This window comes from Apium graveolens, chromosome 8 (genome assembly GCF_009905375.1).
Source record: "Apium graveolens cultivar Ventura chromosome 8, ASM990537v1, whole genome shotgun sequence".
NCBI lineage: Eukaryota > Viridiplantae > Streptophyta > Magnoliopsida > Apiales > Apiaceae > Apium > Apium graveolens.
Genome location: NC_133654.1, coordinates 221,339,356 through 221,411,444, shown reverse-complemented (window position 1 = coordinate 221,411,444; position 72,089 = coordinate 221,339,356).

Sequence of the window (72,089 nt, the reverse complement as noted above, 5' to 3'; positions counted from 1 at the left end):
ATAGGTGTTAGGAGAGGATACTGATCCAATAGCCATATGTCAGTGGTCAGTGTCTACCTCCCCAGGCTTAAATCCCCTGGATGCATCTGCGGATAATGGATCTGACATAGGTGCAAATCGTCAACTTGTTTACAATGATTCAGATATTACCTGATGAGTCACAAGGAAATATCTTCATAGACATTAGAAGGGAACTTTGATCTTTATGCTAAATTCTTTGGATCATTGTTTACCTTCCCAGAAGTTCAAATCTGGAACCCTAAAAGGGAAACTAGCAACTTGTAGATTATGACTCAGATTCATCTGACGAGTCAAATGAGGATGGGGATTTGCGAACTCCCATTGCACCACATGTGACAACCTTAAGGATGGCTAAGGTGATTTTCCTTGCAGGTACAACTGGATTTTGGAGCTATGAGAGGAGTGATACACTTGTGAGAATGAGTGTAAACACGAGTGGAGAGAAGAGTGAAACACATGTAAGGTACACGAAAAAGAATCACACACTCACAGTGAGGAAGAAAGAGAAAAATCATATCCTATTCCTTATCCCTAAATGCTGGTTCTTGATACTTCGGGTCTCGAATCCGTTTATGTTGGAATCTAACTCTTAGGGACCTAACATTTACAGATTGGATTAGAATATTTTGGGACCTAACAAGTTGGGAGCTAATAATTGGTAACAATTGGTGATCTCACGGTTGGGAGGTATAAGGAGTTAAGAATATAGGTTGACAGGATGATCAACGGTGAAGTCATTTCTGCAGCTTTTAAAGAGACATGGTTGATCAGACTTTGACTTGTTATTTTCTTTTCCAACCAAGTGAAATATGAGAACTTCTTTAAAAAATAACACACATTCCTTCTCTTAGGGAGAGATAAAAGCTTAAGTAATAGTTTGGAGGATTCCTCAACTAAGGGGGAGAAATAGCAGGCATGAGGAAAAAGGTAAAGCATATAACCACAACACCATTATTGTTTGTAACTACGGATCCTATTGTACGGGAGAGGTGGTAAACACGAAGGTGATTTCCTAGTGATCAGAAGAAGTATTTTGGGTTCATCATTATTCTTCATAATGGGAGAAGTTGTTTTCCAAAAGGGGAGTACCATTGGCTTTTATCTGCGGATCCTATTGAACGGGAGAGGTGGTAAATGAAGGTGATCTCCTTTAAATAGTTGATTCTCACAGGGGGAGAAGCAAGAGAGATATGTGCTTCTCAACAGGAAATGTGGTTGTACAAAGGAAGCTGTTAATGATTACTTCAAGACTGAGAAGTATTATCTGGCAGAGATTTGAAGAACCAAGGAAATGAAGATGAAACTACTTGAAGATCAGTTTAGTGCTAGAGGAACAAGCATCTTTCATTTCAGTTACTCAAGAAATATGGAAATACAGTATTTTATCCAGAAAACCAGTAGCATTATTTACAAGTCCTGGTACTTTACTTTTTCCAAGTTGTTAGTTGAGTTATCCTCTCTATTTAATTTATTTATTAGGTTTAACAATCAAATAGGGGGAGATTGTTGGTGAGACTGCGTAGCTGTATAAACAGTTACGTGATAACTCAACATGAGAACAACACTAGAACAGGACAGGTTAATAATATTACGACTACACAAGAAATCAGAAGAAATGAAGACAAGGAAAATACAAAGAATCATGATTAGAAGAAAACTTAAAGTCTATTTACAGGTCACTGAAAGATATTCATTAATATGTTCATACCTCAGTGAAGAATAAAGGTTAAAGACTTTCAGGGTTTCAGAAATGATGAAGATTCAGTGCATAAGTGCTACCAGAAGATTTCAGTGTATTGACATTGATTGAAGATAAACAGTGTTCGAAGCATAGAAATCTGAAGAATTGAAGACATGGTATAGACAGAGGTTAAAGAAGACAAATGCAGTGTTGAAGTTATACTCACTGACATGAGTTCATTTATATGTTCAAGCGTCAGTGAAGAACAATGAATGAAGTATTCAAGATTGTAGTAGCAATGAAGACGTTGTCCAAAATATCAGAAAGGATTCCAGTGAAAGTACATATGTCTATTGACAGTCAGTGTTTGAACCGATAAAGTTGTTGTAAGCTTAACAATGTAAGCAAGGCTATAATACAAAGACCTTAATCGAGGTTAGTCGTCTGTGAACCAGACCAGTTGCACTAGGCGTCAACAGCTCGTGAAAGGAATCTGAGTATTATTTTTAGAAGAATTGTTAAGTTGAGGAACGTACTTGGATTGAACGTTTATCTGTTAAAGTACGAGAAGAGGTGTGCATTGTATACAGCTAAACAGCTAGAGGGATTGGCCAACTTCAAAGTTTAATTGTTAACTTAAATATATTTATTTAATGGACTTTAATATAATTTATTTAATCAACTAAAAATGATTTATTCTATAAACTTTAAATAAGTTTATTTTATAAATCTAAATTAGTTTATTTATATAAGTTATATTTAAGTTTATTTATAAATTAATTTAGTTATAATTTAAACTTAAATAAAAAGAAAAAGAAAACAAAAGAAAAACAAAAACAAAATAAAAGAAAAACAAAAACAAAAAGAATAAAACAAAACAATAAAGAAAAAGAAACCATGTAATGGTCGCAAGTAACCAAAACAGGAAACATGGAGCTTTATTTGTTTTTGGTTAAGTACAAGTAATTGTACTAGTAAAGGCAGTCGCAAATAAGTATCCAGGAGGTGCCATTTTTTGTTAAGTACTTATACAAGTACTTCAGGTCGCATGCAACTTTCTCTATAAATCGCAAGTAGTACTTGAAGTAATAGTTATAGTCACTTCACACTTGTATACCTATACACATCCAAGGTCATAATCACACTGAGAAATATAAATGAACTAAAAGAAAGAACTAATTTTGATATAGTTAAAAAGGGCCACGTTTTTGTCATAAACCAATGCCTAAATTCAATAAAATTGAATCTCACATAGCCACACATGTTTATTTATTGTTAGAGCGGCCTCTCTAGAATTCTAGTTACATGAAACTTTATGGAACTGAAAAGTGAACAATCAAAAAGAACTCGAGAACAACACAAGTATTTGTGACAAATAGATTAATGTAAAATATTGTATATATATGACAGAGGACCTCGATCACATTGTCTTCTCCTACTTCATAAGAACACATGTAGCCAGCAACTCAAGAAATTCATATCCGTACCTTAACTTGTAGGTTTGATGGACCTATGGCTAAGTAAATTTGCTTTCTATTTCATGCAAAGGCAAGCATATCCATAGTTTGTTAATATAGGGCACCCTAATCTAGAACGACTTTTCTATGTACTATTCTGCATAACTTAAGCCAAATCACAAATCATTCCAAACAGGCAATATATTAGCAAAAAATATTTTAAACTTAACATATCAATCACATGTAAATGTTAACTAATTAAACATTCTCCCACAATATTATGGCTACACAAAGAATAGATGCTAATATTGGCACATACAACGATACGAGACTAAAGCTAATAAACATGATTTGAAAAAACACCACATTTGCAATTAACAAAATTAGATTTTATATTTGTTACTTGGCATTTAATAGTAGGTAATTGCTTAGAAAGAAGTTGGCCTGGAAGAAGCAGCAGCTGCATTATAACACCGTCCTTGAACAATCTTTGCAAAAATAATAGAACACGTTGTTAACGGTTCCATGACAACCTTCACCACCACAATCATTGGCTGACACCTTCATCTAAGAAGTACGTGACCTCTCCTCAGAAAATAAAATTGACATACATTTATTTGAAAAGTGTGTAACAATCCCCTCATAATATATGGTTCAAACCCAATAAAAACGACAAACTCATAGCGCATAAATTCTTGTCAAAAAGTGGCAAAAATATAGCAGCTCAAATTAAAACATGGTAAACTCTACTTCAGCGCTAAACTATCTTGTCACAATTGTTTGATAAAAGACAATATGAATATATTGATATAAGCTGATCTGTTTGGGAAGTGGTGATAACCATAATTAAGTCATAACCCATAGATCCGTTTATTTTGAACAGTAAATGTGATTTTGACCTCAAAAGATTAAGTAGATTTTTAAATATTAAACAAAAATGAAAGAGCTGCAGCATAACAAAAAAGTGGATGTTAAAGTTTTGCAGCCTTGATTTGTTTTTTATTTTTTTTACTAAACCTAGCATTCAGTTTGTATATGGGCTTTTGATTTCCCAAATATAGATATTATGCGAGGTTTGAATCGATTATAAATTATAGTAAAACTCTCTTATGTATAATGAGTACTTTATCACATCTTGAGTACTGTTGTTACCACGAAAGAAGAATAGAGTACTATTATTTTCATGACCGTGCAGTTCACATTGCATCTTTTGAGCATCCATATAAAGATATTTGTTGTAGCCACCGACCAAGAACACACCAGCACCTAATAGACTTAATAGATAAAATTACTCATACGGTTAAAAGGTACACATATGTTAGTTACAAAACCTTAATTTTGCCTTTATAGAAATAAGGGAATGCATGTCTTGGAAGTAAGTTACAATCACTGAGATGTTCCAAGATAAAAAGGAATTTTAAGGAACTACAAATTTAAGCACAACTAAGCATTCTTACTAATTTGTATTGAAAAGAGCAGTAAACACAAAAAATAAGCAGAAGATACATATACACCGAGAATTTCTGTTAGATATATTTGATAATGTCATGTGTAATATGATTTGTGTTTAGTTTTCAGATCTTACCTAACAGGACAAATCAGTACTTAACTGGAAATTAGCACTTATACTGAAGACAGAACTTAAGATATCAGAACTTAAGTTATCAGAACTTAAGTATTTAGAAAATATATATCAGGAGATAATATCAGGACTTAAGATGACTTACAGATAAGGCAGGCGGCTGATTGAAAGGAAAGAAGATCGAGACTAAGACAGAAATAAATATGCATGAAGAAGGAATTCTATGAAGAATAGAATACTTGAAAGAAAAGATAATTGGTTGATATATTTTAGGAAGCAGAATTATATTCCATATTAATTAGAAGATTATCTTGTAACTGTGTAATATATAAACACAAGCATAGAGTTTACAATATAAGTGTTACGATTATCGAATTTATTATTCTTTGTAACTCTAGCAGCTCTCGTGATAATTTGTTCATCATTGAGAGAGGACAGTTCTATATTGTAACAGAGTTTATTATTTTGAACAAAATCTATTTTCTGTTACTTGAGTTCTTATATTCGATTTGATTGTGCTAAACACTGTATTCAACCCCCTTCTATAGTGTGTGTGACCTAACAAGTGGTATCAGAGTTATCGGTTAACACACAAACAGTTTAAGATCCAAAAACAATCATGTCTGAAGAAGAAACTCCAACCAAGCCCACCAAAATTGAAGAACCTCCAAAAACCATAACCCATAGTTGATATGAGACTATAAGAGTTCCTATGTTGAAACCTTCTGAGTATTCCATATGAAAAGTGAAGATGGCTATGTTTCTGGAAGCTACAGATCCAGAATATCTCGACAGGATTTATGAAGGACCACATATGCCAACCAAACTCTCTGTGGAAGTTGCAGGTCAGCCAACAAAGTGTAAGGCATATGTCATAGCCTATTTGTATATTCGAGGATTTAACTCAACCCAAATAAGAATGTAATAAGTAAATAGTGGATCTACCGTCAAAGAGATCTCGCAAAGTAACATCTGTCAGAGGATTCAGAAACAAGGTTCATCTACAGTCTTGGGACTTAATTCACTGGAAGAAGTTCAAGAAATTGATCAAGCCTCAGTGATGCAAATCAAGATTGTGGATTTAATCAAGTGACAGAGATCTCGTCAGGGTATCAAAGAATTACAAGGACTTAATCTGAAGAAAATCAAAGTGTCAACGTCAAGACATGAAGAAACGTCACGGAAGTTAGTCACTCATGTAAGTCATATGTCATAGCCTATTTGTATATTCGAGGATTCAACTCAACTCAAATAAGAATGTAATAAGTAAATAGTGGATCGACCGTCAGAGAGATCTCGCAAAGTAATATCTGTCAAAGGATTCAGAAACAAGGTTCATCTACAGACTTGAGGAGTTAATTCACTGGAAGAAGTTCAAGAAGTTGATCATGCCTCAGTGATATAAATCAAGATCGTGGATTTAATCAAGTGACAGAGATCTCGTCAGGGTATCAATTAATTACAAGGATTTAATCTAAAGAAAATCAAAGTGTCAGAGTCAAGACATGAAGAAACGTCATGGAAGTTAGTCACTCATGAACCAGACAGTACATCGAGTGTCAACGTTGAAGTGGTGGAATTGATTCATAATTTTCAGTGATTTTCAGAAGATTTGCAGAAGAATGGTTGCTGCTCAAGACTAGAATTAATTCTCTATTAATTAATTAAGTCATCTAATTTAATTAAGAAAATAAATTATATCTGCAAAGAATAATTTATTTATTAATTGAATTAATTGATTAATTAATTCTGAATTAATTCTAGGAATTTTAGGAATTTTCAGAAGCTTAATTGGATTAAATTCAAGCATTAAATCAGCAAGACAATTGAAAATGAACTAGCATGACAATCAGGATTGTCATACCGATTGTCATGCTAGGCCATTTTCCATTGTCATACCGAAAGTTACTCTAGGAGGATAATTGTCTTGCTAGTTCATTCTAATTGTCATGCTAGTTCATTCTGATTGTCATGCTAGTTCATTCAGATTGTCTTGCTAGTTCATTCAATTGTCCTACCGAAAGTCTTGCCAGCTATAGGATTGTCTTGCCAGTTCAATTCTATTCTGTTGATTAAAAAGAAGCAGACAAGCAGCAGTTTCATTTATCCATCCAATATACAAGAACAAAAGAAAGCAGCCGCCTCTGAAAAATATCATCCTTCATCTGCAGAAATTCAAGATCAATTTCTAGTTTGTTAATGTTAAATCCAAACCACTAGAATTATTTATCTTGTTCTTGTGTAACAATCTAGCGGATCAAAATCCCTAGAACTTAATCTCAAATTGCGTTTAGCATTTGAATCTTTTTATTACAAAAATAGAAAAAGTTCATGTCGAATTTATTCTAGATTTGTGATAATTAATTTGAGATTAATTCCTTGTAATCGATACAGTTGTTGTAACACCTTTCAAGTTTAATAATATTTTTATTTAACTTGAATTTTGTTTCACATTTTTTATTCCGCATTTAATTCGATTATTCGGTACTGTTTGTATTCAACCCCCCCTTCTACAAACACATTGGGACCCAACAATTGGTATCAGAGCCTTCTGATTAACGAACAAATCAAGATCCTAGACTTTTGTGATTTTTCAACTCCTTGAATTTTTATTTATTCAAAAATTCATAATGACTTCACATAAAGTTGGAACCGTTAAAATTCCACAATTTGATAAAGAGAATTATATCATGTGGAAGAAGAAGATGCTATTATTCTTACAAGTTGCAAATCCCAAATATTCAAACTTGTTAAAGAAGGGTATAAAAACTCCGATGGTTATTGAACCGGAGGTAATAATAGATGGTGTGGTGACTACTGAAGCTAGAACTTATCCAAAAGAGCCTGAAGATTTTACTCCTGCTGAGAAGGAAGAAGCCTCCTTGGATGCCAGCCTTCAATTAATATTAATTGATTCCCTTGATCCCTTGATGAACAGACATGTGATGAACTGTAAAAATTCCAAACACATGTGGGAAACTATTGAGGTGATTAATGAAGGCACAGAGGAAGTTAGGGAGAACAAGTTGGAAATCCTAACCTCTGAATATGAACATTTCAAATCAAATCCAGGAGAAGGAATTACTGAAGTGTTTGAGAGGTACAATGCGTTGATCAACAACCTGAACATCAATGGAAAGTATTATTCAATCAGGGAGGTCAACAAAAAGTTCCTTTTAACACTGCCAGCTCATCTTGAACATAGAATCACTGCCATTAGAGAAGCTAGAGATCTGAGTGAGATTTCTTTGGACAGGCTCTATGGAGTGTTAAAAACTTATGAGTTGGAGCAGATTCAACAGAAGGAAGTCTACGGGAAGGATAGAATGGTCAGCACATCTAATGCACTTGTAGCTGAAGGTCAACAACAACAACAATCTCAACAGTTAGAAAGAATGGTACAGTTTTCCAAGGGTGAGGAAAATGAGTTAGTAGCAGAATATGATCCTCCTACTACAAATCAATCAAGTGATGATTTTTATTCCTTGGAAGAGCTGGAGCAATTGGAAGATGAATCAATGGCCCAAATTGTCAAGAGATTCTCCCATGTCAGATTCAGGAAGAATCCCAAGCTTAAGTACAAGTCCAACTACAAAAAATTCCAGAAAGGTGGATCTTCATCCTCTAACACCAGCAGTGGTGGGTACAAAACAGGGATGGTTGATCGAAGCACCATTAGATGCTATAACTGCAATGAGTTGGGACACTTTGCCACAGAATGTAGGAAGCCAAAGCAAGTAAGAAAGAACTCTGAAAGGGCTTATCTGGCAAAGGGAAGAAGCTGGGATGATACTGACAGTGAAGATGAAGATGAAGGAAATCTTGCTCTTATGGCTATTGATGGAAAAGCTTCATCGTCAAGAATAGAGGTAAAACTTTCTGATGCTGAAATGGTTTATCATCTAAGAGGTAACTTAGATTGTGCACGTCGTGATAATGAACTGTTAAGTTTACAGATCACAGACCTTGAGAAAGAGGTCAATGAATTAAGACTTGTGCACATTAATCAAGACAAATTAAAAGAACAGGTATCTTTTCTAGAGAATAGAGTTGACTGTTATAGAAAACTCGAAACTATTCTCAAAGACAAGATCACCGGTCTTGAGACTAAGGTTAGAGCCTACTTCAATTCTTGTTCGAAGGCTAAAGAGTTCTACAGTAAGCAAGCTGTTAATCAAACATCTGGAATAGGTTATGATTACAATGCTGCTATTGGAGAATTAGGCATAAACTCCCCTCCTCATGTATGTGCTAAAGGGAGGGAAGTACCACATGTGCTTAAGGGTGTTGATGAACCCCTCTATAAAGCATCAATTGCTGAACCATTTGATGCGACCTCTTCTGTTATTCAAGAAGAATACGTGCTGAGGATTATGCTAATGAGAAGATTGTTTCCAAGTCAAGTGAGTCGAAAGTTCCAGTCAAAGTTGTGAAAGCAACTGAGACTAACTCAGACACACATGAGTTGGATAACAATAATGCCATGTCTACCATGCATAAATTGCCTGCTGTTAATCACTCTCATAAAGCATGTGGTGTTGCTAATTGTATGTCTTGTGCTTTTAATATGATGTATGCTTATTTTAATGGTAAGCATGTGTCTAATGATAAGACTACTCCTCGTCAGCATGTGAATAACAAGAAGCATGATAGGTCTAAGACTGCTAGTCCTTCTAAGGCTAGAAAGGAGACATTTGTGCCTAAGCTTAAACAGAAATTTGTTAAGGCTATTTACAAGGTCAAATGTTCAGTCATTGAGGATGTTGAGATCGTTAAAATTAAAAATGTTGTTTTGCCTGACAAAGGACAGTTCTACAAGTATGCCGGGCCCAACCAAGTTTGGGTTCCGAAGAAGGTCTAATCCATTTGTAGTGCAGGGCATTAAACAAGTATAACCGGTAGTGTGGATTCTTGACAGTGGATCATCAAGACATATGACCGGAGATAGAGCCCTGCTATCAAATGTGGTTGAGAAAGATGGCCCCATGGTTACCTTTGGAGATAACAGCAAAGGTTTATCTGAGGGATATGGCTGTTTGCAAGCTGGGAATGTTATCATTGTAATTTTGTATATTGTGCTAGGTTATTATCAGGAAGCAGTATCTAACATATAGCACCAGTGACGAGACTTGAGAATATTACGACATATCAGACACCTGCTGCACATTACACTTGGAATTGTACTCTAGTAAGATGTGTACAAGTGTACTCCTGGTTGGTAAGTCAAAAGAGGAAGTCAATGCACCACAGTTCATGGACTTTGCAGCTGCAGATCTATTGGACTATGCAATTTCTTCTTCACAATCTCACTTCAGGTTGGTATGAACTAGTATACTGCTCAAGCAATCGTCAAGAACATGGTATGGCACTCTAACAGAAGTTATAATTTTATATGAATAAGTAGAGTCGTCATATTAATAACTATTTTATCACTAAGCACAATCATATTGTTTTATATGTGCAGTGGTATATTGATTATGCAACATAACAATTAGTATCTAAAGTACTTGACAAGTATCGGTCAATGATATCTTGTTAACATTATGTTGCAGATATTTGTAAGCTTTTGACATGAATGAGAATTACTTAGACTTTACCCTAAGTGATCAATATTTTATCAAAAACTCATTCATATTGAAAAACAAAATCAAACTTCTTTCTACATTAGTGATTTCTTATTTCATGTAAAATCTTTTGAAATCACTATTGTAAATCATTTTCTCTCTATTACCATATGTTCTGTGTTATAGGTTCAGTCTCCAATGACTTTCTTTCATTGACAGTCATGAGGTTGAAAACCCACAACGTCTATCCCAGACTGTAAAGACAAACACAAAAACAGAACCAACCAACACTCTCTTACCACTAAATGTAGTATGAATGAGCGTGAGGGAGATAGTGCCTAGTGCACCACATAAGGAAGGTTCTGTAGTCAACCCAGTAGCTCTGTCTCATACATAGATGAGTAGTATTTAAACCGAGACAACTGCTAGCCCCCATACATCTTCTCAAAAAGATGTAATGGCTGAAAAGGCACAAAAACAGTTACTAGATTCATTCTCTCAACAGGGTGCGTCTATTGAATTTTGTCTGTCAGCCAAGGTATCCGATGTAGTGTCACCACTTCAAACATAAACAATTCTTGATGCACAAGAAGAGGTTACACACACAAAGGATGAGTTGACGGAAACAAGAGTTTCGACCATTTTAAGGTCAGATTCGATTGTTTAAGGTTCGTTAGTGGACCAATTGCCTTTATAGGTGTTAGGAGAGGATACTGATCCAAAAGCCATATGTCAGTGGTCAGTATCTACCTCCCCAGGCTTAAATCCCCTGGATGCATCTGCGGATAGTGGATCTGACATAGGTGCAGATCGGCAACTTGTTGACAATGATTCAGATATTACCTGATAAGTCACAAGGAAATGTCTTCACAGACATTAGAAGGGAACCTTGATCTTTATGCTAAATTCTTTGGATCATTGTTTACCTTCCCAGAATTCAAATCTGGAACCCTAAAAGGGAAACTAGCAACTTCTAGATTATGACTCAGATTCATCTGACGAGTTTAACAAGGATGGGGATTTGTGAACTCCCATTGCACCACCTGTGACCTCCTTAAGGATGGCTAAGGTGATTTTCCTTGCAGGTACAGCTGGATTATGGAGCTATGAGAGAAGAGTGATACACTTGTGAGAATGAGTGTAAACACGAGTGGAGAGAAGAGTGAAACACATGTGAGGTACACTAAAACATAATCACACACTCACAGTGAGGAAGAAACAGAAACTACTTGTTATTTCTTTTCCAACCAAGTGAAATATGAGAACTCCTTCAGACGACGGCATACATTCCTTCTTTAAGGGGGAGATAAAAGCTTAAGAAATAGTTTGGAGGATTCCTCAACTAAGGGGGAGAAATAGCAGGGAGGAAGAAAAAGATCATATGTACACTACACCACACCATTGTTGTTTGTAACTACGGATCCTATTGTACGGGAGAGGTGGTAAACACAAGGTGATTTCCTAGTAAGGGAAGAAGCTGTTAGGGGAGTACCATTGGTTTTTATCTGCGGATCCTATTGTACGGGAGAGGTGGTAAAACGAAGGTGATCTTATTTAATCAGTTGATTCTCATAGGGGGAGAAGCAAGAGATATGGGCTTCTCAACAGGAAATGTGGTTGTACAAATGAAGATGGAACTACTTGAAGATATGTTCAGTCTAGAGGAACATCTACTTGGAATCTGGAAAATGTTAAATGTCATCCAGAACTTTTCTGCTATTTACTTTGCATGTATGTTTATATCTTTTTCTTATTTGTTAGTTGAGTTATCCTCTAGGTATTTGTGTGTTATTGTCTAACAAACAAATAGGGGGAGATTGTAAGTCATATGTCATAGCCTATTTGTATATTCGAGGATTCAACTCAACTCAAATAAGAATGTAATAAGTAAATAGTGGATCGACCGTCAGAGAGATCTCGCAAAGTAATATCTGTCAAAGGATTCAGAAACAAGGTTCATCTACAGACTTGAGGAGTTAATTCACTGGAAGAAGTTCAAGAAGTTGATCATGCCTCAGTGATATAAATCAAGATCGTGGATTTAATCAAGTGACAGAGATCTCGTCAGGGTATCAATTAATTACAAGGATTTAATCTGAAGAAAATCAAAGTGTCAGAGTCAAGACATGAAGAAACGTCACGGAAGTTAGTCACTCATGAACCAGACAGTACATCGAGTGTCAACGTTGAAGTGGTGGAATTGATTCATAATTTTCAGTGATTTTCAGAAGATTTGCAGAAGAATGGTTGCTGCTCAAGACTAGAATTAATTCTCTATTAATTAATTAAGTCATCTAATTTAATTAAGAAAATAAATTATATCTGCAAAGAATAATTTATTTATTAATTGAATTAATTGATTAATTAATTCTGAATTAATTCTAGGAATTTTAGGAATTTTCAGAAGCTTAATTGGATTAAATTCAAGCATTAAATCAGCAAGACAATTGAAAATGAACTAGCATGACAATCAGGATTGTCATACCGATTGTCATGCTAGGCCATTTTCCATTGTCATACCGAAAGTTACTCTAGGAGGATAATTGTCTTGCTAGTTCATTCTGATTGTCATGCTAGTTCATTCTGATTGTCATGCTAGTTCATTCAGATTGTCTTGCTAGTTCATTCAATTGTCCTATCGAAAGTCTTGCCAGCTATAGGATTGTCTTGCCAGTTCAATTCTATTCTGTTGATTAAAAAGAAGCAGACAAGCAGCAGTTTCATTTATCCATCCAATATACAAGAACAAAAGAAAGCAGCCGCCTCTGAAAAATATCATCCTTCATCTGCAGAAATTCAAGATCAATTTCTAGTTTGTTAATGTTAAATCCAAACCACTAGAATTATTTATCTTGTTCTTGTGTAACAATCTAGCGGATCAAAATCCCTAGAACTTAATCTCAAATTGCGTTTAGCATTTGAATCTTTTTATTACAAAAATAGAAAAAGTTCATGTCGAATTTATTCTAGATTTGTGATAATTAATTTGAGATTAATTCCTTGTAATCGATACAGTTGTTGTAACACCTTTCAAGTTTAATAATATTTTTATTTAACTTGAATTTTGTTTCACATTTTTTATTCCGCATTTAATTCGATTATTCGGTACTGTTTGTATTCAACCCCCCCTTCTACAAACACATTGGGACCCAACAACTCATGAACCAGACAGTACATCGAGTGTCAACATTGAAGTGGTGGAATTGATTCATAATTCTCAGTGATTTTCAGAAGATTTTCAGAAGAATGGTTGCTGCTCAGGATTAGTATTAATTCTCTATTAATTAATTAGGTCATATAATTTAATTAAGAAAATAAATTATATCTGCAAAGATTAATTTATTTATTAATTGAATTAATTGATTAATTAATTCAAAATTAATATTAAGAATTTTCAGAAGTTTAATTGGATTAAAAACATTCTTAAATCAGCAAGACAATTGAAAATGAACTAGCATGACAATCTGGATTGTCATACCGATTGTCATGCCAAGTCATTTCAATAGTCATACCGAAAGTTCTACTGGGAAGGAGATTGTCTTGCTAGTTCAACTGATTGTCATACCGAAAGTCATTATAGTTCAATCAGATTGTCTTGCTAGTACAATCAATAGTCCTACCGATTGTCATACCAGTTGTTGGGATTGTCTTGCCAATTAAATTCAAGTGGGTTGTTTTAATATAAAACAATAGAAGCGGAAAAATAAAAAATCATCCAACATACAGAAACCAATACAAGAACAAAAACAGAGCAGCCGCAGAAGAAATATTTTATCCTTCATCTACAAACTTCAAGATCATAATTTCTAGTTTGTAAAGTTAAATCCAAACCACTAGAAATCTTTATCTTGTCCTTGTGTAACTATCTAGCGGATCAAAATCCCTAGAACTTAATCTCAAATTGCGTTTAGCATTTGAATCTTTTTATTGCAAAAATAGAAAAAGTTCATGTCGAATTTATTCTAGATTTGTGATAATTAATTTGAGATTAATTCCTTGTAATCGATACAGTTGTTGTAACACCCTTCATGTTTAATAATATTTTTATTTAACTTGAATTTTGTTTCAATTTTTTATTCCGCACTAAATTCGATTATTCGGTACTGTTTGTATTCAACCCCCCCTTCTACAAACACATTGGGACCTAACAATTGGTATCAGAGCCTTCTGATTAACGAACAAATCAAGATCCTAGACTTTTGTGATTTTTCAACTCATTGAATTTTTATTTATTCAAAAATTCATAATGACTTCACAAAAAGTTGGAACCGTTAAAATTCCACTATTTGATAAAGAAAATTATATCATGTGGAAGAAGAAGATGCTCTTGTTTTTACAAGTTGCAAATCCCAAATATCTGAACTTGTTAAAGAAGGGTCCAAAAACTCCGATGGTTATTGAACCAGAGGTGATAGAAGATGATGTTGTGATTACCAAAGCTAGAACCTATCCAAAAGAGCCTGGGGATTTTTCTCCTGCTGAAAAAGAAGAAGCCTCCTTGGATGTCAGCCTTCAATTAATATTAATTGATTCCCTTGATCCCTTGATGAACAGACATGTGATGAACTGTAAAAATTCCAAACACATGTGGGAAACTATTGAGGTGATTAATGAAGGCACGGAGGAAGTTAGGGAGAACAAGTTAGAGATCCTAACCTCTGAGTATGAACATTTTAAATCCAATCCAGGAGAAGGAATTACTGAAGTGTTTGAGAGGTACAATGCATTGATCAACAACCTGAACATAAATGGAAAATATTATTCAATCAGGGAGGTCAACAAAAAGTTCCTTTTAACACTGCCAACTCATCTTGAACATAGAATCACTGCCATTAGAGAAGCTAGAGATCTGAGTGAGATTTCTTTGGATAGAATCTATGGTGTGTTAAAAACCTATGAGTTGGAGCAGATTCAGCAAAAGGAAGTCCACGGGAAAGATAGAATGGTCAGCACATCTACTGCTCTTGTAGCTGAAGGTGAACAACAACAACAATCTCAACAGTCAGAAAAAATGGTACAGTATTCCAAGGCTGAGGAAAATGTATTAGTAGCAGAATATGATCCTCCTACTACAAATCAATCCAGTGATGATTTTTATTCCTTGGAAGAGCTGGAGCAATTGGAAGATGAGTCAATGGCCCAAATTGTCAAGAGATTCTCCAATGTCAGATTCAAGAGAAATCCCAAGTTCAAGTACAAGTCCAACTACAACGAATTCCAGAAAGGTGGATCTTCATCCTCTAACACCAGCAGTGGTGGATACAAAACATGGATGGTTGATCGGAGCATCATTAGATGCTATAACTGCAATGAGTTGGGACACTTTGCCATAGAATGTAGGAAGCCAAAGCAAGTAAGGAAGAACTCTTATGATTCAAATCAGAAGAGTAACTCTGTTAGGTCACACACACTGTAGAGGGGGTGAATACAGTGTAAAGTACACTCAAATCGAACTTTAATATCTCAAGTAACAAAAAACAAATTTTATTGAAACAATAAACTCTGTTACAGTATGGAACTGTTACCTCTCAGTGATGAACAAATATCACGAGAGCTGCTAGGGTTACAATAAATAATCTTCTCGAATATGATAACACTTATAGTGTAAACCCTATGTATGTGTTTATATACTACACAGTTACAAGATAATCACTAATTGATATGGAATATAATTCTGCTTCCTAAAATATATCAATCAGATATCTTTTCTTCCAAGTATTCTATTCTTCATAGAATTCCTTTTTCATGCATATCTCTTCTTATGTTTATCTCGATCTTCTTTCCTTTAATCAGCTACTATCCTTATCTGAACGTCCTTCAGCACTTAAGTTCTGATATCCATCTTCTGATGATTATCTCCTGATAATATAAGTACTGATATCCTTAAGTCCTGACTTCCAGTAAGTACTGATTTATTCTGTTTAAGTAAGATCTGAAAACTAAACATAAATCATATTAACCATGACATTATCAAATATATCTAACAAACTCTGAAAGGGCTTATCTGGAAAAGGGAAGAAGCTGGGATGATACTGATAATGAAGATGAAGAAGAAGGGAATCTTGCTCTTATGGCTATTGATGGAAAAGCTTCATCGTCAAGAAAAGAGGTAAAATATACTGATGCTAAATTAGTTTATCATCTAGGAGGTAACTTAGATTGTGCTCGTCGTGATAATGAACTGTTAAGTCAACAGATCAAAGACCTTGAGAAATAGGTCAATGAATTAAGACTTGTGCATATTAATCAAGACAAGTTAAAAGAACAAGTATCTTTTCTAGAGAATAGAGTTAACTGTTATAGACAACTCGAAACTATTCTCAAAGACAAGATCACCGGTCTTGAGACTAAGGTAGAGCCTACTTCAATTCTTGTTCGAAGGCTAAAGAGTTCTACAGTAAGCAAGCTGTTAATCAAACATCTGGAATAGGTTATGATTATAATGTTGTTATTGGAGAATTAGGCATAAACTCCCCTCCTCATGTCTGTGCTAAAGGTAGGGAAGTACTACATGTGCTTAAGGGTGTTGATGAACCCCTCTATAAAGCATCAATTGTTGAACCATTTGATGCGACCTCTTCTGTTATTCAAGAAAAAATACGTGCTGAAGATCATGCTAATGAGAAGGTTGTTTCCGAGTCAAGTATGTCGAAAATTCCAGTCAAAGTTGTGAAAACAACTGAGACTAACTCAGACATACATGAGTTGGATAACAAAAATGCCATGTCTACCATGCATAAATTTCCTGCTGTAAAACACTCTCATAAAGCATGTGGTGTTGCTAATTGTATATCTTGTGCTTTTAATTTGATGTATGCTTATTTTAATGGTAAGCATGTTTCTAGTGATAAGACTACTCCTCGTCAGCATATGAATAATAAGAAGCATGATTGGTCTAAGACTGCTAGTCCTTCTAAGGCTAGAAAGGAGACATTTGTGCCAAAGCCTAAACATAAATTTGTTAAGGCTGTTTACAAGGTCAAATGTTCAGTCATTGAGAAAGTTGAGACCATTAACATTAAAAATGTTGTTTTCCCTGACAAAGGACAATTCTACAAGTATGTCGGGCCCAACCAAGTTTGGGTTCCGAAGAAGGTATAATCCATTTTTAGTGCAGGGCATTAAACAGGTGTAATCGGTAGTGTGGATTCTTGACAGTGGATCATCAAGACATATGACCGGAGATAGAGCCCTGCTATCAAATGTGGTTGAGAAAGCTGGCCCCCTGGTTACCTTTGGAGATAACAGCAAAGGTTTATCTAAGGGATATGGCTGCTTGCAAGCTGGGAATGTTATCATTAAAAATTTGTATATTGTGCTAGGTTATTATCAGGAAGCAGTATCTAACATATAGCACCAGTGACGAGACTTGAGAATATTACGGCATATCAGGCACCTGCTGCACATTATACTTGGAATTGGACTCTAGTAAGATGTGTACAAGTGTACTCCTGGTTGGTGAGTCAAAAGAGGAAGTCAATGCACCACAGTTCATGGACTTTGCAGTTGCAGATCTATTGGACTATGCAATCTCTTCTTCACAATCTAACTTCAGGTTTAGTGTACTACTCAAGCAATCGTCAAGAACATGGTATGACACTCTAACTGAAGTTATAGTTTAATATGAACTAGTAGAGTCGTCATATTTATAACTCTCTTATTACTAGGCACAAACATATTATTTTATATGTGCAGTGAGTTTTAGGAGAAAATCAAACTTCTTTCTACATTAGTGATTTCTTATTTCATTAAAATCTTTTGAAATCACTAGTGTACATCATTTCTCTCAAAAGATTAAATGTATAATTTTCATTCCTTAAAGATCTCAAGTACATTTTATCTCTATATTGCCATATGTTCTGTGATACAGGTTCAGTCTCCAATGACTTTCTTTCATTGACAGTCATGAGGTTGAAAACCCATAACTTCTATTCCAGATTGTAAAGACAAACACAGAAACAGAACCAACCAACACTCTCTTACCACTAAATGTAGTATGAATGAGCGTGAGGGAGATAGTGCCTTAGTGCACCACATAAGGAAGGTTCTGTAGTCAACCCAGCAGCTATGTCTCCTACATAGATGAGTAGTATTTAAACCGAGACAACTGCTAGCCCCCATACATCTTCTCAAAAAGATGTAATGGCTGAAAAGGCTTAAAAATAGTTACTAGATTCATTCTCTCAAAAGGGTGTGTCTATTGAAATTTGCCTGTCGGCCAGGGTATCCGATGTAGTGTCACCACCTCAAATATAAACAATTCTTGATGCACAAGGAAAGGTTACACACACAAAGGACGAGTTGACGGAAACAATAGTTTCGACCATTTTAAGGTCAGATTCGATTGTTCAAGGTTCGTTAATGGACCAATTGCCTTTACAGGTGTTAGGAGAGGATATTGATCCAAAAGCCATATGTCAGTGGTCAGTGTCTACCTCCCCAGGCTTAAATCCCCTGGATGTATCTGCGGATAGTGGATCTGACGTAGGCGCAGATCGGCAACTTGTTGAAAATGATTCAGATATTACCTGATGAGTCACAAGGAAATGTCTTCACAGACACTAGAAGGGAACTTTGATCTGTATGCTAAATTCGTTGGATCATTGTTTACCTTCCCAGAATTCAAATCTGGAACCCTAAGAGGGAAACTAGCAACTTGTAGATTATGACTCAGATTCATCTGACGAGTTTAACAAGGATGGGGATTTGCGAACTCCCATTGCACCACCTGTGACCTCCTTAAGGATGGCTAAGGTGATTTTCCTTGCAGGTACAGCTGAATGTTGGAGCTATGAGAGGAAGTGATACACTTGTGAGAATGAGTGTAAACACGAGTGGAGAGAAGAGTGAAACATATGTGAGGTATACTTAAACAGAATCACACACTCACAGTGAGGAAGAAAGAGAAACTACTTGTTATTTCTTTTCCAACCAAGTGAAATATGAGAACTCCTTCAGACAACGGCATACATTCCTTCTCTAAGGGGGAGATAAAAGCTTAAGTAATAGTTTGGAGAATTCCTCAACTAAGGGGAGAAATAGCAGGGAGGAAGAAAAAGATCCTATATATGTACACTACAAAACACCATTGCTGTTTGTAACTACGGATCCTATTGTACGGGAGAGGTGGTAAACACAAGGTGATTTTCTTCATAAGGGAAGAAGCTGTTTTCTAAAAGGAGAGTACCATTGATTTTTATCTGCGGATCCTATTGTACGGGAGAGGTGGTAAACGAAGGTGATCTTCTTTAATCAGTTGATTCTCATAGGGGGAGAAGCAAGACAGATATGCGCTTCTCAACAGGAAATGTGGTTGTACAAATGAAGATGAAACTACTTGAAGATATGTTCAGTTTAGAGGAACATCTATTTGGAATCTGGAAAAGGTTAAATGTTATCCAGAACTTTTCTGCTATTTACTTTGCATTTCTGTTTATATCTTTTTCTTATTTTTTAGTTGAGTTATCCTCTAGGTATTTGTGTGTTATTGTCTAACAAACAAATAGGGGGAGATTGTAAGGCATATGTCATAGCCTATTTGTATATTCGAGGATTTAACTCAACTCAAATAAGAATGTAATAAGTAAATAGTGGATCTACCATCAAAGAGATCTCGCAAAGTAACATCTGTCAGAGCATTCAGAAACAAGGTTCATCTACAGTCTTGAGGACTTAATTCACTGGAAGAAGTTCAAGAAATTGATCAAGCCTCAGTGATGCAAATCAAGATTGTGGATTTAATCAAGTGACAGAGATCTCGTCAGGGTATCAAAGAATTACAAGGATTTAATCTGAAGAAAATCAAAGTGTCAATGTCAATACATGAAGAAACGTCACGGAAGTTAGTCACTCATGAACCAGACAGTACATCGAGTGTCAATATTGAAGTGGTGGAATTGATTCATAATTCTCAGTGATTTTTAGAAGATTTTCAGAAGAATGGTTGCTGCTCAGGATTAGTATTAATTCTCTATTAATTAATTAGGTCATATAATTTAATTAAGAAAATAAATTATATCTGCAAAGATTAATTTATTTATTAATTGAATTAATTGATTAATTAATTCAGAATTAATATTAAGAATTTTCAGAAGTTTAATTGGATTAAAAACAGTCTTAAATCAGTAAGACAATTGAAAATGAACTAGCATGACAATCTGGATTTTCATACCGATTGTCATGCCAAGTCATTTCAATAGTCATACCGAAAGTTCTACTGGGAAGGAGATTGTCTTGCTAGTTCAACTGATTGTCATACCGAAAGTCATTGTAGTTCAATCAGATTGTCTTGCTAGTACAATCAATAGTCCTACCGATTGTCATACCAGCTGTTGGGATTGTCTTGCCAATTAAATTCAAGTTGGTTGTTTTAATATAAAACAATAGAAGCAGCAGAAGAAAAAATCATCCAACATACAGAAACCAATACAAGAACAAAAACAGAGCAGCCGCAGAAGAAATATTTTATCCTTCATCTACAAACTTCAAGATCATAATTTCTAGTTTGTAAAGTTAAATCCAAACCACTAGAAATCTTTATCTTGTTCTTGTGTAACTATCTAGCGGATCAAAATCCCTAGAACTTAATCTCAAATTGCGTTTAGCATTTGAATCTTTTTATTGCAAAAATAGAAAAAGTTCATGTCGAATTTATTCTAGATTTGTGATAATTAATTTGAGATTAATTCCTTGTAATCGATACAGTTGTTGTAACACCCTTCAAGTTTAATAATATTTTTATTTAACTTGAATTTTGTTTCAATTTTTTATTCCGCACTAAATTCGATTATTCGGTACTGTTTGTATTCAACCCCCTTCTACAAACACATTGGGACCTAACACAAAGTCTGTACCAAAGGAGAAAAGTGATTACACTGTTGAAGATATCTCATCGATTGCAAAGGATGCAAAGGTAAGACACTTGCTGCATAGTGCCATTGATAATGTCATGTCAAACAGGGTAATTCAATGCAAGACTGTAAAAGAGATATGGGATGCTTTGGAAACAAGGTGTCATGGAACTGATTCAATCAAGAAGAATAGGAAGACGATACTCACTCAAGAATATGAGCACTTTGACTCAAAGCCTGATGAGTCATTAACTGATTTATATGACAGATTTGTCAAACTCTTGAATGATTTGTCACTAGTTGACAAAGAGTATGATATTGAAGATTCAAATCTTAAATTCCTGTTAGCACTTCCTGAAAGATGGGATTTGAAGGCCACAATAATAAGAGATAACTATGCTCTTGACGAAATAACTCTTGATGAAATTTATGGGATGCTCAAGACTCATGAACTTGAGATGGAACAAAGAAGCAAGAGGAATGGAAGAAAGTCAAGGATAGTTGCTTTTGTGGCTAAGGAGGAAATTCCCAAAGAAGTTGCCTCAAAGAAAGGCAAGGGAAAGGCTCTCATCACAAAGTCTGATACTGAGTCATCAAGTTCTGATAGTGATGATGACTCAGAAACTGAAAGTATATCTGAGATAGACCCTGATGAAGAGATGATGAAGCTGTGTGCTCTTATGGTGAAAGGAATCACAAAGATTGCATACAGAAAATTCAGAAGAGGAAAGAAGTTTTCCAGGAAAGGTGCAAGTTCTAAAAAGAAAGGTTTCATAAAATCTGAAGGCAAAGGAGGAAAGTCTGACAGAGGAGATGACTCAAGTGTTAAATGCTACAACTGTGGTGAGAAAGGCCACATATCTCCTGATTGCAGAAAAGGGAAGAGTAACAAAAGCAAGGCTCTTATCACAAAGAAGAAAAGCTGGTCAGATGCTTCAGATTCTGAGGATGAGGAAAACTATGCCTTGATGGCAAATGCTGATAGCAGTTCTGATACTGCTGACATAAAGGTACCTCAAACTACTTATGCCTTTCATACTAATGATATTACTGAGTTGAGAAGATATCTTAAAACCATGTTCATTAGTTATAAAGATCAAACTTTAACATGTGAAAGATTTACTTCTGAAAATCTTGCTTATAAAAAGAGGAATGATTATTTAGAAAAAGAGTTAGTCATGTTCCATCAAACTCAGAAAGATAGAGATGGTGCCTTTTATGTTAGGGATGAAGTGTTAAAAATGAATGAATCTCTAAAAACTGAGTTAGAAAAGGAAAGAGAGATTATCAGGACTTGGACTAACTCTGGTAAAGCAACTCAGGATATTTTTAGTAGTGGAAACTGGAAAGAGAGCTTAGGTTATGGAGATGATAAGAACAGTAAGGGAACTATAGAAACTGAGCCTATAGTTGTTAAACAAAAACCAAAGGTAAATCATGTTAAGTTTGTAACTGCAAAGTCTGATATTGAGAAATCAGAAGTTAAGGAGAAAGTAACTTCTGGCAAACCTAAACAGGATAAGCCAACTGAAGTTAACATAGGCTTAATGACTAAGAAGCAGCTTAAGCATAAGCTAAAAGATGTTAAGAATGTAAACAAGGTAAAACCACCTAGGAAAAATAGGAATGAAAAGGAAGGTGTGAACAAAAGTAACAATTATATGCCTGTTCCTAATGCTCCTAGAAAAACATGTCATAACTGTGGAAATTCTAACCATCTGGCTTCTTTTTGCACGAAGAATAAGAATATAAACTCCTTACCTTCAAAATCAGGAGTTAAGAGTCAGTCTGTTAGATATAAGCCACAAAATCCTTGTTTTCATTGTGGTAGTTTATGGCATTCCATTTATACTTGTAAGAAATATCATAGTTTGTACTATGATTATTATCAAATAAAACCTTCTGTAAAGAAAGTTAGCATTATTTCTTCTAGTATAAGTTCTGATGCAAAGTCTAATATTGCAAATTCTGATAAGAAAACTGTTAACATAAACTCTGATGCTAAATCCGCTGCAAATATTAACAAACTTAAAAAGGACAAAGGATCCAAGCAAGTCTGGGTCCCTAAAACTAATCATTAGTGGTCTTTGTGATTGTAGGGCAACAGGAAGAACATCCTAGTTCTGGACAGTGGATGTTCAGGACATATGACTGGAAATAAAGCCCTGCTATCAGACTTTATGGAGAAAGCTGGCCCAGGTGTTTCTTATGGAGATGGCAACATTGGAAAAACTCTGGGATATGGCAATATCAATCTTGGGAATATCATTATTGAAAAAGTAGCTCTGGTCTCAGGACTTAAACATAATCTGCTGAGTGTGAGTCAAATCTGTGACAGAAGTTATCATGTGGATTTCTTTGAAGAACACTGTGAAGTTGTAAGCAAATCTACAGGCAAAGTTGTTCTGAAAGGATACAGGCATGGTAACATTTATGAAGCCAAGCTTTCAACAAGTACTGATGGTTCTGCAATCTGTCTGTTAAGTAGAGCATCAATTGAAGAAAGCTGGGATTGGCACAAGAAACTCTCTCATTTAAATTTTAACAATATAAATGAACTTGTCAAGAAAGATCTTGTGAGAGGACTTCCAAAATCAATATTTGCTCCTGATGGCCTTTGTGATTCATGTGAGAAGGCAAAACAAAGAAAATCTTCATTCAAGAGCAAGATTGAATCATCAATTCTTGAGCCTTATCACCTACTACATGTTGATCTATTTGGTCCAGTTAATGTCATGTCTATTGCAAAGAAGAAATATGTTATGGTCATAGTGGATGAGTACACCAGATACACATGGGTGTACTTCTTGCACACAAAAAGTGAAACTGCATCTATCTTGATTGATCATGTCAAGCAACTGGATAAATTGGTCAAAGATTCTGTGAAGATCATAAGAAGTGATAATGGCACTGAGTTCAAGAATTTGATCATGGAAGAGTTCTGCAAAGACCAAGGAATCAAGCAGGAATTTTCTGCTCCTGGAACTGCTCAGCAAAATGGAGTTGTTGAAAGAAAGAATAGAACTCTTATTGAAACTGCACGAACTATGCTTAATGAAGCAAAGTTATCAACCTACTTTTGGGCTGAAGCTGTGCAGACTGCTTGTTTTACTCAGAATGCAACACTTATCAACAAGCATGGAAAAACACCATATGAGATGGTGAAGAAAAAGAAGCCAAATCTGAAGTATTTTCATGTATTTGGATGCAAGTGTTTTGTTCTTAAGTCCCATCCCGAACAGCTATCCAAATTTGATCTAAAAGCTGATGAAGGAATTTTTGTTGGATATCCACTTTCTATAAAAGCCTTTAGAGTCTATAATTTAAGAACAAGGGTTGTGATGGAATCTATCAATGTCTTTTTTGATGATAAGAAGATGATTGGACTTGAAGATTTCAATGATCATGATCAGCTGAGATTCGAAAATAAAGTTTTTAATTTTGATTATGTAAATCCTGACAATCTAAATCCTGATACTGCAAATTCTGATGGATTAAACTCTGATGTTATTGAAACTGTGGTGACTACGCCTAAGGAAAATACACCTGTGCAAGGGAAGCATACTGAAGATCCAACCACATCTCAAGAAGCATCAGAACCTACAACAGGCTCTTCAAGTTCTGATGGGCCAAGTTTTGATAATTCTGGAAACTCATGTTCTGATATTTCTGGAAACTCAAATAATGAAGGATCTAACTCAGAGAGCATAATTTCAGGGGGAGCATCAGAAAATGTTGATGGAGACAGCATGGATCATGGGGGAGCATCCAGTTCTAGAGAAAACCTTCCATCTGCAAGGAAGTGGACTAAAGCACATACACCTGACTTAATTATTAGAAATCCTGATGCAGGTGTCAAAACTAGAACAGCTACATCAAATGAATGTCTTTATCATTCGTTTCTTTCTCAGACTGAACCAAAGAAAGTGGAAGAAGCTCTTCAAGATGCTGATTGGGTACAAGTAATGCAGGAAGAGTTGAATGAATTTGAAAGAAATAAAGTCTGGACCCTAGTGCCAAGACCAAGGAACAGGTCTGTTGTTGGTACAAAATGGGTGTTCGGAAACAAAACTAACAGTGATGGCATAATTACAAGGAACAAAGCAAGGCTGGTTGCAAAAGGATACTCTCAACAGGAGGGAATTGATTATGATGAAACATTTGCACCAGTTGCTAGATTGGAAGCCATAAGGATATTTTTGGCTTATGTTGCTCACAAGAAGTTTAAACTCTTTCAAATGGATGTGAAAAGTGCTTTTCTCAATGGAGAATTGGAAGAAGAGGTATATGTTGAACAACCTCCAGGCTTTGTAGATCCCAAATTTCTCAATCATGTCTACAGGGTTGATAAAGCACTATATAGCCTTAAGCAAGCTCCAAGAGCATAGTATGAGACATTAGCTCAGTTTCTTCTGGAAAGTGGATTTAACAGAGGAACTATTGACAAAACATTGTTCTACCTCAACCATGGAAAGGACTTACTTTTGGTGCAAATATATGTTGATGATATCATTTTTGGTTCTACAAATGACAGACTTTGTAAGAAGCTTGCCAAGCTGATGCAGTCAAGATATCAAATGAGTATGATGGGAGAACTTAACTATTTTCTAGGCCTTCAAGTCAAGAAGAATGAAGAAGGAACTTTTATTTGTCAATCTAAGTACACCAGAAATTTGTTGAAGAAATTTGGAATGCAAGATTGTTCAAATGTATCCACTCCTATGGCCACTACAACAAAATTGATAAAGATACTGGTAAATCAGTAGATATTACTGATTACAGAGGTATGATTGGCTCTCTACTCTATCTAACTGCAAGTAGACCTGATATCATGTATGTTACCTGTCTTTGTGCAAGATTTCAAGCAGATCCAAGAGAACCTCAATTAACAGTTGTGAAAAGAATTTTCAAGTACCTTAAGGGTATAGCTGATCTGGGATTGTGGTATCCTAGAGAATCAGACTTTAAGCAAATAGGTTACTCAGATGCAGATTTTGCCGGATGCAAAATTGACAGGAAAAGCACAAGTGGAAGCTGCCAATTTCTTGGAGGCAGATTGGTTTCTTGGCTTAGCAAAAAACAGAAGTCAATTTTCACATCAACTGCAGAAGCAGAATACATTGCTGCAGGAAACTTTTGTGCACAGATTCTTTGGATGAAGAATCAGTTACTGGATTATGGGTTAGAATTTTCTAAAATCCCTATTTACTGTGATAATCAAAATGTTATTGCTATGACAGGTAATTGTTAGTCCCTTAACAATGTAGCAAGAATTACAGAAGGGGGGTTGAATGGAATTCTTGAACCTTTTTCTTGAAATAAAAATGTTCAACTCGATTATAGATATATTTGTTTTGATTAGCACAATGTGGAATGTAAACTTAATTGAATCAAAACATAAGTAATTAAAAATAGGAGTCTTTAAAAACTTTCTGGTGGATTTAAACAATTCCACCAGAGATATATATAATATATCGAGAGGACTCTGTGTGCAGAAATGCTCACAGCTGCTTACAAATGGAACTACTGAGAATACAGGAAATGCTAAAGATTCTGCTTACAAAGATTTCTCTGTTTTTGTGTTTCTCAGCTATCTCAGTTCTTTTTCTATTTGCTACTCTCTTGGTTTATATAATACCAAGATTACAAAGTCAAAAAGACTGAACAAATATAAAATCTAACAGTCTTAAGCTTTGCTGCTTTTCGTCCTCTATTACCCAGTTAATGGGCTTCCACAGTGTGTTTGTATACATCTCGACGGCTGTGTGTCAGCTTTCACTATTCAACTGTTGTTTGAATTCTTCATATGATCATCCGTCGACTTTCAGAACATCCGTTGATAGTCATTTGATCATCCGTCAATGGCTTTGTTAATCATCCGTCGGTAGCTATTTTGGCACTTGACTCTATATCACTTATGCAGAATTACAAGACATCAATTATGTACAATTAATCAACCTATTCTGCATATCTAATTAAAGTCAACATGACTTATATGCTACTACAGATTCTATACAAAGGTGCATACATAACTGTGCTACAAACTTATTATTACATAAGCTACTCACTCGATGGATAATAAGTTAATCATCCGTCGGGACTATAATGAGTTATCTGTCAGGACTATAATTCTTATCCGTTGAGTGCTACATAATTTCATTAAGTAAAATCTACTTAGATGTTTTGTTTATGAAATCATCAAGTACACAACATATGCACAACAATCTCCCCCAATTTATTTCTACTTGAATTGTAGCCATAAATTAAGAGATACTTGATGATAACAAAACATCCCGAACATATATCTTTAAAGATAAGTAGATAAACTGAAAGTGCTTCAATTAAACAAAATGTACAAGGTTTGGCTCACAGTCAATTCAAGATGCTCCTCTAGCCTGAGCAGATTTTTCTAATTCCTTGAAGGTCTGGATCTTCTTCCAAGCTTTCTGTTATTTTCTTCAATTTGATTCTGGAGCTGCCTGTGGAATTCTAGTTCATCAGATTCTGAGAGATCTAACTTTTCTTGCATTTCCAAGAGAGTCTCATTGCTAGAGATACTCAATTGGTCTTCTAATATGAAGAATCTTCTTACACCCTTATCATCCATGAATTCCATCAGCCAGTAGGGCCTTAGATGCACTCTTCTCCCTGTGTATGGGATGATTAGAGTCTTTGGGAGTGCATCTTTAGCTCTAAAACTCCTCAGCTCTTCAATCTTCTTCAATACTAGTCTTCTTGCAGTTACATTAAACTCAAAGTTTTTTCTTAAAGGATGAATAGACTTTAATCAGCACAACTTGGCTTTCTTGAAGAATCCTGTGAAGTGGCCACTGAATCTCCCTTCCTCCTTTGTATTTGAATACCAACCTTTCAGGTAGGTTTCTATATGCATCAATTTCCCTTACTTCATCCAGTTCATCCAGATAAAGATTTAGATCTGTAAATTCTTTGATGTCACACAAGTACAAGTAGTCTCCCCTGTTGACCTTGGGTTAAGCTTTAACTACTGACTTGGATTTGAGAGGTGACAGCTTCACTTTCTTGACTGCCCTTGACTTTGTCCTTTTTGGCTTGCTAAGGATTGGTAACTTGAAGTCAGGAATTGGTATTTTATCCCACTCTATTGACTCATCCTTTGGCACAATAGGTTCACCATGTATGTTCCTGTAGGGATCCACCACCCTTATGTCTTCAAATACCATAGAGGGCTTTGATGCTTGAGTTGTAGCTTGAGTGGATTCCTTAGGAAATTGATCTTCCAATTCCTTGTCAACAACATCCAGTTTCCTTTTTGTTCTTCTAGCCAATTCTTTCTTTCTTGGGGATTTCTTCTGTTCTTCAATCTTTTTCTTTGATTCAGCAGCTTCAGATGGTTGAGAGGGAATTTGTTGAGAAGAATTCACAGCCTGTAGCTTGGCCAAGATAGCAATCTGTTCTTTATTTTGCTTAGACTTCTTTGCATCTAGAGCAGCTTGCCTCTTTTCCTACTTTAATATGGCTTTTTCCTCTTTCTTTGCTTGAGCAAACTGTGGATGTCCAGCTACCACACAAATTTCCTTTCCATTTCTGAATATCTTAGCAATTCTCCTTTTTGAAGCTGAATCAGCTAGATCTTTGTTATGGATTAAAACTACTATATATAATTGCTGTATTTAATACTAAGGAACGTGAGCTCCAAGGCTCGATTTGACTGCTCTTGTGTTTCGTGACTCAATCTGCCTTAACAAGATGCCTACGTACCTTGCTGATTGCCAAGGATCAAGTCAAAAAACGTAGTTCTGATTGGTGGGGGTGAGACCCCTTATATAGATGTGGGAGTCCTTGAATTGGACTTGGTATAGGAGACTTGGTGGATAAGCCTCTGAATTAGGATAGACTTAGGAGTCCTAGGAAGTAGGAAGCTGATTCCTTATCCTTTTAGGTCCCCTTGAGGCTAATCTCTAAGGATTTATATCCTTATCGGGACTCTTCTCAATAGCTGATTTTTCCCTTATTAATTAATTACGAAATTAATTAATAATTAGGGCTTTTGGGCCTTTTTTATTCCATCAGGCCTGATCTGGTCCATCAGGCTTAACCTTTCTGGTATGAGTTTCATATATCTTTTTATTGGGCCTAGTAGCCCACAGCTTGTACAATTAATGCAGTATTTAATTATACAATAATAATTTATATATCCCTATCATTTGCCCCCCAACTTTTGGGAAACATTGAATAGGTTTCGCAGAAGTTAAGTCTATTTGTTCCCTTACAGGGTTTCGTTTTTTCGTAAAGTGTGGAACGACCTACACGTTTACAACGAATTTTTCCTTTTATTTAGGAATTATTTTGATTTCCAGGAATTTTTTCCCTAATTTCCGGGATTTTTCCCTAATTTCTGGAATTTTCCCTAATTTTTATGGGATTTTCCCTAATTTTTCTGGGATTTTTCCTTATTTTTCTGGGATTTATCCTTAATTTCTGGATTTTTCCCTTAATTTCTGGGATTTTTCCCTTAATTTCTGGATTTTTCCCTTAATTTCTGGATTTTTCCCTTAATTTCTGGAATTTATCCTTAATTTCTGGATTTATTCCTTAATTTCTGGATTTTATCCTTAATTTCTGGATTTATTCCTTAATTTCTGGAATTTATCCTTAATTTCTGGATTTATTCCTTAATTTCTGGATTTTATCCTTAATTTCTGGATTTATTCCTTAATTTCTGGATTTATTCCTTAATTTCTGGAATTTATCCTTAATTTCTGGATTTATTCCTTAATTTCTGGATTTTATCCTTAATTTCTGGATTTATTCCTTAATTTCTGGATTTATTCCTTAATTTCTGAAAATATTAACATTTTTCAAAAATTATTTTAAGGAATTTCCTGATTTTTTTTTTGTAATTTTCCAGGATTTTTTTTTTTTTTTTTATACAGTTTTCGACCAGGAATCCATTCGGCCAGGATCCTGGTCGAATTAACCTTCTTTCAGCCCTGGTCGAAGGAAATTCGAGCAGGAATATTCGAGCAGAGGTCCTGGTCGAATTTCGGCCAGGATTTTTTTTCCTTTTTTTTTTTTTTTTTTTTTTTTCGACTAGGATTTTCGCCCTTTTCGGTCAGGATCTCCGTTTTTGACCGAATTAACCCTCATTTGTTGCCCAGGTCGATGCAAATTCGGGCAGGGCTCATTCGACCAGGATTTTATTTGGTTTCCTGGTCGACCGGGTCAAAAACATTCTGCCATTCTTGATCGAATGAAACAGCTATTTCCCCTTTTCGACCAGGAAATTTTTGGTCAGGGTTTTAGGTCAGAATTCTTTGTTTTGACCGAATTAGCCGCCTTTCTTGCCTTGGTCGAAGCAATTTCGAGCAGGATTGTTTCGACCAGGGTTTTCAGTTGATTTCTAGTCGAATGAGTCTCAATTCAGGTCGAATTAAGCTTATTTTTCAGCCCTGATCGACAAGATTTCGACCTCAGGAGTTTTGATCAGGATTCCTTTGTGTTTCCTGGTCGAATTGGTCTTGAATTAACTTCTTGCATATATTTCTGTAATTTGGATTTGGGCCCTTAAACCTGGGCTGTATTCTTTTGGGCCATCCCCTTTCTTGGTTTATAACCTGGGCCCATTTCAACTGGGTTTTGTATTTTTAACTAATTAGGCCCTTTTCTGGGCTGTTCTGACCTTGGGGCCCACTATCTTTATTAATCCTGGGCCTGAAAAAATCATTTTGGGCCTCAAATAGGGCTTTTTGTATTTGGGCCTTGGTACTGGGCCTTGGGTTTTTCAAGATTTTTCTAGAATTGGGCCTCATTTCTGAGCCCAAATTCCAAATTCTTCTAAGGTTATTCTGGATTCTTCCAGAATCTTCAAAAAAATTCAAATTTCTCTCAATTTTTCCAGGGATTTTCTGGATAATTCCAGAACCTTCTTATTTTTGGGCTCAAATGGGCTTTTTTGAGGCCCAAATCCCCTTATTTCTCCTATATATAGGTGGGATGAGAGTGTGCTTCTTCACACCTCTCATTTCATTTCTCTTCATCTCAAACTTCCTAATCTTCTCCTCCCTCAAATCCACTTCTTCCTCCTCCCAAGTCTTTCCCAGTCTTTACTAGATGGCTGACAAGAGTTCCGAGAGGGCGGCCAAGATAGCCTCGGCTTCAAAACGAGGTAAGGATATCGAGATCCGCTCTTCATATATGTCTTTAATTGATATGATTAATACTAGGGGGGATGAATATCCTTCTACTGCACATCTCGACTCCTTTAATCACTGTAATACTTGGCATAACATAGATTTCAATAAACTAAATGCTCGTTATAACGTCCCTCCCCCCTTTAGACTAGTTCCAGTCTCTGGTGGCGACCGTACTTGCCACTGGAGGCCCGATACTCTCTTCATCTACACCGACGCCCTTAATGCTGGGCTTAGGTTCCCTTTCCATCCTTTTATCCCTCATCTTTTGGCTGACTTGCAAATCAACCCGTGTCAGCTCCCTCCAAACGCCTGGAGGAATATTCTATGTTTTATGGTTTGTTGTCTTAGGGAGGGCTTTCCTCTCTCTGTAGCCGTTTTTAGGAAAGTCTTTCAATGTTACAATAGTTCTTCCAATATTTGTGGCTGGGTTTATGTCAAACAAAGGCCCAAAAGCAAACATATCTTTAATAGCGCCTCTATTCCTGATAATAATCCAAATTGGAGGAATAGTTTTGTTCGGTTACGTTGGGAGAATGGCGACTGGGGCACGCTCTTTCGATCTTCCTTCGGGAAGGTCAGTGATGGTAGCCTCAAATCCATTCACTTAACTCCTGAAGAAACTATCATTTACAATGGGCTCACTCAGGATGATGGCACCACCACCAGCTGGACTCTTTTAGAAGAGTTTTCCCTGATTCATGTGGGACTATCCTCTGTTTCTCAACAGGGTATTTCTCTTCCCTTCTCAATTTTTCTTTATTTCACGCATTATTAACATCACTTATTTTGTCTTTTGCTTTGTTTCAGCTGCTAAGGAGATTAACGAGGACAATGTCCCCTTGGTCGAAGAAACAGCTAGGATGAAGAAAGCTCGGTTAGCAGGCCTAGACACCCGAGGAAAGGCGACAGAGCCTATCTTCTTGAGAAAGCACAAGGAGCCTATGGGGGAGGCTTCAACTGAAGGAGCCGAGGGCCATAATGCTCCTATCACTGCTGCTGCCACTGGTGCTGCTGCTACAGGCGCCTTTCAGCCTCTCTGGGGATTCCGCCGAGGGGATACCGTGGTTGGTTCCACGAAGCATGCTTGGGATTGGTCCTACCATAGCGTGACTCCAAAGGACTTTACTGATGTGGTGGCCACCCCTGACCTTGAGAGGATTAAGCTCATGGGAGCCCAATCTCTGGCTTCGGTATGCCTTCTCTTTTTTAAACTTACTTCTCGTTCTTGTAGCACTTTCTTGCCTTATACTTTGTTAATTGTTTTGTTTCAGTCTAACGCCTACTTTCAAGGCGCTGTGAGGCAAGCCGAATCATGGAAGCGGGCTTCTGATAAGGCCGATAATGCCCTCAGGAGGCAGCAGAAGAAGTATGCTACCCTGGAGAAGAAGCTCAAGCGCAAGGAGGAAGAACTCGGAGAGTCTAACGCCGAGCTGGTGGTACTTCGGGCGGATAAGGATAAGGCTATAGACAACTATCTGGACTCGGAGGAGTTTGCCCAATCTATGAGGATTAGGGATGATTCAGTCTTTCCCGAGTTTTTTAGGACTGGTTGGGACACGGCCCTTGGGACCGTGAACGAGGCTTGTCCTGATATTAACCCGGCGAACTATATCTGTCCTGATGACGAGGCTTTGCTACAGAGGTTTCGTACCTGAGTAGTTGTCTCAGACCATGTTCCTCAGGATCCACTCCTTCCTCCTCCCGAGTCTTCTTCCAGACCTGCTGAGGACGACAGCTCTTCCTCCTCCTCCGAGACGACAGAGACATCCAGCGAGAGTGGAGAGGACGATGATATGGATGCCGAGGGTACTTCAGCTCCTTAGAGCTTTTTCAGCCCTGCGTGGCTTTTTTTATTTTCGAGACTTTATTTATCAAACTTTTGTAACATCTATCAGATCTATCTCATTTATCACCTTTTATGCTTGCATCCATGCATTTGATTTTTATTTGTTAGGCCACAAACATACTTTGAAAAACTTATGAATTTCATAAAATTGTCTGGGATTCGTCCCTTACACAAGTCTTAATAAATTTTGTAATAAAACTAAAACATATAAATCCTAAGCAAGCAAAGCTTCAAGGTGCTTTTCAACCTACTCGCCATCCTGACGAGTGAGAATCGTACTTCGACCATCTCACACGTAGTAAACCTTCAGGTTTTGTGCGTGCCAGGTTCTCGGGACTTCAAAACCATCCATAGTCTCCAGCTTGTAGGTTCCTCTACCCCGAACGCTCTTGACTCTATACGGCCCTTCCCAATTTGGGGCAAGCTTTCCTTTCTGTCCGACACCAGAAGCCTCTATTTTTCTCAAGACTAGGTCATCTTGTTTGAAAAACCTCTCTTTAACCCTTAGGTTGTAGTAGAATGAAGCCTTTTTCTGATATTCTACTATCTTTGCGTGTGCTTTATCTCGCACTTCATCGATTAAATCCAGGGCTAACTTCTGCCCTTCCTCATTTTCTTTTTCATCAAAAGCCTGAATCCTTGGAGAAGAATGTGATATCTCCACGGGAACTACTGCTTCCGCCCCATATGCCAACATGAAAGGAGTTGCATTTGTCGTGACTCTACAGGTAGTCCTATAGGCCCACAATATGGGAAGTATCTCATCCACCCAGTTATTTCTTGACTTTTCGATCCTCTTCTTTAGTCCATCCAGGATTATCCGATTTGCTACCTCCGCTTGCCCATTGGCTTGCGGGTGAGCCACAGAGGTGAACCGTAACTCAATTTCATTTTCTTCGCAATACTTCTTGAATTCCTCGTTGTTGAATTGTGTTCCATTGTCAGTGACGAGGATACGGGGAATTCCATATCGGCACATAATGTTTTCCCACAGGAATTGTGCAACCTGCTTAGTTGTGATTTTGGCCAAAGGTTTGGCTTCGATCCACTTGGTGAAATAATCAATGGCTACAATCAGAAACTTCCTTTGTGCTGTGGCCATAGGAAAAGGCCCTAGAATATCCATCCCCCACATAGCAAAAGGAATAGGTGAGTTGATAGAGGTCAGCATCTCGGGGGGTTGTCTGGCGACTGGTGCATGCTTCTGATAACGATCACAGTTCTTTACATACTCTTTGGCATCAGCCATCATTTCTGGCCAATAGAAGCCTAAACGAGTTATCTTATGAGCCAAGGCCCTGCCCCCCAAGTGTTGCCCACAAATACCTCCATGCACTTCCTCAAGAGCTAAGCGTGCCTCATCGGGCCTGAGACACCTCAAGTAAGGAACCACGAAAGATCTTTTATATAGAATCCCATCTATCAAAGAGTACCTTAGTGCTCGAACAGTTAACTTCCGTGCCTCAATTGTATCGCTTGGCAACCAACCGGTCTGAATGTGAGCCTTGATGGGATCAATCCATGACGTCCCCAAGCCTACGGGAGCCACAAGCTTAACATCTATGCTTCGTGTCTTCAAAACACGGAAGTACACACTTCCTGAACTTTCTTCAATCTCAGATGAAGCAAACTTTGATAGCGCATCTGCTTTAGCATTTTCTTCCCTTGGAATGTGTTCAACATGGCATTCATTAAATTGGGTCATCACAGCCCTTACTAGGCGAACATACTTTGCCATCGTATCATCCCTTGCTTCAAATTCTCCCTTTACCTGGGATATGATCAACTTCGAGTCTCCACGGACCTTTAAGTTTTTGACTCTAAGTGTCCCAGCTAGACCAAGGCCAGCAATCAGGGCTTCATACTCTGCCTCATTGTTTGTGGTTGGGAAGTCTAGCTTCATGGCATACTCAATTAAGAATCCATCAGGGCTTTGCAAAACCAACCCTGCTCCACTGGAATTTGTTTTTGATGCTCCATCAAAATAGAGAACCCAATATTCTTTCTCCTTGTCCCCATTGTCGACTCCCTTGTCTTGAGGTGTGGTATCTTCCTGCCCCCCGACTTCTTGGTTGGGTATGGTACATTCCACCACGAAGTCAGCTAGTGCCTGGGCTTTTATGGCCATACGTGGCTTATACTTGAGATCGAACTCTCCCAACTCTATTGCCCACTTAATTAGTCTCCCACTTGCCTTGGGACTGTGAATGATATTTCTCAGTGGCTGATTTGTTAGCACTTCAATTTGGTGAGCTTGAAAATAAGGACGCAGCTTTCTTGAAGCCATTACCAAGGCTAAAGCGAATTTCTCAATGGCTGAATAATTCAACTCAGCACCATGCAAAATTTTGCTGACATAGTATACGGGTTTCTGGACTTTCAGTTCCTCCTTAACCAACACCGCGCTCAAGGCGCTTTCTGAAACAGCCAAGTACAAGAATAAAACTTCACCCAGAACTGGCTTGGCCAACAACGGGGCCTGGCCCATATACTTCTTTAACTCTTCAAATGCCTTCTGATTTTCCTCACTCCATACAAAGTCTTTAATGTTCTTTAATGACTTGAAGAATGACAAGCACTTGTCTCCTGACTTGGAGATGAATCGTCCTAGCGCAGCAACCCTTCCTGTGAGTTTCTGAACATCCTTGACAGTTTTTGGGGGTTCCATGTCCAGGATTGCCTTTATTTTATCGGGGTTAGCCTCAATTCCCCTCTTTGAGACCATCAATCCCAAGAATTTTCCAGATCCTACTCCGAAAGCACACTTCGTGGGATTCAACATCATCTTGTGGTACCTCAGGACCTCAAAAGCTTCCCTCAAATGGGTTATATGATCAGTCTTTACTAGACTCTTGACTAGCATGTCATCAACATAGACTTCCATAGTCTTCCCAATAAGATCCTTAAAAATTTTATTCACCAACCTTTGATAGGTGGCTCCTGCATTCTTGAGACCAAACGCCATAACAAGATAACAATAAACACCAAAGTCAGTGATAAATGATACCTTTGGAATGTCATCCTTATGCATTTTGATCTGGTTGTATCCGCTAAACCCATCCATGAAACTCAGCATCTCATGTCCAGCGGTGGCATCAATCAAAGTATCAATTCTAGGCAGCGGAAAACAGTCTTTGGGGCATGCATCATTCAGATCGGTGAAGTCTATACACATCCTCCACTTTCCATTAGCCTTCTTCACCATTACAGGGTTTGCTAACCACTCCGGAAATTGAATCCCCTCAATGAAACCAGCCTCTAAGAGCTTTTCCACATCCTGCTTTATAGCCTCTTGTCTTTCCGGGGCAAAATTTCTTTTCTTTTGTTTCACTGTCTTCCGGCTTGGATCCACGTTTAACTTGTGGGTAATTAACTCCGGGTCTATGCCTGGCATATCAGCTGCTGACCATGCAAACACATCACTATTTTCTTGCAAAAATTTCACTAACTTCCCTCTAAGGGGCTCCTCTAATGTAGCTCCAATGAAAGTCATCCTCTCAGGATTCTTGGGATCTAAAGGAACCGAAACCAATTCTTCTGCTGGCCTTCCTCTATTCTCATCATTTTCTCGAACATCCATATCTTCAATAGGAAGAACCTGCCCCCCGACTCCATCGGCCCTCAAAGAGGCCACATAACAGCTTCTAGCCATTTTTTGATCTCCCCTCTCTTCTCCAATCCCGTTTCGGGTGGGAAACTTCATGACTGAATGGTAGGAAGAGGGGACTGCCTTGAAGGCATGTATCCCTGTTCTCCCCATGATAGCATTATAAGTTGAACTAGCCTTTACCACCACAAAATCCAGCATCTGCGTTGCTTGCCTTGGCTCCGTACCTATGGTGGTTGGCAATTTAATTATCCCTTCCACAGGACATTCTACTCCAGCAAATCCATATATCGGCATGTCGGTTGGTGTCAACTGGGAGTCGTTATACCCCATCCTTAGAAAGGTGTCGTGGAGCAAGATATCCACAGAAGCACCATTATCCACAAGGACCCTCTTAACCGGGCTATTTCCTATTATCGGCGTTATGACCAGCGGGTCGTCATGGGGAAACTTCACACCCTCTAGGTCGGAATCATCAAAAGCCAATATTACTTCTGTCCTGGCCCTCTTCGGGGCTTCTCCAACAATATGCATAACCTCTCTAGTATATGCCTTTCTGGAATTTTTGGACAATCCAGCAGCAGTTGGACCTCCAAAGATCGTGTTTATCACAGGCCCTCGAGGTCTCGGCCCTCCATAAATGGTGTTTATAACTGGTCCTCTAGGTTGGGGATTCCGCCCCTGATCATCTTGGTCCCTCCTACGATCTTCAAAGTTCTTCCTTCCATTATTGTTTCTGTCTCCTCCATCTCCAGTATACTTGTTCAGCCTTCCTTTTCGAATCAAAAACTCAATTTCATCTTTCAACTGCCTACACTCATCGGTGTCATGGCCAACATCTTTGTGAAACCTGCAATACTTGCCCTTATCTAGCTTGGCGGGATCAGCCTTCAAGGGCTTAGGCCAGCGAATATCTCTGTCTTTCTCAATCTCCATCAAAATCTGACTTCTGGGAGCATTCAGCTTAGCGTATTCAGTGAACTTTTGCCCAGGTCCTCCCTTCTTGGGGGTTGAATCAGGGTTTTGTTCAGTTCTAGGATATTTATCCTTAGCGATATACTCCAAATCAGTTTTTCGTTTCTTGCCTCCAGTGGGCTCATTACTTACTACGGTCTTCCTCATACTTTCTTCAACCTTGATATACTTCCCTGCCCTCTCTTGGAGCTGCAACATGCTCTCAGGGGGTCGTTTGGCCAAAGACATCTTGAAAAACTCATCCCTAGTTCCTTGTTGCAGTGCTATCATGGCTACCTTATCATCAAGGTCTGGGACTTTTAAAGCCTCCTTTGTAAAACGATTTAGGTAATCTCTTAAGGATTCTTTAGCTCCCTGCACAAGACTCATAAGAGATGCTGAACTTTTCTCATGGACTTTTCCACTGATGAATTGCTTAATAAAAGCCTGACTTAATTCTCTGAATGATCCAATAGAATTTGGGGGTAGGCGACTGTACCATCTTTGAGCCATACCCGACAGGGTTTGAGGGAAGGCCCGACATTTTATAGCATCATTCACGGGTTGCAGCAGCAGTGCATTAGAGAATGTCCTAACATGATTAGCGGGGTCTCCCGTGCCATCATAGGCTTTGATAGTGGGCATCTTGAATTTTCTTGAGATATGGGCATTCATTATCTCTTCTGTGAAGGGTGGAGTTGGATCATCAGGATCTCCAAGGGGAAGGAGATTGCTTGGATCAGTTCTTGGGACAACAGCCCTTCTTCTTACCGGACCATCCAGGTCTATGATAGGAGGAGGATTTCTCCCCCTAGGAGGTATGTGGGGTCTGGTGGCTTGGTGAGCCTCCAAATCACGCCTCAGCCTTTGGATTTCAGCCTCATGAGCCCTGATCTTTTCCTGCACTTCTTGGGGATTCGCCCCTGGGGTGCTTTGGGGGCGTTGCCTTCCATCGGCCATTGGCTCTTTTCCAGGACGCCTCCTTCTCGGGGCCACTTCATCATCCGAAGATTCGGAGTCTCTCTCAGTGTATGGACCAGAAAATTCCCGATCCTCAGGGATAGGATCCAAACCTCGTATATAGGGGGGCGACCGCCCTCGTGCTTCGCTTCGCCCAGCATATCCACTTCCTCCAACCTCAGGGTGAAGGGGCATCCCATAAGGGGGGTTAGTAGTAACAATAGTTGAATATTCATACCCGACGGGTCGAGAATTCACAGGTATATGTATTTGTTGAACTTGAGGATTCGTACCTTGAATAGTCGGGGGAGTTGTCCCTTGTGGCTGAGGATGAGTTGCCCCTGTCTGAGCTTCCCCCTGAGTAGATGCATAAGTTGAATGGGGAGCAACCTCCACGGTTGATGAAATCACCTGGGTTGTCCCTGATGGTGTTCCCTCCTCCAGAGTGCTGGTTGTTCTCCGTGTTCTCGCCATGGTTGTTGTTCCGTTTTTCCCACAGACGGCGCCAAATGTTATGGATTAAAACTACTATATATAATTGCTGTATTTAATACTAAGGAACGTGAGCTCCAAGGCTCGATTTGACTGCTCTTGTGTTTCGTGACTCAATCTGCCTTAACAAGATGCCTACGTACCTTGCTGATTGCCAAGGATCAAGTCAAAAAACGTAGTTCTGATTGGTGGGGGTGAGACCCCTTATATAGATGTGGGAGTCCTTGAATTGGACTTGGTATAGGAGACTTGGTGGATAAGCCTCTGAATTAGGATAGACTTAGGAGTCCTTGGAAGTAGGAAGCTGATTCCTTATCCTTTTAGGTCCCCTTGAGGCTAATCTCTAAGGATTTATATCCTTATCGGGACTCTTCTCAATAGCTGATTTTTCCCTTATTAATTAATTACAAAATTAATTAATAATTAGGGCTTTTGGGCCTTTTTTATTCCATCAGGCCTGATCTGGTCCATCAGGCTTAACCTTTCTGGTATGAGTTTCATATATCTTTTTATTGGGCCTAGTAGCCCACAGCTTGTACAATTAATGCAGTATTTAATTATACAATAATAATTTATATATCCCTATCAATCTTTATAGAAGACAATAGATCTTGACAGAAGCTTCTTTTCATCAGGCTTGGGTGCCTCATACACAGTGTCCATAGGGTTCTTCCAAGATGACTTTGGATAATTTGCCCTTGGTTTAAGAATTGTTTCAGCCTTTGTAGACTTGATGCAGGAAGATTGTCCTTTTTCCAGATAGTTCATGCTCATCTCATTCATACTGATTGGCTTGACATGAGAGTGATGGATGGCTGACTAAACTGGCTCCTTGACTAGTTCAAACTTTTTCTGTATTTCCTCATCAATCTTATTCCAGTTGATCAAACTCAACTTTCCTTTTTCAGCAACTTTCAAATTTGCTGTTGTTGCTTTAATTAGATCTATACCATCTGCAACTATTGGCTTGGAGATTGTAATTGAAGGTACAATTACTTTGCTGATTTGTACTTGAAGTTTCTCCCCCTCAGTTGGTCCTTTCTCCCCCTTACTTGATTCTCTCTACCCCTTTTTGTTATCATCAAGTTGAGGAGTTAGGCCTTGTGCTTTAGCCAGTTGCATGAGAAGATTTGTCTGAGTCTGTTGATTTTGAAGAAGGATAGCCACTGAATTCTCTATGACTTGAACTCTGTTTTCTAGCTTGGCTAGCTTCTTTTCAGAGTCTGAATCTCTCCTCAATCTTAGTAGTAGATCTTGTATGGTACCATATGGCATTACTAAATCCAGCTTCTCAGAATTGTATGTCTTCAAGTCAGCTATATCTCTTTTTAGTTCATCCACACTCATATTCTGTCTTAAGTGCTGGATCTTCATGAGATGTAGAGAGTCTAGGTGAGCTTGAAGAATAGCCTTGGCACCAGCATCTGAAGTTTCCTGAAGGGCCTTTTGAATAGCCATCACTTGCTTGACCAAAGACATATCAAATTGTCCTGGTGTAGATTCCTTTGTCCATGCCCATCCAGGTAAATTTAAAACAGAACTTGGGCCTTCATCTCCCCCTAAGTTCATGCTTCCATCCAAAGAAACAGAGTCATCATCATTAGAATTTACTCCAAATTTTTCAGATGGCTCACCAGCTTGAGAAGGCATCCTATTGACAGCAGCTTTATCTCTTTGAAGAGATTCTGAGGTGTGTACTAAATTCAAAGTCTGTTCTTCCTCCACATTGCCCTGAGCAGCCAACAATTGATAGGCTGACACAGGATGAGTAAAAGTATCATCATCCAAGGAAATGTTATCAATTTCAGCTTTGTAATCTTGCAGAAATTATCTTCCCTTTTCAGCATCATCCACAATCATTGACTCACTAGCAATGGCTGGATCCATCCTTATTTCTCCTGTACCTGCCTTTCTCTCATAATCTCTCTTTTGTTGCATCAGGGTCTCACCCTGGCTCCCCACCCTCACACCCTCACTTTCACCTACTAAGGTGGGACTCCTCTCACTCACTTTTTCCAATCCTGAATAAATAGATTGTTGAGATTCACTCTTTTCCTCTCCTTTTGCCTGGGAGCAACCCAGCCTCTCACTCAAAGCACTCTCCTCTCTCAGTCCTAAGAGTGACTGTATTACCACTAAATCTTCTGCACTAGAAATAATTGAAGTTTGAAGTTGTGCAAAGACACTCGACGGATAAGTGATATCCATCGGGTGAGTGGTAAAGCTATCCGACGGATAACTGCTGTTAAGCTTATCCGTCGGGATACAATCACTACTCGACGGATGAGCAATATCCATCGAGAGAGTAGTTTTGAATGAGGTGGGAAGAGAAACTATTGTTGACTCTGTGTTAATTGAAGTTATTTGAGGCACAGATGTCACAATAGTATCTGAAAGAATTGGCAAGTGAGCCAACAAATCATCTAAAAGATGATGCTCACTTGCACTAGATTTTGGCTTCCCCAACAGAGTTAAAGAAGGGGAATTAGGAATTGAAGTGTTTATCATATCCACTTCCAGAGAGTTTGTTGGTGAGTATGGTATTTCAGAGGCTTCTATTATAAGAGATTTTGGCTGTGACTCCACATTTATTGGAGCCACATCAATCTGAATTTTAGAAAGTGCAGGGGTTGTGTCTTTAGCACCAGTTTGCACTGTGTGTGTGCCCTGTGCATCCCCAGTTGTTTTGGATTTCTTCTTTCTTGTGTAAGTTTGGGGTGAGCTTGTGTCCCTAACCCTCTTGGCATGTGCTCTTGGCTGAGAGCTTTGTTCAATAGCCACATCCTTTTGGGAGGATGCAGCTAAAAGTGAGCTTTTGTCCTTTTTAAGCACTGCAGTTTCTTGGGAAACTGCAGTGTGGCTAGGCTGGGATTCACTCAACTCTCCAACCTTATCTTTGGGGTTTCTTTGATGTTCACCCCTTCCCTCACCTAACTGACCCTCCTTCACACTCCCCTCTTTGGCTTTGGTAGATTTTTCAACTGGTACCTTTTGAGAGATACCAGAGGGGGTTTTCTTTGACTTGGATTTAGAAATTATAGTTGATTTGGCAGCTTTGGTATGCAACTGTTTGGTCATTGTCACAGTTGCCATAGCTACTCCTGAACTCAAAGAAATTGAGGAGATTGGAATAGTTGAGGGTATGGATTAACTTACCTCACTTACCTGAGGTGTCTGCATTACAGGAAAGTAGAACATTGGCACATCCATATGATGGTTGGCTCTGTTCAAATCTGCAATGATTCTTCTCTCTTGAACCCAACAAGCTAATTTGTTGTTTGAGTTCTCAAGTACAATCTCTTGACAAAGATGGTTAGCCAATATCATGAAAAATCTAGCATAATATACATTCTTTCCCCTTTTGGCTAACTCACCTAGTTTAAAACCTAACTCATACAAGACAAGGTCACTGAAATTGTAAAATTTATCTGTAACTAGCATGTATAGCATGTTAAGCATGGAAATGTTCACAGAATCAAAATTACTGACTTTTCCAGAGAAAACTTTAGTCACAACATCACACATGAAACTCCATTCCTTCCTAAGACCTAATCTTCTAATCTCACTTAGCTTAGTAGTAGGAAGTGCATAATGCATGGAATTAAGCATATTGATAATATCAGTGTCAGTGTGTGGTGAAGTTACATTATCATTAGGAATTTTGAAACATGCTTTTATCACATCACTATTGATATAGAACTCATTACCTTTGATAGTTAGAGTGATGGTTTTGTCAGTAGAGTTGTAGATTGCAGTGGTCCACATCTCTTCAACAACTTCACAGTAAATTGTGGGTGATTCAAGCATGGCATAACTTAACTTGCAGTTCTTCACGAAGTCCATCATCTTGTGATAGTCTTCTGATTGTTGAATACCCTTATTGACCAAAGCAGTGAAGTTGTTCTTCTCATAAATGAACCCAGTCTGAGACATGATCTTTACTACAGGTATCATTGTTAGAGAATGAAAGCTTGAAGAGAAAGAGGATATTTGCTTGAGAGAGAATAAAATAAAAGCATTTGAATTTGAGAATGATAAAAGAAAATAATTGGAATGAAACAAGCTTTTATACTATCTCAAAAATAATGGATGAAAATAATAAAGAAAAGTAAATTATCCAATAGAAATTGCCTAAATTAGCCGTTTAAAAATAAACTGTAAAAATTCCACCCATTATCCGTCATGTAATGCTTACAAACTGTAAGTATACTCGATGGATAATGTTCAGGGAATTAACGGTTAAGATTTAGACACTTCGACGGATGAGGATAAACTGTTATCCGTCGAGTTTTAAAAGATTCCAGAAAAGTAATTGATTTTTATTTGCACATAGTATATCGACGGATGACTCAACTCGATGGATAATGGTCATCCGTCGAGATGCAAATTTTGACTTAGCCAAAATTTCACTCATGACTAAAAATCAGTTAAATTTCTGGCTACATATCAACTTGCAAAATAACTCAGATAGATTCAAGAGTAATTAAGCATACCTAACTCACTTACCAACCTAGAAAAGGTGGATTCATCCAGTGGCTTGGTAAATATATCTGCAAGTTGCTTCTCACTTGGAACAAAATGTAACTCTACAGTACCATTCATTACATGTTCCCTTATGAAATGGTACTTGATGTCTATGTGCTTTTTCCTTGAATGTTGCACTGGATTTTTAGTGATGGCAATTACACTTGTGTTATCACAGAAAATAGGAATCCTTTCAACTTGCAAACCATAGTCTAGCAATTGATTTTTCATCCATAAAATCTGTGCACAGCAACTACCAGCAGCAATATATTCTAATTCTAAATCTGTAGAATTAGAAACTGAATTTTGCTTTTTACTGAACCAGGACACAAGCTTGTCTCCTAAAAATTGACAGGTTCCTGTTGTGCTCTTTCTATCAATTCTGCAACCTGCATAATCTGCATCTGAGTAACCAGTTAGATCAAAACCAGAATCTCTAGGATACCAAATGCCAAGTTTTGGTGTTCCCTTGAGATATCTGAAAATTCTCTTAATAGCTATCAAGTGAGACTCTCTAGGATCAGCCTGAAATCTAGCACATAAACATGTAGCAAACATTATATCTGGCATACTAGCTGTTAAGTACAGAAGTGAGCCAACCATGCCTCTATAGCTTGAAATATCCACAGACTTTTCAGTAGTGTTTAGTTCAAGCTTAGTTGCAGTGGCCATGGGAGTTTTTGCAGATGTGCAATCCATTAGATCAAACTTTTTTAAAAGATCAAAAATATATTTAGTTTGACTAATGAATATTCCATCACTAACTTGCTTAACTTGTAAACCAAGAAAGTAAGTTAGTTCTTCCATCATACTCATTTCATACTTACTTTGCATCAGTTTGGCAAACTTTTTACAAAGTTTCTCATCTGTAGAGCCAAAAATAATATCATCTACATAAATTTGAACAAGTATGCTAGAGCCATTAACATTTCTGAAAACTAAAGTTTTATCTACAGTACCTCTTGTGAAGTGATTTTCCAAAAGGAACTTTGATAAAGTGTCATACCAGGCTCTAGGTGCTTGCTTCAGTCCATAAAGTGCTTTCAGTAGATAATAGACATATTCTGGAAAATTTGGATCTTCAAAGCCAGGAGGTTGACTAACATACACTTCTTCCTCCAAATCTCCATTCAGAAAGGCACTTTTGACATCCATTTGATAGACCTTGAAATTGGCATGGGCTGCATAGGCTAAGAAGATTCTGATGGCTTCAAGTCTTGCAACAGGAGCAAATATTTCATCAAAATCTATTCCTTCTTGCTGGCAATAGCCTTTAGCAACCAATCTGTCTTTGTTCCTTACTACTATGCCATTTTCATCCATCTTGTTTCTGAATACCCATTTGGTGTCTAATGGATTCTTTCCTTTAGGCTTGGGTACCAGCTTCCAAACTTTATTCCTTTCAAATTGGTTTAGCTCCTCTTGCATAGATAAAATCCAATCAGGATCTAACAACGCTTCTTCTACCTTTTTTGGTTCTTCCTTTGATAGAAAGCTGTTATATAGACATTCTTCCTGAGTTGCTCTTCTTGTTTGAACTCTAGAGGAAACATCACCAATAATCAGTTCAAAGGGGTGATCTTTTGTCCATTTCCTTGGTTGAGGTAGATTAGCTCTAGATGAAGAGACCTCATTGTTGTCCTGATGTGTGATTGAGTTTTGATTGCTAGAAACTCCCCCTGAGTTTGTGGATCTTTGATTTGAGAAAGGGGTACTTTCTATGGGTGATCTACCTTGACTTCCTGCTCCTTTTGATAACCCGACGGATGGTGAATTTTGAGTACTGACGGATGAGGCAGGTTGTCTACCGATAGATAACACAGATTGCCTTCCGACGGATGAAGCATTTTGTAACTCGACGGATGTTGAGTTTTGTGCTTCATTGGTGGTAGATTTGTCTGCATTATCCTTAGACACTGTTTCTTGATCACTTTCATCATCACTTCCATCACTGACCATCTCAACATTGTCGAATTTGAGGCTCTCATGGTAATCTCCATCTTTCAGTCCTTCAATCTTTTTATCATCAAACACAACATGTATAGATTCCACAACAATGTTGGTTCTTAGATTGTATACTCTATATGCTTTACCAACAGCATATCCAACAAAAATTCCTTCATCTACTTTAGCATCAAACTTCCCATTTTGATCAGTTTGATTTCTCAGAATATAGCATTTACAGCCAAAGACATGAAGAAAGTTTAGAGTTGGCTTCTTGTTCTTGAACAATTGATAAGGAGTCATGCATCTTGCTTGATTAATCAGAGAGATGTTCTGAGTGTAGCATGCAGTGTTTACAGCTTCAGCCCAGAAATATGTTGGTAATTTTGATTCTTCAAGAATTGTCCTTGCAGCTTCAATAAGAGGTCTATTCTTTCTTTCCACTACTCCATTCTGTTGTGGAGTCCTTGCTGCTGAAAACTCATGCAAGATCCCATTTTCCTCACAAAATGCTCTCATGACATAGTTCTTGAACTCAGTTCCATTGTCACTCCTAATTCTTCTAACTTTGAAATCAGGATGATTGTTAACTTGCCTAATGTGATTGATGATGATTTCACTAGCCTCATCTTTAGACTTTAGGAAATATGTCCAAGAGAACTTTGAGAAATCATCTACAATTACTAGGCAAAATCTTTTCTTTGAAATTGACAATACATTGACTGGTCCAAACAAATCCATGTGAAGCAGTTGCAGAGGCTCTTCAATTGCTGAATCAAGTTTCTTCCTGAATGATGTTTTGATCTGATTCCCTTTTTGGCAGGCATCACACAGTCCATCCTTTGTAAACTCCACTAGAGGAATGCCTCTTACTAGTTCTTTCTTTACCAGCTCATTCATGGTCTTGAAGTTTAAATGGGATAGCTTCTTGTGCCATATCCAACTTTCATCTTGACTTGCTTTGCTGAGAAGACAAGTTACAGATTCTGCTTTGGTTGAGTTGAAGTCAGCTAGGTACACATTTCCTCTTCTCACACCAGTGAGAACCACTTTGTTGTTTTGATTGTTAGTCACAACACAGGCTTCTTTGTTGAAGGTTACTGAGTTGCCTTTGTCACAAAGCTGGCTGATACTCAACAGATTGTGTTTGAGACCATCCACTAAGGCAACCTCTTCAATGATGACATTGTCCTTTGAAATCAAGCCATATCCCACAGTATAACCTTTGCTGTCATCTCCAAAAGTAATACTTGGGCCAACTCTCTCCTTAAACTATGTGAGCAGGGTAGAATCACCAGTCATGTGTCTTGAACAGCCACTATCCAAGTACCAAATATTCTTTCTGTTTCCCTGCACATATCAAAATCAAATCAAGTTGATTTTGGTACCCAAGTTTCCGTGGGTCCTGCCTTGTTAGCTTTCTTCTTCTGTTTCTTAGGTTTTATCTCATTTGACTTAGGAATTTCAGATTCTTCCTTAGTCAATTGGGTTGTACCTTTGAAACCACTAAATGCAACAGAATTATCATGCATGTTATGGCTAACAGGGAATGGCATGCTTGGTGCAAACATGTTATTCCAGTAAGGCATGCTAAATGGCATTTGAGGCATATTGTATGCAGCATAATATGGATTAGGTGCAAATGGCATATTAGCAAACTGTGCATTCATATTCTGTGTAGGCATAGCATTAACAGGCATGGGAGGCATGGCATTCATGTTAGGAAATTGAGGCTGAACAGACATGGGAGTAGGCATGGCAGATTTGCAATTAACAGACAAATGATTTACACTACCACACTTGACACAGATTTTTCTAGGAGCATATTTATCAGGTGTGTAGTTATTGTGTTTGTTAATCCATACTTTACCATTCCTATTGTTTTTCTTTTTAGTATCTGTTTTTACCTCTATTTTCTCAAGTCTGTCACTTAACTGTTTGACAGTCATGTGACCAACATTAGCCTTTTTCCCTTTCTTAGCTTGACTTGACTCTCCTGAAACAAAGTTTTTGGAAACAGACCCATACTTATCATTTAGCTTGATTAATTTGGCTTTGCTAATGGGTTTACATACAGCTGACGGATGAGGATTTTTATCATTCGACGGATAACACCTTTTGTTATCCGACGGATAGTCCTCATCATCCGTCGAGTCTACATCTGTCAGCAACCCATCTACCAAAATAGGTTCTAGTTTCTCTTTATTCTTTTTCCGGGCTTCATCACAAAAAGACTCAATTCCTTGAACTTTGGTGATTTGAGCATGAACATCCCTGGATGTTTTCCATGCTTTAATCACCTCTTGTTCACGCTCGAGCTGCTTCTTCAAAATTTCTTCCTTTTTCAAGGACTCAGTTAATTCCTCCTTGGCAATCTTACACTCAATTTTTAGTTTCTCAAACTCAACAAACTGAGACTCAAGCACATTATTCCTCTCACTTAAAAACAAGTTGTTTTCATTTTAGCATTTTCTTTAGTGAGAGACTTAAGTGTAACGCGCAAATGATACAATTCTGTAGACATGTCATTTATTGCATCATTACACTCAGCTTTAGATAAATGTGCAAGGTTTGTAGTGATTACCTGATTGCTTGAGGAACTTGTCTCTGTTTCATCAGACTTGGCCATTAGGGCTAGATTGACATAGCTGACATCTTCATCTTCATCCAAACCATCAGCTGTCCAGTCATTCTCTTGTGTAATGAAAGCCCTTTCCTTTTGTTTGAGTAGATCAAAGTATTTTTTCTTATAATCCACAGACTCAAACCTTTTCTTACTGGAATCTGACTTTCTACACTCATTTACAAAATGCCCTGCCAAGCCACATTTGAAACATTTGAATTTTGACTTATCCACCATGTTTCTATTTGGCTTGGCTGCTCCAAAGTTCTTCTTGAACTTGAGCTTGGAAAATCTTCTTGAAAGAAATGCTAGGTGCTCATCAATGTCCTCCATGTCATATTGGCTCAATGAATCTTCACTTTCAGCTAGCCCCTTACCCTTATTCTCACAGACCTTTGAAGTTGATTATACAGCTTCCATCTTCACTTCCTTCTCCTTTTCCAGATCAGTAACTAGTACAATGGATCCTCCTTTCTTCTTTCCTCTCTCCATTCTTTCATCCTGCTCTATCTCAAGCTCATAGGTCTTCAGAATGCCATACAGTCTCTCCAAAGTAAACTCCTTATAATCTTGTGAGTTTCTCAATGAGACTGTCATTGGTTTCCATTCCTTTGGAAGAGATCTGAGAAATTTCATATTGGAGTCTTTAGTCTGATAGACTCTTCCATGCAACTTAAGAGCATTTAGTAGTTTTTGGAATCTACTAAAAATATCAGTGACTGACTCACTTTTTTCATTGTGAAAATGCTCATATTGCTGAATTAGGAGCTGCATTTTATTTTCTCTAACTTGCTCAGTACCATTACAAATTATCTGTATTATGTCCCAAACTTCCTTGGCAGTTTTGCAGTTGATGATGTTATCAAACATGTCTGCATCAACACCATTGAACAGAATGTTCATGGCCTTTTTATCTTTCCTAACTTGTTCAATGTCAGGATCAGAACATTCATGCCTTGGCTTTGGAACAGATGGCTCGTTTCCTGTAGCAGCTCTCATAGGAACATGAGGGCCTCTTTCTATGCAGTCCACATAGGCCTCATCTTGAGAAAGCATATGAAGATGCATCTTTACCTTCCAATGATGGTAATTATCTCTATCAAGAAAAGGAATCTTGACTCCAACATCTTTCTTGTTCATCTTGCTAAATTGTTTTGATCTTTAAACTCTTTGTAGATTAAGAGCTTGCTCTGATACCAATTGTTAGTCCCTTAACAATGTAGCAAGAATTACAGAAGGGGGGTTGAATGGAATTCGTGAACCTTTTTCTTGAAATAAAAATGTTCAACTCGATTATAGATATATTTGTTTTGATTAGCACAATGCGGAATGTAAACTTAATTGAATTAAAACATAAGTAATTAAAAACAGGAGTCTTTAAAAACTTTCTGGTGGATTTAAACAATTCCACCAGAGATATATATAATATATCGAGAGGACTCTGTGTGCAGAAATGCTCACAACTGCTTACAAATGGAACTACTGAGAATACAGGAAATGCTAAAGATTCTGCTTACAAAGATTTCTCTGTTTTTGTGTTTCTCAGCTATCTCAGTTCTTTTTCTATTTGCTACTCTCTTGGTTTATATAATACCTAGATTACAAAGTCAAAAATACTGAACAAATATAAAATCTAACAGTCTTAAGCTTTGCTGCTTTTCATCCTCTATTACCCAGTTAATGGGCTTCCACAGTTTGTTTGTATACATCTCGACGGCTGTGTGTCAGCTTTCACTGTTCAACTGCTGTTTGAATTTTTCATATGATCATCCGTCGACTTTCAGAACATCCATTGATAGTCATTTGATCATCCGTCGATGGCTTTGTTAATCATCTGTCGGTAGCTATTTTGGCACTTGACTCTATATCACTTATGCAGAATTACAAGATATCAATTATGTACAATTAATCAACCAATTCTGCATATCTAATTAAAGTCAACATGACTTATATGCTACTACAGATTCTATATGTGGCGCCCTCCAAACCTGGGTCAGAAGTTTGGGGTCCACAACACAAACACATTATATTAGCCTGTATAAGAAATATTATTTATAATGACCCTGCTTCATAACACCACGGATCGCAACAGGTTAAAGTATGAAAGCAAGCCACAATCTTAACCTTTATTACAATGCACCAAATCCCAACTAATTTAGCTTACACTTGATAATAAAATCATTCTTATAATCTGACTATCTCTATACCGCATGAAGCTTCTGCTAGCTCGATTCAACTCCACTGGAACCTTAGCCCACACTTTGGACTGAGGAACTTCAATATCTTCCATATCCTTTTTAACTGTAACATATATAAAAAGATTCGCAAGAGTGAGCTAACTAGCTCAGCAAGTCATAATAACGATAACTGAGGTTAAACAATGATCAAGTGAAATGATTCAGATGAATCAAGTTTCTTTTTAACTAATCATTAGAATTGGATATTCATTTTAAGTTTTAAAAACCAAGGTTAGGCTGCTGATCAGTCACGCACTAACCCCGAGCAAGCACACAGCACTGCTCTAATTACTGGATCCAAGGCACACATTGGCCTAACTTGACCATTGGTATGGTCTGACCACGAATCTGGTCCACATATATAAAAACTATCCAATCCTAAAGCAGTTCAATATGATAACAATATGATTCAATAAAACAAGATCATAATCAATAATGATTAAACATTTGCATAAAAACGTAAGGAAACTTATGGATATCTCAAGGGTATATCAGGGTATGTATAAGAAACGGTTTTCAGTTTGTAAAAGGGTCAGGTATTTGACCAGTAATGATTTTTCAAGATATGGTTATTTGATGTTATAAAGAATGATAGGAGTATAAAAGTTCCTGTGTTTTTAAATCATTCTCTTTCAGTGTTTGGTGTTTGGTAATTATATTTTTGAAGAGTAGTATTATATTTGTATGGTTTGATGTCTGAGGATCAATAAAGGACGGTTTGCAAAGAATAAGGCTTATGGCTCAAGTTCAAGAAAGAATCAGTGTTAAGGTTAAATAGTTTGTAGCATATGCATTATAAAACAGGAGTTATGTTTAATAATAGTAACATGTTATAAAACAGTTCGAAAACATTGGTAATATATCTTGAAGGAAAGTTCAGAAATACTTGCCTTACAAGGCTTTATAACTATTACTGATCAACTCTGAGCCGACTTTGCTGCTCAGGTTCTAACGTCCAACCACTAGATCCCATTGGATTCAACTTCGACACTCAGGTCTTTCTGTTGAAACTCTACTGAGCTCGTCAACTGACCACTAGGTTATCTTTAGTCCATCGTCCAATTTCAAGTTCCCGGCTATAACCTACAGGGTCGAAATACCCTACGTTAGACGTCTAGGTATGCTTGACATATCCTCGATACTAATTCTTACCCAACGATATTCAAACCCGACTCGTAATTATTCATATTAGAATAACATAGAAAACAATTAGGGTTCACATTCTCGAAATCGATCCAGTGTTCATTTTCAGAAATTACGTATACTCGTCATTTTACGAAATTAGGGTTACTGCGTTTTGGTCAAAACATACAACACAACATACAATCAGGTTCTGTATAAAACATATATATATGTATTTCCTTATACTCGCTCGACGTCCCGATAATCCTCGGATACGCTCCCGTATGTCCGTAATTTGATTTTCCCGGAAATCGGGCAGTGTCCCCTTTGTTTATCGGACTACCCGTCGAAACATCAATCGACGTCAAACCAACAATAATCAAATTCACAACTACAATTCCAGCCACCAGTTCAATTTAACAATTAATTCAATCACAATTCGTCAACTAATTTACATACTCGACTTTGATGTAAAACCAAATTCTCGTTTCAACGATAATCTCACAAACTAATTTATTTATTTTAAAATATTAGGACTCAGAAATAATCATCACAGTCCACCGTCAGCTCACGAATGTTCATCGCTGACGGCGGCGAAATTCGCGGGTACCCATTTACTTCGGGTTTCCAGCGTGAATTTCACCGATTAATTTAATAATTCCTGCACAATAACTTTTGATTTCATGGAACCATTCAATTTAATTCTGCAGAAAACAAAAAGGATAGTCCGGTCAATACACTCAATTCGGAAGAACAGAACAACAGCAACGCAGACAAAGTAATCACCGAAAGCTAAAACCAACATCAAGGACACAGGCACAAACGCGCCACGCACGTATACCAACAGGTCCACCACCATCTCGCTGGAGCAGGCGAGAGGCGGCAGAAAATGCACAAAACCATTCCCCGAACATATACATACTTACAGATGTAAGTATATACATGAATATAAGCAAAATAGAAGCCACAACTGGAACAACCGCGGCCAACCGGAGTCTCGACAGCGACGGCAGTGACTTACCGGAGGAACCAGGCGGTGATCGGAGCAGAGAAAGGGGAGAGAGAAACGGGGAAGGGAAGAGAGAACAGAGGGAAAAGGGGTGTTTGCAAAAGAGAGGGCCGAGAGATGTAGAGAGATTGACTGAAAGAGATGAACAGGGAGGAGATGTAAAACACAGAATGAATAGCCTATAATACTATGCCACACCCCTGACTGATTGATAAAAATTAAACACGTGTCCTTTTTAGATAATTATGAGGATTTTAAGGCCCGACTTAACACGAAATTTGCTTCTAACGAACCAGGTCGTACTTAAAATGAATTCAGAAAATTACGGGAATAATCTTAAAATATTAGAAATATCCCGAAGTTCATAAAAACATAAGTTCCGAAATTTTAAAATAATTTTTAAAATGCACTTTATACCTGCATTTAACAAATAACTGAATCAATGCGCGGGTGAAATTAATCCCGAAAATTTCCAAAATAATTTTAAAATTCTCAGAATATTCCAAACTTAAATAAATATGAGTTCCATAATTTTTGAAGAATTATAGAATTAAATATGGATTTTACAAATAAAAGCATTCAGAAAATCATTTAAAGATAAATAATTAATAAAATATTGATTTCTTAATTTTATAAAATCCTAAAAATAATTATTGTAATTATAAAATCATAAATTTTTTTTTTGAAACATTCCCAATATTTATGCAAATAAATTTTACACCAAATCCACTTTTGAAACTGAAAACAATCCAATACGACTCCATAATTAATCACACGAACAACTCGGTGTATTATAAATTACACCTATATAATAATCAACCAACACAGAGCGGTCAAAACCAATACACATATTTTATCTAATAATTTCGGTAATAATCACATATTCAAATATTTCAAAAACACACGAGTCGTTATATCATTCCCCCCTTAAAAGGATTCTGTCCTCAGAATCTGATCTAACTAATTAAGTGAGGATATTTCTCAAGCATATCTGACTCAAATTTCTGAGTAGACCCTTCTACTCGAAGGTTCAAACGTACTCATAATAGGTATGCATTCATTTCCAAGGACTTGCCTTTAACGATCAAGAATTTGGATTGATCACTATATGTAGAACAACTTGGACAAGAGCCCCATTGGCTTCTGATCAATTACCTAATTTAAACCCAATACTTATCACTTTAATATTGACAAGTAAAATACATTAGGTCTACACACGGGTGTGACGGTCATATCATTTATGAACAACTTTATCTATATTTATCAACACCTCGAATGGTTCACTAATTTTAGGACTTAGCTTGTCCCTTCTACTCAAACTTATCCAATCTTTTTCAAGACGAAATTTTTACTAACACTACTGGTCCTATTTCTATACTCATACTTCCTCTCAATATAATTTCGTCTTCTTTCTTTGTCTATTCCAAGCTGCTTCAATCAATATCCATACGCTCTTGGTGTGATGAATTAATTTAGAATTTAACAATCTTCTTCCTCTTACTTTGTCTCAATAAGAATGGGGACCTACACTTGCGTTCACATGAAGATTAATAAAATAGCATTCTAAAGCTGACATTGCTGATAAACAATCATTCCAGTGTTTCCTTAAAGCTCAACCTCTCAATATATCTTACATTTCCTGAATTATTTTCGTACTTGGATTCTCCGCTTAAGGATAATAGGCGGTGCTCGTGTTCAACTTGGTTTCCAAGCATTTAAACATCTTTTACTCTTTTTTTTCATCAGTTAAGGCTGAAAAATAATTTCATATATTCACATATTATCACCTTCAGGTATTTGAACTTCAGATTTCACTCTTTCCAATTCATTTATTAATTCCTTGGTAGTCTTAACTACACCCAATCCCTTCTTTCTGTATAAGGCATCTGTTATCATACGACTTTGCTTAAGTAGTTGTTAATGGATTAATTCAGAATCTTTTGTTAGCCTTAATCAAAATTTTCATTTTGAAGACTTAACACATATTTGTTTTCCTTCTGATCCTTGGAAAAAAAATTCTTGGGCATTCCACACAGACTTTCTTATTCTTTGAGTAGCTGAGGATGTTATCAATAAATACAGTTTGCCTATCTAAGTACTCCTTATACACCATGATCCTTAATTCCTTATAGTCACCTAATACACTTGTTATTTCACATAATATCACCAAAGCTTACAATGCTCTTAACACTCTTTAATCGTAATCTCTGATATATTTCGGATCTTAAGTTAATCCCCAAGATATAACATACTTCTTGAATTAGGTTTCGTAAGTAATCAATCTTTATAGGGGTCACTTATTCTTATTCGTTGTTCTATTGAACTCCTGCTAACTAGTACATAATCTCATAATTTCATTCCTTTTCTCTAACAACACCACTGATACATTTCACGATTTGCTTCTTGTAAAACCATTTCTTGGTCTACCTTGTCCACTAGGTCTCTAATACCTCACCTTACTTCTTTGACGTGTCCAACACTTTCTAATCCGTCTTAACATATCCTTCTTATACCTGGTTATCATTATTTTTCTTTAATTTATGTACATCTTGGCATCTCTTCAATAACTCAAATACTTAATGTTGTGAGTTTTCCTGTGAGATTTCATTTCTTAATTCTTCTACTTATAGCATCCAGGTGCCAGAAGAAAATCTGGAGATATCGTGATCATTTTCCTGGGCGCATAAATTTCCTTTTACTAACTGCTAACATCGTGATCCATTATTCTTTCTTTCCATCTCGTCATACTATCCATCCTTGCTTCTTTTGGATTATAACCTTTAGCTTCCAATTCCAACTTCCAAAATTCCATAGTTAATTTTTCTGGTGCAGACTCTATGCTCGTTCTCTCCTTTTTGCCTATCACTTGTCACTATTTTTGCCTTTTCTTGTGAATACATACTTCAACTCTTATGGTCCATATAGATCTTACACCTTTCTCCATACATATCATGTTTCCCAATCTTTCAAAAGAAATATTATTACGGTTAGTCCGGATTATGAATAGGATACTTTTGCTCATAAGGTTTCGGTTGTCTGGGTGCATATACAATAACTTTATTATGTTGCATCAACACACATCCTGCTTCCTTATGAGAAGCATCACTATAACTACTAAATCTCCTTGATATTTTTAAAATGATAAAACAGGTGCTGCAACCATTCTTTCATTTAATTCCGTAAAACTTTGTTTACCCTTCTTTACTTCATATAAACTTCTTACTTTTCCTAGTCAGCTTCATCCAAGATATTGCAACTTCCAAGAAATCTTGCACCAATTTTCGATAGTAACCGGCCTATGATAAAGCTTCTTACTTTTGTTGGTGTTTCTGGTCTCTTTTCATTCATAATAACTTTAACTTCTGCTGAATCTCTTTTGATCTTCTCTACCTTGACTATTTATGCTAAGAACTATATTTCATACAACTTCTTTCTTTTCCAACTTCCCAGTTCTCATTAACTGCTTTGCATGGTCCTCCGCTGACTTTAAGTATCACAACTATAGCTTACCCGGATATTCCTTAAAGATTTTGTTCATCAAGTTCAAATATCACTGGTATATTGGTTAATCGAAATGGCAATACAGAAATTTTATAAAACAATACTTAGTTCTGAAAATTATCTTTGATATGTCCATAGATTTAATCTTCAATTGGTGAAATACCAAGTCTTAAATCAGTCTTATAAAAGTACTTTGCTTCCTTCATCTGATCAAACAAACCATTGGGTCAAGGTAACAAATACTTGCTCTTGATAGTAAACTTGTTGAGCTTTCGCTAGTCAACGCATAATCCCATACTTCCATTTTCTTATTAACAATTAGTACTGGTGCACCTTATAGGATATGCTGAGTCTAATCGCTTCTTCTTCAAACATCTCTTACATCTACTTTGCTAACTTCTTTATTTTAACTGGTGCCAATTTGGGCAAGGCCATAGTCACTGGCTTCGTCTCAGGAGCTAAGTAAATCATGAGCTTCCTTTCTTTATCGGGAAGAAAGTTTTGGTAATTCATCTAGAAATATATCTTGAAACTATAAAATCTTCAAATTCTATTTACTCCTGACTCCTATCCATAATCACCATAGTGCCCTATCTCTTGGTCACCGGAACTTCTTAGCTTAAGTCATCGTTAACAAATTCTTTACCTCCTTTTATCTTCTGAACCTCACCACCTTTTCATTTGGCATCCTCAGAATTATCTTTTCATTATGACGGTCTGTCTGGATATCATGCTTTAGTAGTTATTCCATTCCTTAGAATAATATCAAATCCTCTTATCTTTCATGATATCAATTCTTCACAACTTATTGCCAGGAATCTCAATTTCACCATTGGTACTCACTTATTTAACAGCTACATGTTCTTGACTTGCTAGTCCTTTAATCATCATCTTATCAATTCAACAGGGTAATTCATCTTATCAGCAGAACCTTGAGAGATAAACAATTAAGTTTCTCTCACATCTTTTAATACTCTAACACATAAGGTATTCACCCTACTCATCCATGTCATCACGGTTTCTTATTTTTGGAGACGTATTCCTCATTGGAGTAGATTCCCTTAACTCTTAGTGCATCCTTGACTGGTTAGTGATTTGCAATTCTCGCCATATGCTCTTGTTTGCTTTCCATGCGTGAGAAGTAGATGGGACTTTGCCCGCTTGGTCCATAATTCGTTGATTTCTGTTTGAAAAACTCTTACAAAGAATGACAGTACAACGAAACAACTAGAAGGATTCACAATTCAACAAAATTTAGAGTTGAAAAGACAGAAGAAACAAGGATTTGAATATGAATGAGACAACCACATTGGTATTTAAGATGGCCAGTCTTTCATACCATTTGGCATACAATACATGATTAGGTGGAGTCCCACCCGACTCTTCATCATTCCGACAAAGTGTCTTACCATAACACTGTTTGTCCCAATCAGAAAGCAAAACTTTGAGGGAAATAATTAAATTTGAAAGGAATGCAATATCCTCCTTTTTGATATCATAACAAAGAGTTTATTTAAGAAGAGCAGTTCATACTTGTTTAGGAATCAAAAAGGAATATACAGTGTAATATTGAAGACAAGAACGATACCATTGGTCACCATTCACATTTCACTTGTATTCATTTTTTCGAACTTGTTCGATCATACCCCAATTGTGTCATATAACAACTTTAAAAAGTACGCTGGAATGTCTTCGCAAATTAAGCATTATGGTAGATTCTTACTTTTTAAGTCTTGCATTGCTGACATCGCACCTACACGTATAATACTTTAACAATTTGATCATAATGGCGTTCTTATCTGATAACTTCGGGCTTCCTATTTTAATTTAGAATAACCACGAACCATACAACATAACGATCCTTTTGTTAATAATATTCTTCTTTTAGAGAGGTTTGGAAATCTTTCCAATCTTCTTCGATCACGCTCCGGCTTCTGTTGAATCAATGAATTCTTCGAACTCTGATAGTCATAGTAATTGAATGTATAGTTACTCCATACGCTGATTATGTTGTAAATTTTATCAAACAATACTTGCACTTTACTGTTAGGAATAATCAACTTCTTCAGAATCATAGGTTACTTCATCCTCAGAATTTAGCAATACTAATTCTGAAACAGCATCCTTCCAGGTAATCCGAGCTTTCTAACAAACAAGAAACTCAAGTAGTAACTTGACAACCAATATTTAAAAATCATTTTATTCAAAAAGACTTTTAAAAATTTGTAAAGGAAAATCTTTTTTTTTTTTCGAAGATTTGTTTAAAAAGTTTGGAAAATCACAAACCTGGTTGTCCTTACTATATGAGTCGGTTGTTGTCCTTCCGACCTATAACAAGGTACCAAATTAAAGAAACAATCACATAAAGGTCCGCTCACTTTTATCTACCTTATCTCCTTCATCGTGTCAACTTACCTTCCTTAATCGACAAAACTTAAATTATTGTCGCACATTATCTTATTTGTAGCTTCACATCAAGGCTCCCATACTGGTAATACTCCCAACATTGTCGTTGTAGTAGTTAAGTAAAACAGGCTATCCAATAGTCAATAAGTCTATTTCATAGAACAAAGTTTGCTCGTATCACATCACATTACTACTTTACATATCGCATTTATCATATCATCATCATTTAATTTCACAAAAATCCCAGGTTTATACTTTTCTCTCTTACTCTTTCAAAATTCATCTAGTTCATCCCATAATTATTCACGGGTGGCTTAGTCACTATGGGCCTCTTTTAACCCGATAACAGCTATCCTCTGAAACACTTAAATCTCCTTTCTAAACTTCGTCTCACCTTTATTTATAACTCAAGCGCTTACCATTTACTGTAACTCTCGAATCCATCCTTGTAGGTACAATCGCTTCATAGGACAAGTTCTAAACTGGGGGTATAGAACAGGATGTAAGGTAAACTAAAGAGATACGCTCACAGCCGAATGTCCAGTAAAACAAAAATAACCAAATGGAAGTTTTTAAATAGGTAGTCTCATAACAAGAGGTGGTAGAATGGTGTGGAATAACTTGAAGAGGTGCAACTGTTATAATAGAAGGTAATACCATTAATGCTGATGGAGGAACAAGGTGCAAATCCAATCTGAGGAAAGATGACGATCCTCAAACGGAAAGCTCCAAACGATCAAATGACATCGGGAAATCAGGATCTGCCATTACCGTTGTCTGGAAATCACGTTGCAAGTTGAGAATCCCGAATCGCAATACGAACTGTGCCGGAGACTTACTATGTAATCGCACTAATCCTTGCGATGTCTTATCTTTCTATTTCCTATTCCTAATCCTAACCCTCTACCCAATCCCGACAATCTAGGCTTGTTTCAGTGACTTATAACCTGTAGCTCTGATACCACCTGTGGCGCCCTCCAAACCTGGGTCAGAAGTTTGGGGTCCACAACACAAACACATTATATTAGCCTGTATAAGAAATATTATTTATAATGACCCTGCTTCATAACACCACGGATCGCAACAGGTTAAAGTATGAAAGCAAGCCACAATCTTAACCTTTATTACAATGCACCAAATCCCAACTAATTTAGCTTACACTTGATAATAAAATCATTCTTACAATCTGACTATCTCTATACCGCATGAAGCTTCTGCTAGCTCGATTCAACTCCACTGGAACCTTAGCCCACACTTTGGACTGAGGAACTTCAATATCTTCCATATCCTTTTTAACTGTAACATATATAAAAAGATTCGCAAGAGTGAGCTAACTAGCTCAGCAAGTCATAATAACGATAACTGAGGTTAAACAATGATCAAGTGAAATGATTCAGATGAATCAAGTTTCTTTTTAACTAATCATTAGAATTGGATATTCATTTTAAGTTTTAAAAACCAAGGTTAGGCTGCTGATCAGTCACGCACTAACCCCGAGCAAGCACACAGCACTGCTCTAATTACTGGATCCAAGGCACACATTGGCCTAACTTGACCATTGGTATGGTCTGACCACGAATCTGGTCCACATATATAAAAACTATCCAATCCTAAAGCAGTTCAATATGATAACAATATGATTCAATAAAACAAGATCATAATCAATAATGATTAAACATTTGCATAAAAACGTAAGGAAACTTATGGATATCTCAAGGGTATATCAGGGTATGTATAAGAAACGGTTTTCAGTTTGTACAAGGGTCAGGTATTTGACCAGTAATGATTTTTCAAGATATGGTTCTTTGATGTTATAAAGAATGATAGGAGTATAAAAGTTCATGTGTTTTTAAATCATTCTCTTTCAGTGTTTGGTGTTTGGTAATTATATTTTTGAAGAGTAGTATTATATTTGTATGGTTTGATGTCTGAGGATCAATAAAGGACGGTTTGCAAAGAATAAGGCTTATGGCTCAAGTTCAAGAAAGAATCAGTGTTAAGGTTAAATAGTTTGTAGCATATGCATTATAAAACAGGAGTTATGTTTAATAATAGTAACATGTTATAAAACAGTTCGAAAACATTGGTAATATATCTTGAAGGAAAGTTCAGAAATACTTGCCTTACAAGGCTTTATAACTATTACTGATCAACTCTGAGCCGACTTTGCTGCTCAGGTTCTAACGTCCAACCACTAGATCCCATTGGATTCGACTTCAACACTCAGGTCTTTCTGTTGAAACTCTACTGAGCTCGTCAACTGACCACTAGGTTATCTTTAGTCCATCATCCAATTTCAAGTTCCCGGCTATAACCTACAGGGTCGAAATACCCTACGTTAGACGTCTAGGTATGCTTGACATATCCTCGATACTAATTCTTACCCAACGATATTCAAACCCGACTCGTAATTATTCATATTAGAATAACATAGAAAACAATTAGGGTTCACATTCTCGAAATCGATCCAGTGTTCATTTTCAGAAATTACGTATACTCGTCATTTTACGAAATTAGGGTTACTGCGTTTTGGTCAAAACATACAACACAACATACAATCAGGTTCTGTATAAAACATATATATATGTATTTCCTTATACTCGCTCGACGTCCCGATAATCCTCGGATACGCTCCCGTATGTCCGTAATTTGATTTTCCCGGAAATCGGGCAGCGTCCCCTTTGTTTATCGGACTACCCGTCGAAACATCAATCGACGTCAAACCAACAATAATCAAATTCACAACTACAATTCCATCCACCAGTTCAATTTAACAATTAATTCAATCACAATTCGTCAACTAATTTACATACTCAACTTTGATGTAAAACCAAATTCTCGTTTCAACGATAATCTCACAAACTAATTTATTTATTTTAAAATATTAGGACTCAGAAATAATCATCACAGTCCACCATCAGCTCACGAATGTTCATCGCTGACGGCGGCGAAATTCGCGGGTACCCATTTACTTCGGGTTTCCAGCGTGAATTTCACCGATTAATTTAATAATTCCTGCACAATAACTTTTGATTTCATGGAACCATTCAATTTAATTCTGCAGAAAACAAAAAGGATAGTCCGGTCAATACACTCAATTCGGAAGAACAGAACAACAGCAACGCAGACAAAGTAATCACCGAAAGCTAAAACCAACATCAAGGACACAGGCACAAACGCGCCACGCACGTATACCAACAGGTCCACCACCATCTCGCTGGAGCAGGCGAGAGGCGGCAGAAAATGCACAAAACCATTCCCCGAACATATACATACTTACAGATGTAAGTATATACATGAATATAAGCAAAATAGAAGCCACAACTGGAACAACCGCGGCCAACCGGAGTCTCGACAGCGACGGCAGTGACTTATCGGAGGAACCAGGCGGTGATCGGAGCAGAGAAAGGGGAGAGAGAAACGGGGAAGGGAAGAGAGAACAGAGGGAAAAGGGGTGTTTGCAAAAGAGAGGGCCGAGAGATGTAGAGAGATTGACTGAAAGAGATGAACAGGGAGGAGATGTAAAACACAGAATGAATAGCCTATAATACTATGCCACACCCCTGACTGATTGATAAAAATTAAGCACGTGTCCTTTTTAGATAATTATGAGGATTTTAAGGCCCGACTTAACACGAAATTTGCTTCTAACGAACCAGGTCGTACTTAAAATGAATTCAGAAAATTACGGGAATAATCTTAAAATATTAGAAATATCCCGAAGTTCATAAAAACATAAGTTCCGAAATTTTAAAATAATTTTTAAAATGCACTTTATACCTGCATTTAACAAATAACTGAATCAATGCGCGGGTGAAATTAATCCCGAAAATTTCCAAAATAATTTTAAAATTCTCAGAATATTCCAAACTTAAATAAATATGAGTTCCATAATTTTTGAAGAATTATAGAATTAAATATGGATTTTACAAATAAAAGCATTCAGAAAATCATTTAAAGATAAATAATTAATAAAATATTGATTTCTTAATTTTATAAAATCCTAAAAATAATTATTGTAATTATAAAATCATAAATTTTTTTTTTGAAACATTCCCAATATTTATGCAAATAAATTTTACACCAAATCCACTTTTGAAACTGAAAACAATCCAATACGACTCCATAATTAATCACACGAACAACTCGGTGTATTATAAATTACACATATATAATAATCAACCAACACAGAGCGGTCAAAACCAATACACATATTTTATTTAATAATTTCGGTAATAATCACATATTCAAATATTTCAAAAACACACGAGTCGTTATACTATACAAAGGTGCATACATAACTGTGCTACAAACTTATTATTACATAAGCTACTCACTCGATGGATAATAAGTTAATCATCCGTCGGGACTACAATGAGTTATCCGTCGGGACTATAATTCTTATCCGTCGAGTGCTATATAATTTCACTAAGTAAAATCTACTTAGATGTTTCGTTTATGAAATCATCAAGTACACAACATATGCACAACAGTAATCCAGTTCAACACTCAATGACAAAGCACATCAGCATAAGGTACCACTTCATAAGGGAACATGTGGATGAAGGTACAGTGGAATTGCATTTTGTTCCCACAGATCAACAACTAGCAGATATCTTCACAAAACCACTGTGTGAAGCTACTTTTACAAGATTGGTAAATGAACTTGGAATGTTTTCAGGTTCTTTCTCTAAATCTGCTTAGTTTATGTTCTGATACATCATACTTTATGATCAGTATTTACAGATATTACTATTTTTGTGTATTATGTGCTTAAATTGAAAAATTGCTTAAGTGCTGATTGTTGTCTGATGTGAATTTCTAAACTCTGATAGTGATATGCATGTTTCTGTGACTATTCAATCCAATGAGGATAATTGTGCTAGATGCTGACCTAGTAGTCTTTAATATACTAAAGATCCCATATTTGAAGTAATTATTTATGTGGAAATCTTTTAACACAAGCAAATTCTGATATTGAGCTTGGTTAAGTTTACTTTGTTTATCTTATTACTAAGTCAAAAACTAGAATAATGCTTCTTATCTGTAAAGTTCTAATGTTAGTAAATCTGGTGGATGTACTAAGTGCTGATAAGCCTTACTTATCAAAAGAAAAATAAAAGAATATAAATAAAAATCAGGTACTCCTTTGAGATCTAGAGTAAAAATGTGGAAGGGAAGACCCAAGTGCATTGCTGGTAATAAGTAATATGCATTAGAAAAGCAAAATAAAATTTTCTTGGTGAATTTTCACACTCTATGATTACTGGAAAAATACTCTGATAACAGCATAAATTCTGATAAGCAGTCGTGACTCACTTACACTGAGAAGCCACTGTAAAATAGAATTTCAAAAGATGCATAAAATGAGCACAAAACAGTTGAGGTGGACTCATGCATGAACTCATTCTAAAGTAGACTTCACAATAATGACAGATTTTGAGCAAAATTCTTAGTTATGCCTTATTTCTAAGATGTACTGAAGTGAATCAGACTTTACTCTTTGTTTGATATTTATCTTAATGCACACACTTACACTCCATATGAATGATAAAAATTACTGTGGTGATCAATGTTATTTTAGATGAACAGTCTATGTGTCAGATTGCATAAATTCTAAGGACAAGTTCTGATGGAAGTTCTGATGATTAAGTTCTGATGAAAACATATCAGTATTTGTGTGAAGAATTACAGGAATACACATTCACTTTTTGAGTTAAGGAGCCATATTCTGATGACTTTTAAATCCTGATAATAATCAAGTTTTGATGCTGACGTGGCAGTATTTATTTACTTGGTTTATTTTTGGTCATTACTTGAACGATAATATTTTTACAGAATATTGGTTAATGTGAGATAAAATAGTCATAATCATTATGGGTTAGTGGTTAACGTGTATGTCCTGAAAAACCGCATGTGCACAGTAATTATTGCTTATTTTATGTGCCCATTAACTCTCATTCTAACCGTTTACTGACTGTTCAAATGGTTCCAGGTGTAAAGTGTATCCCATGCTTCAAAAATATGACTGTTGAGTGGAGAGAGTATATATATGAGAGATAAAAGATTTTCTACTCTTTTACTTACTTTTTTATTCTAAATCTCTTTTACTTTCTCTCTCTCTCTCTCTTTTATTTTTCCAAAAGTTTTTTTCTCTCAAGACTTTTTACAAACACTTTGCAAACATACTCTTACTCACTTAATTTCTTACAGAAATGGCACCAAAAGACGTAATTTTTGATGGAGTTAAGTTTGTTCCTAATAACTTCTCCGCTATTCTTAGCAAGTCAGAAGCCCCATCAAAACTTCACTTCATTCAGTACTTTCTTGCTAGTTCTGATATTGGGTACGCTCTGAACGAACCTGATGTAGTCTCTGGTACTCAAGTACTGGAGTTCTGGAGAAGCAGAGTATATGATGATGGTGGTGCTCCAGGGTCCCCAAGTATTATTTGTAACACCCCCAAATCTGGGGTCGGGGATCCGGGTTGTCACAAGTTCCATTTCCCTTAATAATACTTAATCTTAATAATCAACCAACTACTGCATACTGTGACCCCACAATACACACACACACCACAAGTTATAGTCTCAGAGATGAATACCAAATAATAACACAAGTCATTTTATTCCACAATTATAAGTCATTACACCTCAAAAGGGTTTCTGAATAAATTTACATATTCTTTGCATTATTACAATTCATAAATATACATAAGTCTGGTACATCAAAAGTTGAAAGCCTAGCCTATTGGTAGACCATACCTCAGCTATAACGGCATCAACGCCTACAGGCAACTGCGGAACGTTTCCTATCCGCTCGCGAATTGGGAGCTTGATCATTTTCATCTTTTATATCTGTTGTTGTGTGATGAAAGAAGAAAGCAAGGGTGAGCAACAAGCTCACCAAAATAATATGTATAATGATTAACAATATATGAGCATTCTCATAGTACTCATGAAAGTCTTGGTCAAGTAAAAAAATGAACCAAGTTTGATATCTTATCGCGACCAAGTCGCAAAATATTCAGTATATATGTATATATACTTTTCAAAATCTTGGAAGTCCTCTTCCATGCATAATATACACAGAGTTCCAGTTTATAACTGTATAAAAATATCATTGCAAGGTGATCTCATATATCTAACCTTGTCTCAACGTTTTGGTGAAAATATTTGTCATGCATAAGATAATCATTAACCGGATATAAGTTGAAAATATGAAGTTACAAGATACTCCAATATACTTATATCTTTTCCGGATACTACTTGAACTACCACTGTTCAAGGTATCATCAGTTTCAAAAGTTCATCACATAGATGAGACTACAAGAAAAGACTTTAATAGATTCAATCTTTGAAATATCATTATTAATAATGAAGTTACGAGATACTTCATTAAGTCCCGATATATATACACCTATATATATATATCTCATACTTTCCTTGGAAACCTCTATTATGAAAAATATAAACAGAGTTATAATATCCAATGAATTTGGAAAGAAGAAAACCTTGGCATAAACCTGATATCTTGCTGATCAGGCAAAGATACCAATTAAGTCACCTTTTCTACTAGTAGATGGATGAATCCCCCACTGGTCATCACCCTGGCCACATTAGGGCCTTATGCTGGACTGCCACTCAGCCACTTTCGCATTGATGGACACCCACTGAGCCACTTACACTTTCATGGACGCCCACTGAGCCCATGTTGCTTATGCCGACTCAATAAATGGACTTACTTCCCGAACGTTGGGTAAGTAAACAATTCATTTACCAAAGCAGCAACCTCGTTGCGAATATAAAATACACCACAGAGCCGGATCCCTCAGGTTTTGAGGGAGTATTTAAATCCCCTTTTAAAGGAAGATCTTAAATATAAAAATGAGTTTTGAGATCCGCTCTAACCTTTAAAATCATTTTGAAGACTCGAAAATATTTTTAAGAATGTTCGGAGTAATGCAGATTTAATGAAATAAATCAGTACCGATATATTAGAAAATATCTGAATATTATCATTTAAATAATATTCCCATAAAGGATATTCTCTATAAAAATAATTGAAGTAGAAATTTTAAAACTCATACTTGAAATGAATAATAAATAACCAAAGATATACTTATATGAAAGCACGATCTTTATTTGAATAATCGAAAATAAGTTTGATTATCGAAACATGATTCTTTAATAAAATAAAGAATATTATTTAATAAAATAAGTGGAGTCATAAGTCCTCGAATGAATATTCAAAAATAATATTCATTTAATAAATTAAGCGGAGTCATAAGTCCTCGAATGAATATTCAAAATAATATTCATTTAATAAATTAAGCGGAATCATAAGTCCTCGAATGAATATTCAAAATAATATTCATTTAATAAATTAAGCGGAGTCATAAGTCCTCGAATGAATATTCAAAATAATATTCATTTAATAAAATAAAGTTATCGAATAAACCTTATTCGATTAATAGTTTTAAAAATATATCTATATATATATATATATTATACTCGGAAACATCGACTCTCGGTTTAGAAAATGTTCACCTTTGGGTCCCCTATACTAAGGGTATACGCAACTACTGCTTATCTCTAGCATAGGTATTATGCAACTTATAAGCATTGAATCAACAATTAGATATCAAGATTACGAAACAAACATGCATTTAAATATCATATCACATGCTCCAATATATCGCAAGATTTGTTAATAACAATCATGCACTTATCACAAGATAATGCATATACATATATACATCACAACAACAGTATAACGGGTAGAAAACTTGCCTGAGAGTTCCCGGATAGACTTAAGCTTAGAGTGGGTCCGATAACCTATGAACAACAACATAAGTCAGAATTAAACCCCGGTCGCTTAAGAAACTAGACTTTAACCAATTAGACTCTAACGTTCGCTTATGGTCACTTCTACGCTTAACGAATCACATAAGTCGCTCGAGTACCCTTGGCTCCACCATTTTTAATAAATTAACCATTAAGAATTTTAAGGAGATTTTTTCGCGAGATCCCTACCAACTGCCTAATCCACTTTACAAAATTATTTCATACCCCAATTAGTCATTTAAGGGCCTTAACCAAGGTTTCAAAGTAAGGTAAGGGGTAAAGGTTCGTTCGCAAAACGCCGTTACTTAAAACGGTCGTTTCTCCTAAACCGTACATCGGATTCAAGCGAACTACATACCAAAATGAAGATTACGACACGATCTAGCTAAACATGGCAAAGTTACAGATTGGTTAGTGAGTTATCTGGTCCGAGATTCATGTACAACAGTCTAAGGAAAATGGGCATTACGACGGCTATGTTTACGAGTTTTCCAAGTTTCTCACTACACCAAAACCTCACCAAATAACCCACAATTATTAACACATCAAAACCTCAACTAAGTAATACTATACCAGTCCTTATTCTCCAGATTCTTCATCTCAACCAACTACAATCAAGTTCTAATAACTATAACAAGATTCATTCACCAAATCACTCCAAATTCAAATCAAACTACTAATAATCAAAGATCATGCTTCTCATTTAGAAAACCAACCATCAAACTCACTAATAATCAAAGTAAAGGCTAGGGTTTGAAGTTTATACCTTCCTTGGGAGGTGTTAAGTTGCTAGGATGCCTTAGGGAGCCTCCTACAAGCTTGATCTTTCCAAAGAAATCAAGAACACAAAGTTAGGCTTTGAAGTTTCTAAAAGTCCAATTGAAAGAACTGTAAAAATGAGGGTCTTACCATACTTATTTGGACGAGACTTGTGAATAATAGTCATAGGCCATCTCAATACCTTTCCAACGAGCTATAGAACACAACATTTGAGTGAGTATTGAAGGAGATATGGCAGTTTGAAGTTGTTGGGTTTGTTTTGGCCGAGAGCTTTGTTCTTGGAAGCAAAAGTCAACTCTCCTTCTTTTTGTTTTATGAAATAATGCTTGGTTGCTTCTTTTTTTGTCTTAGCAAATGATATAAATTTTTTTACCATGGTTAATTTTGCATGGTCCAAAATCAACCAACAAAACAAAATCCCTTTGTCATGCTTATGTCATCAAGCTTGTGTCATCTTTTAACACTTGTCTTCCCTTTGTGGTGTGATGACATCATCACCCACTAACCTCTTTGGTTAACCCTTAATTATTTGACTAATGACCGCTTATCTGTTATACGGTTCGCTTAACTTTCGTTCTCGTTCGTCATATGAGGGATCATATTCGGGATCTTATTATTTGGGTTCCCCTAAACCTTTCTCAATATTTTATATTCTTTTTATGATCCTCTCTTATAATCATTGAATTTAAATCATTTTAATCATGTTACCTTATACTCAATTCTTTCGATATCTGGTGGATTTTCGGGAAAAAATCAAAGTGTCCGGATTCGAATTCTGACGACCTTTACATACACTCATTTACTTTATGGAATACCAATACGATCTCAGAATTTCCATAACAGTACTCCTATATAGTGTTGTCTGATAATTTTCCTTAATCAGCATCATCAGCAAAAAGTTACTATTCATCAGTGTTTCAAAAATTCCAAAAATTGGGGTTAGTACAGTCTCCCCTCCTTAAAAGGATTCCGTCCCGAAATCAGATAGAAAATGAATAGGGTTACTTTCTTAGCATTGCACTTTCTAACTCTCAAGTCAATTTTCCATATTGTGGTTCTACCACCAAACTCTGACTAGTTTGATAACCCTTCTCCTAAGTACTTGTTCCTTTTCGATCTATAACCCTTACTGGTTGCTCCATATAGGTCAACTCTGGTTGCATGTCTAGGCGCTCGTATTCTCCTATACGTCCGACATTCGGATTATGCTTCCTTAATATTGATACGTGGACATGTTATGAACTTGCTGCAGGTTCGGGGGTAGGGCTAGTTCATTTGATAACTTCCCAATACATCGTAATATATCCAAGGGTCCTATAAATCATGGACTTAGCTTTCCTTTCTTTCCGAACCTCATCGATCCTTTCCAAGGGTTTCCAAGGGGATACCTTTAACAACACTAGGTCCCCTATTTCATACTCTTTGTCCTTTCGAGTCAAATCAGCATACTCCTTCTGTCCATCCCGGGGTTGCTACCAGCCGTCCTCTGATTAGATCCACTATGTCTTTGGTCCTTTGGACCACTTCGGATCCGAGCATCTTGCGCTCTCCAACTTTATTCCGATACAAGGGAGATCAGTATTGCCTTCCCTAAAGGGCCTCATAAGGCGTCATCCTGATACTGACATAAAACCTATTATCGTAAGAAAACTCAATCTGTGCTAAGTGTTCATTCCAAATTCTTTCAAGTCTATCGCACAGACTCTCATCATAGCTTCTTGCGCTATAGGTTTTTCTTCTCAATACCCACTCTTTTCCAGTTCGTAGTCATTACTATCTTTCGTACATAATACTATACTGGTTACACTTTTGCTCGTTAGCATTCTATAACCTTTTAATAATTGCGTCAACCTTGGTATCACGAACGCGTTAGATTCGGAATACCACCGCACTGATACTACTTCCTTTCTAGCTGCTTCTATCTTCGAAAGCTTGATCCATCATATAGATGTAAAAGATTTTATTAAGAGATCATTATGATCATGAACACTTGTTACATCGCATAGTTAGTATAGAAGGTGGCCAGACTTTAGTACTTGACAAGCAATTAAATAATAGATGGTATCCTACTAGGCTTCTATCACACAGATAGATAGTCATTCGGCAATACCTCCCCTTCTGGAAGGGTTGTTCTTATCAGCTTATACAAAATAAAAAGGAGATAAAAGAACGAATTGAAGAGAATTGTATATATTATAAATATACTGCCACAAAATATCTGGCTTGGAAACTACCTCTGAACTATAGAGGTTTGTCATAGGAGAACAAAACATATACGTATATATATATCAACATCAAGTATTATAGCATCGTATTTCACATGCCTAAATATTTTTGCTATTTCGTCCATCATTCTATGGACCCATGCTCTTGCTTGAGCTTATACACAATCACCTTTGAAACTCCCTCGACATCGAAAATCGAATCTGGGATTTCATTCTAGACATCATCGTCACTAGAATTCTATGCTTGCACTGCAACCTTCCTCGTATAGTAATATAGTTCTCTATTCATAAGAAGGAATAAATATTCAATATGTAGATAATCGACTCAATTAGTCTATCAATGATAACTTATACATCACCACAACCCGATTAGTGGTACTCAATCCCAACATCCATTCCAATACAACTCTCACGGTTGTAATTAATCGGCTCATTACTCGCAGAATCATTCCTGCATTACTATGGTCCACCATTGACTAGTCATTCATTTTCCATGAAGTCTTAATAGCTAACCATACGGAGTCCATACATATCGTATCAAATCCTTCTAAGGAGGTAACATAATCACCATTCATGATTCATGAAGAACACTCCTGATCCTGACATACATACATGACATGAAGCAGATAAAATTGCAGAAGAGTTTCAATCAAAGCAACAATAGCAGGTTAATACCATTCTTAATCATATGCCTTCAATAGAAGAATTAACTCAAATGTTTGTTTAGTCCTTTTTGAAATATGGTCCTGGCTTATTCTCAAGATAGGACCTTCTAAGATAGATAGCCCGCTCATGGCGATTACACGAATTAAACCTTTACCCAACTACTATTACGGTTGAGTATTGCACAGTCATCAGAAGGAATGTCAATCTTCCGAACCATAATACAACCTTCCCGGCTTCAACCATCATCACTGTATTCCTCTCGCACGAGTGCCTATAATTATCCTCTTATATTTAAAGTGTCAGCCACCTCTTTGGCCTTTCCTGATAGTAAAATTTCCTTACAATCAATGTCATTTTAACCACCTCCAACTAAATTTTCTGCCTCATTTCCATCACTGCTTATGTGAAAATGCTTTTCTTAAATCCTGGTGAGAGAAAAAAAATCACCATTTTTCCATAAGTCATTGCCTTAGTCTTTAGATGTGAACATTGTCACGACTGACTCTCGATCATACTTAGGACGTCTCTTATCTTGGGTCCTTCTTGTTTTCACCAATCTCGACCTTCATTGGGTTGATTTATACTTTCTCATGGTTCAACACGTGCCCACCTGGCATTATTATAATTACATCATATTTCCTTCATCAGAATCTCTATTCTTGGGAACTTTGAATATTACCTTTCTCCTTGTAAAACCACTAAGGTTATCCTTAAATCCTTCATCAGGTACACCCTAGGTACAGGGCATATCAAGATACCATTTACTAATACCAGAATTATTGTCTATATAGTTCTGAAAAACTTTCTCCACTGATCCTTAAAGGTTGTTGTTACCTTAATCCTTTCCAATTCATACTGTCAAAACTCATGTTATCCCTATTAAGGGTGAAATGCCAACCTTTATGCATTCCCCTAGAATTCATTTCAAGTCATCGGGGTTTTATCCTTAATTCCACCTTTAAAAGATACTTACACTCTTCCATGGATAAATCAAGTCATATATACTTGATAGATTAC